At 34.0% G+C, this 72,089-nt stretch overlaps 1 protein-coding gene and 1 pseudogene across 1 annotated transcript; one reads left to right on the top strand and one right to left on the bottom strand.

Moving 5' to 3' along the window:
* Positions 1-24,256: 24,256 nt before the first annotated feature.
* On the bottom strand, positions 24,257-36,747 carry LOC107613273 (BURP domain-containing protein 6). Its single transcript, XM_016315200.3, has 3 exons — positions 36,567-36,747; positions 36,301-36,415; positions 24,257-25,408 (listed from the first exon to the last, which is right to left on the bottom strand). The coding sequence occupies exons 1-3, from the start codon at positions 36,636-36,638 to the stop codon at positions 24,510-24,512; spliced, it is 1,086 nt and encodes a 361-aa protein (XP_016170686.1). The 5' UTR covers positions 36,639-36,747; the 3' UTR covers positions 24,257-24,509.
* A 4,906-nt stretch (positions 36,748-41,653) lies between these two features.
* Positions 41,654-54,278, top strand: LOC148547382 (uncharacterized; annotated as a pseudogene).
* Positions 54,279-72,089: the final 17,811 nt, after the last annotated feature.

Genomic DNA, 72,089 nt, shown 5'->3' on the forward strand with positions numbered 1-72,089 from the left:
TCTCCGTGGGATTCGACCCTTACTCACGTAAGGTATTACTTGGACGACCCAGTGCACTTGCTGGTTAGTTGTGCGAATTTGTGAGAAATAGTAATATTGACATTGACATACACAATTTCGTGCACCATTTCTCTCCAGGAAGGACCAGCCTCTTTGTTTGATCTGATCAGAGGTGTATTGCTGGAGTTCTTTTGGTATTTTCAAAGTCCTCTCCATGTACAGGTTCCTGGAGTTTGCAAACACCGGATACTTCATCTCGCAGTATCGGTTTGCAAATTTAATGGGATCAGTAGCAGGGAGTAGTTGGTCAGCCTTCTCCTACGGGGTAAAGTGTTTCTCCCTCCAGGAGTCATCATGCATGAGGTCCAGGATGGACATGGAGGCTTCTCCTCTTTTCCGTTTGCCAGTTGTTACCTTTCCTTTTCCTTTTCTTTGGGTGTCTGACATCCTGAAAAATAGAAAACCAGGATATAATAAAAATAGGAGAGCAGGTAGGCAGATAATCGAAAGAAGCATATAATGGCAAAGGAGCAATAGAATAATGAAAAAGAGTTAAGCAAATGTGCATTAAGGATTGTATAGGAGTTAAAAGTCCGAGAATAAAAATTCACAATCCAAAATGTAAAAAGATTCATGTTAAGTAGGAAAAATTATCATCATGCCTTGGTTAGAAGGTTAAGGAGAATAGTGAAAAAGCAAGAAGATATATTTTGAAAGTTAGGTTGGTTAGGAATGAAAAAGAGGTTAGGGAGTTAAAATTAGTGAATTAGTAAAAAGTGGATTAGAGTAAGTGGCATAATGAGCATTTCCTAAATAACGAGAATTCACAAATTAAAGCAACAGATAACTCAAATTCAAACAAGGAAGTTAAGGATGAATCAAATGAAAATAGCAAAAAGTGGAATTGAATCATCCAAGATGCAATTTATAAACCAGGAAATTAAAAAGAATAAGAAAGCTTACCCTGTCATTCATGAATTGGTTTGGTAAAAGCTGAGTAAAGCAGAGTGCAAGTTTGCCAAAACCAAAACAGGAATGAAAATCAAAACAATTTACAGAAATTTGGGCAGTATTCCAGCTAAAATTGGATGTTCCCGAAAAATAAATAGCAATCAGAATAGCTCATATGAATTAAAATACAGCTGCAATTACGTAAAAGGAATATGAACATGGAAAAGCAGCGTAAAAAGCAGCATGAAACAAGAAATTACAGCATATGAACAATATTAACATCACAGCAATAGCAGAATTGCGAAAATTAGAAAACAAGAAACATGAACAGCGCAATTAAACATGCCTAAATCCACTAACCACATCCTAGGCTACCTAACAACCTAGAATCCACTACAACATGTATATCTAACTAGCCTAATTATGAGCAGAAATAGGAAAATAGGTAATTAACTAGGAATTGAAAGAAGGGTGGTGTTCGGCAAAACCTGGAAGGCGTAGGAATGAGAGCAGGGCAGAGAGGTGGCTGGGGGATGGTGGTGGTGGCTGTTCGGAGGCAGGGGGTTTGGGAAGGTAATGGGGGTGGGGTTAAGGGGGAAGGAAGGGAAGGGGGTGTGGGTGGTGGCGCGGCGGTTGAGGGCGGCGCGGTGGGGGCGGTGGTCGCAGAGGGGGAGGGCAGTAGTGGTGGAGGGAAGAAGAGGAGAGGGGAAGAAGAAAGAGAGGGAAAAGAGAGAAGGGGGTGGCGTGGCGGTGCTGTCTGGGTGGTCGTCGGTGGTGCGGCGGCGAAGGGCAGAGAGAGAGGGGGTGTTTGCAGGGAAGAGGAAGGAGAAAGGGTTGGGGGGTGCGATGGGTAGGGTTCACATCAAAGGAGGTTAATAATTTTGAATCCACGCGATCGCGTGGCTGGGGTGGAATGGGGGTTGACGCGATCGCGTGGGGCACGCGATCGCATGGAATGGGTAAAGGAGTGAATGACTCATGAGACCGCGTCGCTGGAAATTGTGCTAAACGCACAATTTCAGTGTCGTTTCAGCGCAACTCTTTGTCTCCTCTGGGGTGGTGGTGCAATCCATGCGACGTGATCGCGTCACTCACGCTGTCGCGTGGGATTGGTGTTGTGTAAGAGACGCGATCGCGTCAGAGACGCGATCGCGTCAGGGACGCGACCGCGTGGATCATTTTGTGCGAAACGCGCAATGGCCGCACGATTCCAGCCTAACTCTCTGGACGTTGGGGATTTACACCGATTTCCAGATCACGTGGCCGTGTGAATGACACGAACGCGTGGGTAGTGTTTTTCGCAAGTGACGCGATCGCATGAGTGATGTGGTCGCGTCGCGCACCCTTTTTTTTAAAACTGGTATGCAAGTATGCAGTATGCAATGCGAATGAATAATATTCAGGTTCAATTGAAAAAGGAAATAAAAATAAAAATAAATAACACTAAATAAAACTGAAAAAGAAATGACGATACCATGGTGGGTTGTCTCCCACCTAGCACTTTTTGTTAAAGTCCTTAAGTTGGACATTGGATGAGCTTCCTGTTATGGCGGCTTGTTCTTAAATTCATCCAGAAATCTTCACCAATGTTTGGAATGCCAATAGCCTCCGGGGTCCCAAACTAGGCATGTAAAGCTTCTGAGCAGCTTCAAACAAATTCTCAGGCTCCCGGGGTGACGAATGTCAGAATAGATTCCAGGATCCCAAACTTTGCTTTTAAATCCGCCTTCGTATTGATCTATATCTTTCCATCCGGGCGGTTTAGAAAGTAGATTCTCACAAAGGTGACCAAACGTTTTCCTAGATCCATTCGATTGATTGTGATGCCAATCCGTGCACTTCGAGTTGAAGTGTGGAACCTTATTGAACCTTGTGCACCAGCTCTGAGTACGAGCCATTTCCCTCTTACTCTTAAAGCCACAGAGAGCTCTAAGCTGGCCATCTGTTTCAAGCAAACCGTATTCAAGTGGGAAAAAAAAGCTAAGGGTTAAGGATTGTACCCACTTGAAGCTTGTATTGGGTGGTTGTGGCCTTGGGATAAGTATTTCCAGTGGTTCTGTAAGTTCTACTCCCTTGTGCTCTTCTGTGAATTTCTTCACTTCCTTGCAGACTTCTTCAATTGTATCCATGTTCTGATCAAAGCCTTCTATGTCTTCCTCGTCACTTAAGTCATAAACGGGAGGTTGGGAGAAATCTACCTCCGCATCATCTTCGTATTCACTTGGGGAAGATTCTTCGATCTCAGAGAATTCACTTGCTGATGCAAGTTCATCACTGGGAGAACTTGACTTGAGATTATCATCATCAAGGAAACTTGCTTCTTGGAGTATTCCGTCTAATTCCTCATAAAAGACTTGCCTTGGGGGTTGTGTGCTATCCTCCTTAGCATCAATTGCAATGTCCTTGACAGAATTCTTCACAACTCTGGATTTCCATGGAGGCTCAGCGTCTCCTAGGTCTCAACCAACTCTTCTTCTTGTATAATGACAGCTTCCTCTACTTGTTCCAGTACGAAGTCATGCCTTGTTCTGTCCACTAGAGTTTCTAGTATCTCCTTCATGCTACGCTCATCATTAGATTGTCCACACGAAGTTGTGGGAGGTCCTTGAATGTTCGAACGTCTAGAAGATAACTGACTTATTGCTTGCTCCAGTTGATAAAGGGTTGTTTGAAGTTGATCTACTGTTTCCTTGAGGCGAACCTCTGATTCTCGGGGTGCTGGATTTGGACGTGGTACATTGGGAAGTGGTGGTGTTTGGGAGTAATTGGATTGGAATCGGGGTAAATGAGGGTTATATGGTGGCGAATGGTAAAAAGGAGCTTGTGTGTGTGGTGGTTCAAAGTTATGTTGAGAGGATGGCCTATAAGCGCAGGGTGGGGCTTGTTCGTAACCACAAGGTTATCCACCATGTCTATTTGCTTGGTATGCATTGTAGAATGGTCTTTGTCCATGATATCTTGGAGGGTGTTGTTGCCTAAAGGATTGATCAGATCCTCTTGGCTCCATCCATCTTTGATTGCTCTGACCTCGATGCATGTTCCTGTTATAACTTTCACTCCTTTCAACAATATTAGAACCAAACTCGAAGCGAGAGGGGTGAGAATTCATAGTAGCTAATGGAAATAAAAAGAGAAAAATAAAGATAAATAAACAAGTAAAAGAAAAATATTTACAATAACCAATAATAAGGCACATGATTGCAACTCCCCGGCAACGGCGCCATTTTGAAGTTACGGAAGATTGATGGTTTAGAAGTTATAGTAAACTCTCGTTGCAAGTATAGTTACTAAACCAAGCAATCAACCTTTCTTACAAACGTTTTGGTTGTCACAAGTAACAAACCCCTAAATAAATTGATAACCGAAGTATTTAAACCTCGGGTCGTCTTCTCAAGGAACTGCAGGGAAGTATGTTCTTATTATTGGTTATGAAGATTGTAAATTGGGGTTTTGAAGGTAGGGAGCAAGTAATTTAAATTGCAATTGAAATAAGTGAAAGACTGTAAAGTAAATAAATGACCGTAAAACACACTTTTGGCAAGGTATGAGAAATTGGAAGTCCTATCCTAGTTATCCTTATCAATGATGATGAAAATTGAATCTTAATTCCACTCAGTTAACCTTTGCTAGAGCAAGGGAAAGTCAAGTGACTAATTAGTTAGATCCTCAAATCCTAATTAATCCCTAAGGAAAAGTTGGGATTGTTGAAGTTCAATTCAATTAGCAAAGATAACAATTATCAATCATGTTTAAGTTTGATAACTCCTGAGTTACTGATTTCTTAACCAAGACCAAAAGGGAAAAGGTAAATCTATCGGAATAAAAATGTCTTCAGATTGGAAGCAACAGGAATATAAATAAAAGAAACAATTGTAAACTGAAATACCTCAAATAACATTAATTCAAAAGAGTAATCTGTAACATAGAAGAATTCATAAATTAAATTGAAAAGATAAATAAAAAGGAATGTTGAACCTGATAGAAAGAGATAATCCTGAAAGCGAATAAAAATCCTAAATCTAAATCCTAAAAGAGAGAGGAGAGAATCTCCCTCTCAAAACTAAATCTAAATCATGAATACTAACTAATTGGAGACTCTCCTCTGAATGGATGCATTCCCCCACTTCATAACCTCTGATCTGTGCCTTCTGGACTTGGATTTAGGCCAAAAAGGGCTTCAGAAATCACTGGGGGCATTTTCTGTAATTTCTAGTGCGTGGCCTCTGTCACGTGTCCGCGTGGGTCACGCGGTCGCGTCATTTGGGGTTTTCCTTGTCATGTGGTCGCGTTAGTCATGCGTCCGCGTCATATGCGTTTCGCTTAAGGCGCGTGATCGCGTCAAGCACGCGGTCGCGTCGCTGTTAATTCGCGCTGGCATGCGGCTGCGTCGTCCATGCGATCGCGTTGCTGCTTGTTTCTTCAAAAACTCCGTTTTATGCTTTCCTTCCAATTTTGTATGTTTCCTTTCCATCCTTTAAGTCATTCCTACCTTAGAAGATCTGAAATTGCTCAACACACGAATCATGGCATCGAATGGTAATAAAGGGAAATTAAAATTATTACTTTTAAAGCATAGGAAACATGTTTTTCACATACATCACATAATAAGGAAGGGAAAGTAAAACCATGCAATTAACATGAATAAGTGATTGAATGATTAAATAAATCACTTAACTTAGGCACAAAATATATCATAAAATATGGGTTTATCAATTGTACCGCTCAACAGTTTTTAAGAAGACGATGTCTGGGTTAGCTACCAGACATGTTGTGGAGACTCATCAGCCATAGGACAAGCATACATCATATGCATATGTGTGTTTTGCTTGATTGTGCATTAATTGGGCTTGCCTATGTGATTACTATACTTACCTGCTATATTTGCTACCTGCTGTATCTGTATCCTACTTGTGTTTGCTTTGTCTGTATTGCTTGTCTGTGTTCCGGAGTTTTGAAGGATTGGAGGAAAGCAAAAATTAGGGCTTAAGTTAGAAAGGAATTAGAAATAAGAACCTTAGATAAACTACCCCATTTATGGTTCTCCATTTATAAACTTTAAGATTTAAATCTGAGTGTTGAAGTTCTAGGATCGCCTCTGGCTTTCCTGGAACCTTATCAATTATGTATGTGGGCACCATTACCATGCTGAGAACCTTCGATTCTCATTCATATCTATGTTGTCGTTTTCAGATGCAGGTCGAGATGTGTCTCGGTGAGCATTTGGAGGTTTCTCTGGCAAGCAAAGTTAGGAAGTTATATTTTGGGGTTGTCTATTATGTATTTTCTGTTTATAGATTCTCCTATGTATATATATAGATAAATGATGTTTAATCGAGGCTTTCTGAAGAATTAGGTGTTTTCTTTATGCATATTGGGTTATCTTGGGATATATACTTATGCTTATACATGAATTTATACTCCGGCCAGCCTTAGCTTCACAGGTTGCATCCGGAGCTTGATATTCTGTATTTTGGCACTCAACTCTTTGTATATACTCACGTCTTACTCTTATCTTTTCTCCGGTTTTATGTTTATGAGTGTAATGCGCTTTTCTTTTTGCAGTTTTTGCTTAAACCTTTCTTTAAGGCTCCTAGTTACAAATTTCTTCAACTATATCTACATATATATTTTATTCTTAGAGGTCGTAATACCTCACCACCTCTGTTTTATAACTTAAGCGTAAAGCTCTGTGTGGTAGGGTGTTACATTATGGTATCAGAGCAGTTGGTTCCTGTAGAGCCTGAGGGATGGACTGACTACGCTTCTGGGCATACTTTGGGTGTCTGTACATGCCAAACTAGGTTATCTAACTAATAAATATGGCATGAATATTCATGAGCATGCATTTGGGACTTTGAAGCACTAGATTTATGATATTGAGATTGATCACCTTGATATCACTTGTTTGGTATGAAAAAGAACCAGATGGCGACTCGTGGACGCGGTCGCAGGTGAAGCAGATGTAGAATAGGTACTGCGGACTCTAAAATGATGGGAAATGACCATGTGAACTTTATGGCTGCCCTGGAAAACATGGTTGCGGCTATGCAGGCGACAGCCGAAGCACTAGAGAATCAAGCTGGAAATAGGAACGACGCTAATGGGGTTAACGGGCCAATGACTGTTGCAAATTTTCTTAAGATACATCCACCGATCTTCGGAGGAACCACAAACCCCACTGAGGCCAACAACTGGTTTCAAGCAATCGAGCAGGCTGTACAAGCACAACAAGTCCCTGAAGATCAACGTGTTGAGTTTGCAACTTATCAGTTAGCGGGTGAAGCCCAGTATTAGTGGCAAGGGATGCGACGCCTTCTGCAGCATGGTGATGCTGCTATACCCTGGGATGTATTCTGAACTGAGTTTTACAAGAAATACTTCCCTAACTCGGTCAGAACGGGTAAGGAGCTTGAACTGCTACAATTGAAACAGGGTCAAATGTCGGTCGCTAAATACACGAACAAGTTTGAGGAATGTCAAAAGTTGACACATGAACTATTTTCTGAAGCACACATGAGCGAACCTTCGATTCACCTTAAAGTTACTAAGATATATCACGAAAGATGAAGTAGCGGTGCATGTAACTCAGTGTTTGATAGGTTATAGGAAAGACTATTCCTTTGAAGCTCAAGTGTCCTAGGCCCCAAATCAAAAGCCAAGACAATGGAGAAAAACTAAGTGAATTCAAGTTGGGATTTTTGATTGAGCAAAGCCGACAGAAAAGTTATGCAGACCGGTGGAGAAAACCTAGATAGTTTAAGCTAAGAAGTTATGCATTTTTCGAGGTTGTTTCAATAGACTAGAATCGAGGGATAATCAAGACTAAGGGGATGACATCGAGGTGTATTGAGTTGTTTAAAGTACTAAGATGGATTGGTGGCCGGTGACGTATCATATAGTTTTGCTACCGTATTAGTTCAATTGGAAGAAGATTTTACGTTTCAAGTACTTCTGGTTAGAACTGATGATTCCAGTGTTGAGCGACTACACGGAAGAGTAGTACCGTTAGTAAAGGTTTCTTGGAGTTGAGCTGGATTTAAGAAACACATCTGGGAGCTTGACATCTGGAATGAGAAGTGACTACCCACACCTCTCTTTAGGTTTTTGAATATGAATTTTGAGGGCAAACTTCTTATTTAGGTGGGTAGGATGTAAAACCCGCAAAATTAATAAATAATTAGTCAATAAATTAAGTATTATTTAGAAAAATTAGAAAATTAAATTTTATAGTTTAATGAAGTAGAGATAATTAAAATATAAATTTTGACACTAATTTTAAAGATTTTGGCCCAAAATTGGGCCGAACTGGCCAAATCAATCGAACCGAGCACGAACCGGGCCCAAGGCCACTCAATTTATTAAAATAACAAAGCTTCACCTCATATTCTTCCATCCCTTTTTGAAGAATGCAGCAACACTCAAGGAGGCATAGAGAAATAGAAACGAAACCCTCCTCCAAAAATTCAATTCCACGTAACTTTGAATCCGGAGCTCCAATTGAGGAGCCGTCAGTAGCCACGTGTTCATATCGGAATTCTCTACAAAATCCACATATCAATTTGGTAAGAATCTAGCAATTTCTTACTCAACCACTCTTTCCAAATTTCGAAATTTAAGATTTTGAGTTTTGATAGATTATGTCATTTTGATATTCTAAGGTTGCATCCGGAGCTTGATATTCTGTATTTTGGCACTCAACTCTTTATATATACTCACGTCTTACTCTTATCTTTTCTCTGGTTTTACATTTACGAGTGTAATGCACTTTTCTTTTTACGGTTTTTGCTTAAACCTTTCTTTAAGGCTCCTAGTTACAAATTTCTTCAACTATATCTACATATATATTTTATTCTTAGAGATAATAATAAATTTTATTGTTGGATCTATATTTTAGTACTTTTAATCTTCATGTCAAAAGTCCTTTGATTCAATCGGAGGCATTTTTATGCTTTATTTAAATTCATTACAAACATTTTCGATTTCAGTCAGTTTATCTTCCGAAAGTCTTATTTTACACCCTTTAAACCTTTTTTCTTTTTTAATGCTTGTCTAATTCGAGGACCTTTGATGCACTGATAGTGAAACTAGTACCTGCAAAAGAGGAGTAGGTTTCGCTCCCAAACCATTAGACTCGAACCACCATCGATTTGCTAAAAATTGACAAAACAAATTGGCATGCCTGGTGGGATAGTTTTAAACTAAAGTGTGTCAAATAATTTTGGTGTCATTTGGTGTATGCAATTGAGAAGTGAAATAATTATTCACATGGCTGATGAATTGTTGAATGTGAATGGTGGTTTGTCCATCAGTGACAGTATACCAGTAACTGTACAACCTTCGGATGTTACTTCACATTCAGAAGGCTTGGTTGTAAGTGAAAGTACAATGGTTACTAGTGTTCAGACTGGAAATAATGAACGCAATACTCGTCCACGTGGTAACTTACTACCAGCACAGCCTTCAGTAACTGCTGGTTGGCTTCCTTATAGCCTTCCTCCTGGCTATATTCCACAAGTGATTGGGTTTATTCCTCCCATCCGTTTTGGGAGTGTAACTGGAGTAAATAATTCTCAAAATCCACAACAGTATTTTGAGTTTTCTCGTGATTATAATGTGGGCTCTACTTCGAATGCCTCTAATTCAATGGCAGCATTTCGACAACATGTAGAGGAAAGTCATCATGATTTGGTCAACTTATTGACTCAGCAAATGACCACAATTTTGAACCCTATGATGGATGATCACGAATCAAAATTTGACCGTCTTGCAAGGCAAGTCGAACGAATTGCTCGAATCGTTGATTATGATGAAGGAGAAAGGCATGATGCCAGAGGGAATAATGAGGGTTTCAAAAGTATATTTCAAAATAAAAATAATGTTTTAAGTAACAGAGAGAATCCTCAGTTAATTCCTCATGGTCAAAATGCAGATGACATTCTAACTCGATTACATGCTAATCAGGTCGGTGGACGTTATCAAGTGACAAGAATTGTGGAGGATGTGCTTAATAGAGTCGGTTTAAATGTAGGGTTCATGAATCAACCTCATTTTGTATCAGCTTTTTCTCAAATTGTTCAAATAGCTGAAGTGACAAGAGGAATGAAAAATCCAAAGATAATTACAAAATTTGTGGGAAAAGTTGGAGAATCGACCACTGAACATGTCGCTCGATATTTGGTCGAGATTGGGAATCTAGCCAATGATGAGAATTTGAAAATGAAGTTTTTTCCTTATTCTTTAACGAAGAATGCATTTACTTGGTTTTTGAATCTTAAACCAAATTTGATAATGTCTTGGGCTCAGTTGGAAATGGCTTTTCATGCCTAATTCTATTGGGGAGAATTAAACGTAGAAGTTACTGATCTAGTAGCTTTGAAACGAGAAGATGGTGAAACCATCGATGACTATATGATACGTTTCAAAAATGCTAGAAGTAGATATTATGTGTCACTGTCCGAGAGTGAAGTGGTGAAAATAGCAGTCATAGGGTTAGAATTTTATATGCGTCGAAAATTGCTTAATGTGCATATTCCTGACTTAGCCCATTTGGCTAGAAGAGTTTGTCAAGTCGAACTTCTGAAGAAAGAAAAAGAGAAATATAAGGATGAAAGGAGATCAAAGAATAAATCTTTTACTTGAAAAGAGAAGGTTGCTTATGTTGCCATGGAATCCTCAAAGGAGGAGTCCGATTTAGAAGTAAATGTTGATTTAGCAGAACTTAAAAAAGATCCTCCGTATGTTTTTTCTTTGCTAAAAAATCTCCCTAATAATGAAAAGTCAAATAATTCAAAACTAAAGAGTGGAAAGAAATATAGTTTTGATATCTCAAAATCTGATCAGATTTTCGATGTGTTGCTTAAAGATAAACAATTAATTTTGCTTGAAGGCAAAACTTTACTTTCGGTGAAAGATTTGAAAGAAAAACCTTATTGCAAGTTTCACCAAGCAACTAGTGATTCGACTAATAATTGTGTTCGTTTCAGGGATCTTATGCAAGAGGCCATTATGGAAAGGCGCTTGAAGTTTGATGATGGGAATAAAGAGATGAAAGTTGATTCTGATCCTTTTGATACTGAAGCCAGTTTTACTGAGCCATATTTTAGTGTAAATATGGTTGGAATGTCTTAAGATTTTGATGTGGCTTTGGGTGATTTCGAATCACAGGTCCGATCCGTATACCCTGGTGTGGGAGACGGTTTGTTGGAATTCCTGATGCAGCAAAAGCTTAAAGATCAGGACGTATCTCTGCGTCCTCGATGCAACACTGTGTTTGACACTGAAGCTACAGCAATATTTAAGAATGAATGAATGAAGAAAGAATTGGCTCATAGAGAGGAACAGGCTTGTCAAAAATAACCAATTCGACGAGTAGAAGGATAGAGTTCCAATGCTCTTTAGCAAAATGCTGTTGCACCACTAAGCCGTTCTCAGGCTGTTGGAATGCAATGGATTCAGAATTGTCAAGAATTCTGGAATAGAGATGCTCAATACAGGCGTAACCTACATTGGGAACATCGAGGGTCTCCTCGGGGTCGATATCCTTGCCACCGTGGCCGAGCTAGAGGGCACCTAAGGGGTAGAAGAAGAAGGAATCAACAATCAACTAGGAAGCCTCAAACTGATAAAGGCAAGGGGGCAACGCCTTCAGTGCATTCCCGAATAGTCTTTGCATCTGATGGAGAAACTTATCCAAAGGGTATTCCTTTTCCCGCAAAGTTGGATAAAGGTAAGTCAGCAGTTAACATTTCAGATGTTGACAAAGACACAGATGTTGATTTAAATGAAGAGTATTTCGAAGAAGGAAATAATGACATGGTTGGGACTATTTCAATTATCCCAATTGAGTACTTGGGCAAATATGAAGGTGACCCTGAAGATGATTATGATATGGATGCTGAAGAGGCCTTTTCATTCATTCGATATGAGGATGAACTAGGATATTTTCTGAGGCCTTCTGAAAAACAAAAGTCCCATCTTCTCCCACTTCATATCACTTCAACTATGAGTGGGATTAAGGTAAACAAAGTTTTAATTGATGGTGGAGCAGCTATAAGCTTTTTGCCGGAGAGGATGCTGATGAAAGTTGCAAACATCCTGATGATTTGGTTCCCACCAATATTGCTGTAATAGACTTTAGTGGTGCTTCAACTCCTGCTAAAGGTCTGGTTACCTTGGGGGTGAAGGTAAGATCTTCTGATCAAAACATTGTTTTCATGGTGGTGCCTTTGAAAGCAAGTTATAATGCCTTGTTAGAATGAGACTGGATTCACGGGGTTGGAGCTATACCATCTATTGTGCATCAAAGTGTCCTCCTTTGGACAAAAGACAGAAAGCTTGAGGTTGTTAAGGCTGATTCAAATTTATATGTCGAACAGCTACATGTCGACTTTAGAGTATATAGTCTAAAACTGAAGCCTCTAAATGTTGATATGATGTTAAATTCTTTCAACTGTGAAGGCTGTTACTTGACTTTAGAAGGTTTAACTGTGAAGTTGCGTCATCCACGTCTTGCTGTATCCCAACTGATTGGGATTGTTCGTCTTAAAAGGGATTCGAGGCGTTGCTCGATGGAACATGCACGAGATGTCTCAGATTATCTGTTAACTTTAAATAAATATATAAATAATTTCTTTTTTGTAGAAAATAAAGATGATTCTTCTGATGAAGTCGAATCATTTAGGAACGTAATTTCTTCTTCTTTTCATAGCAAAAATTTGATGTCTTCAATCGAATTTAGTCATGGTCTAAGTTTTTCATCCTTATGTAACTCAAATGATGTTATTAGTCAAACTACTAATGAAATAGCAGAAGTTCATTGTATTGAAAATGAAAATGAAGCTGTTGTTAATCCAGCAAATGATCAAGTTCATTCTATTCCTAATGAATCTATTGATTTATCTTTTGATTGCATCTATGATTTAGAACCCCTGAGTTTTGAAAAATATTCAGTAAAAGATGATGATAATCTAAAAGGGTTTGAATCCCAAGATCCTTTAGAGGAAATTAATTTGGGATATGTTGATGATGTTCAAATTACTTACATCTGCAAAGATCTTGTGGACCCTTTTCGAACTAAACTATTTCATCTTCTACATGAATTTAAAGATTATTTTGCTTGGGATTATCATGAGATGCCTGATCTCGATCGTTCTGTTGTGGAACATCGATTAGCATTGAATCCAAATGCTCGACCTCTGAAGCAAACTCTTCGACGTTTTGCTCCAAAAATTAATCAAAAGATTAAGGAAGAAATAGAATGTTTAATTAAAGAAAAATTTATTCGAACCACACGTTATGTTGAGTGGGTTTCGAATATTATTCCTGTGATGAAGAAGAACGGAAAATTAATAGTGTGCATTGATTTCAGAGATCTGAATAATGCCACTCCGAAGGATGAATATTTTATGCCCATAGCAGACATGTTAATTGATTCTACAGCAGGGAATAAAATATTAAGTTTTATGGATGGTTATTCAGGTTATAGCCAAATTTTCATCGCAGAAGATGATGTATCTAAAATTGCTTTTCGATGTCCTGGGGCATTAGGCACCTATGAATGGGTAGTTATGCCTTTTGGTTTGAAAAATGCTAGTGCAACTTACCAACGTACAATGAATGCCATATTCCATAAGTATATTGGAAAATTTATGAAAGTATATATTGATGATGTTATGGTTAAGTCGAATTCGGTGAATCAGCACATTGATCTTTTAAGATAGGCATTTATTACTATGCATAAGAAAGGATTAAAAATGAATCCTTTGAAATGCGCCTTTGGTGTGTCGGCTGGAAATTTCTTAGGTTTCGTTGTTCATAAAAAGGGGATTGCTATCGATAAGAATAAGGCTAATGTAATTTTAGCACTGTCCTCTCCTAAGTCGAAAAAAGAATCGTTCCTGGGGAAGGTGAATTATCTTCAAAGGTTCATATCGAATCTTTCTGGCCGAACTCGAGTGTTTGCACCTTTAGTAAAACTAAAAAATGATTCGCAATTAGAATGGACGAATGAGCATCAACAAGCTTTTGAATCGATAAAGGCTTATTTGTCTAAAGCTCCGATAATGGCAAATGTTCATCCACATGAGCTTTTAAAACTATACATTGCCGCATCTACAAACACGATTGTGTGTATGTTAGCTCAGGATGATGAGAATGGCCATGAACAGGCCATTTATTACCTTAGTCGGGTATTGACTAATATCGAGACAAGGTATTCACTGATTGAAAAACTGTGTTTATCCATATATTATGCGTGCATGAAATTAAAATGTTACATGGTAGGTAAGCCTGTGAAAATGTTTGCACAAACTGACCTTATCAAATATATGTTGAGCTCTCCAATGTTAAGAGGACGTTTGGGGAAATGGATGCTAGCGTTGACAGAATTCAACTTGCAATATGTCCCAGCAAAGGCTGTAAAAGGATAGGTCATTGTAGATTTTCTAGTTGATAATTTGAAGAATCTGAATGATCAAGGGGCAAATGTACTCGATGTTCAAGTTGACTATTGGAAGTTGTATTTCGATGGGTCTAAGCACAAAAATGGTGCAGGGGTAGAAATTTTGATATTTCACCAAAAGGGATTCCATCGGAATTTCTGTTTGAGCTTAAATATCCTTGCTCAAATAATATGGCAGAGTATGAAGCTTTAATTTTAGGCCTTGAAATCTTGATCGAAAAAGGGGCTATGGAAGTCCAGATCCTAAGGATTCCCAGTTAGTCTTGAAACAGTTATCTAAAGAGTTCAAATATAACAATGAGACATTGCAAAAATATTTGGCAACGGCTTGGGAGTTGTTAACTTCTTTTCAAAAAGTTTCATTGGTTCATATCCCAAGGATTCAGAATGAAATCACTAACGAGTTAGCTCAAATAGCTTCAAGATACAAGATAGGCCCAGAGACACTAAGAAAATTGACAAATATTCGTCAAATATTAGTGCCTATAGATGAAAGAGAGGTTTTGTATGTGGATGGATGGGAAGATGATGATTGGAGGAAACCTATCATTGAGTATTTGAGGAATCCTAGTATTCGAGTCAACAGAAAGATAAAATTGCTGGCAATGAATTTCGTCTTGATGGCGGATGAGTTGTATAAGAAGGGAATTGACGATAGTCTTTTGAGATGCTTAAGTCAAGCTGAAAAAAGCATTGCTTTAGGAGAGGTCTATGAAGGAATATATGGCGTTCATCTGACTGGGATTAAAATGAAATGGGTACTATCTCGAAATCATATTTTTTTGGCCCTCCATGGTTAAAGACTGTATCGGTTACGCAAAGGCATGTCAAGAATGTCAATGACATGGGGCGATACAACAGGTCCCAGCATCTGAGCCACATTCGATCATTAAGCCATGGCCGTTTAGAAGTTGGGCTTTGGATTTAATTGGGTTGATACTTCCCCCTTCATCGAAACATCGCAAATTTATTTTGGTAGCAATAAATTATTTCACGAAGTGGGTCGAGGCAGTTCCTTTGATAGAGGTTAGACAAAATGAAATAATAGATTTCATCGAGGAGCATATAATCCATCGATTCGGAATTCCTCAAATATTGAGTACTGATCAAGGAACTATGTTCACTGGTCAAAGAATAAAAAATTTTGCAGTTTCAAGAAATATTAATATGGTTATCTCAACCCCTTATTATGCACAAGCCAACGGACAAGTCGAGGCGGCAAATAAAATTTTGATCAGTTTGATCAAAAAACAGATCGGAAGTAGGCATCGAACTTGGCATGAGACTTTGAGCCAGGTATTCTGAGCTTACCGAAATTCACCAAGGGGGTCAACAGGTACTTCTCCTTATAAATTAGTATATGAACATGATGATGTGCTACCATTTGAAATCAATCTTAATACTTTGAGAGTGTTAAAGTAAGATGATTTGTCGGTTGATGATTACTGGAATGCAATGTTCGATGAGTTAAATGATTTAGACTCAGGACGTATACTGGCACTTGAAAATATGATTCGACAAAAAGAAAGTGTTGCTCGAAGTTATAACCGTCAAGTGAAAGAAAGATGCTTCAGTGTACGAGAGTTGGTTTTGAAGGTTATTTTGCCAATGGAAAAGAAGTCGAGAGTTCTTGGCAAATGGTCCCATACTTGGGAAGAGCCTTTTCAAATAATCGAATTATATTCTGGAAATGCATATCAGATCAAAGATATTGAATCTGAAAATGTAATTAACTCAGTAAATGGAAAGTATTTGAATTAATATCATTGTTTGTTGAATTAAAATTAAAATGCATAAGTCTGAAAATAAAAGGATGTCATTACAAATATGGATGTCCTAGGGTGGAGAAATATAAGGTGTTAGAAGTCCTGCCAAGTCAGAATACAGTTGAATTCTCTCACTGTCCAGGGCTGAGAGTATTTCAGTTTGCTCATACTCTTCATGTTGAGCTTTTTCGAGTTGCCTCATGCATTCTTTTTGTTTGGTCTCAATGGTGTAAATCTCTTTGAAGAGTTTTTGTTGCTTGCGTCGAGCAGTGGCCATATGTAGCTCTATGTCAGCTTTTTCTCTTTCGAACCTTGGCAAGCCTCTCGTTGATCTGAGTCAATTCTGCTTCGAATTCCTCTTCTTCTTTATCATAGTGGGATCGAGTAGTAAAGGCTTGAGAGATTCTTAGATTAAATTCTTTTCAAGAATCTTTCATTGGTCGAAGAGCTGTGTTACATTCCTCTGTTTCAATGTTGATTGTGTTGCTTTATCCTTAATCTCTTGCAATTTATTCTGGGTAGCAACATAATCATTGGTGACCTTTATGAATTTCTTGACTATGGTAGAATGTTGGGCTGGAACCTAAAGTTCAAGAGAGAAACCTAGAATTTCAGAAAGAATCGGATTCAAGCCTGGTGAATTGGTCCATTCAAGGGGAGAATATGACAGGAGTTTGAGAAAAGTCAATAATTGGTTTTGAGCATTTTAATTTAGCTCAAGAGGAAGTCCAGATGTTGAAGGACCTGCAGGTGTTGGAGTGGAGATAGGCACCTTGTCTTCTTGAACAACTTGGTTCAAGATATTAACCAATCCAATTAAATCAGTATCAGTAGGTTGAGGGATCATGCCAAGGGTTTCAGAAGGTGGATCCAGGTCATGAGAAGTTGAAATTCCAGCATCTCTGGGTGGATTGAGAGATTTTTGTGGTGAAGAAATAGTTTCTGGAATTTGGGTAGGTGAATCAGATTCAGGAGCAGTGGTTTCTGGTACTCGAGAAGGTGAATCGGAATTGGATTCTGGGATTTGAGAGGCGGAGTCAGAGTCAGGAGCTACATGAGATCCAGTAAAAGCCCCAGCCTGAACTGATGAAAGAGGGTGATCGATGTTTGCAGTTTGAGATGGTGAATGTTGCTCTTCTGTTAAATCAACCACTTGTGTTTCAGTTAAAATTGGGGGAACCACTCGAATGGGTTCAGCAGATGTAATGGTTTGGACTGATGAGTGAGATTTTTGTTGTTCTGGCCTTGGCTGGTTTTGTTGTGTGGATTGATCAGGGTGATGAGTTATTTTAGTGAAAAATAAATTTCTCCCAACAGACACAAATCTAACCGGCAAGTGTACCGGGTCGTATCAAGTAATAAAAACTCACGGGAGTGAGGTCGATCCCACAGGGATTGATGGATCAAGCAACTTTAGTGGGTGATTAGTTTAGTCAAGCTAACATTGAGTGATTTGAGTGACAATTGAAGCCAACAGAATGTAAATGACAAGGAAAATTAAAGTGCAGAAAGTAAATTGCATTGAAACTTAAAGAGCAAGAAATGTAAATTGCAAGAATCTTAAAATGCAAGAAATGTAAATTGCATGAAATTAAAAGGGAGTGGGTGCTGGAAATTAAAAGAAAGCAGTAGATTCAACAGATTTGGAAAATCACTTTAAAATCAAAACAGAGAGCAACTTGGCTCAATTGCAAAATCTAAATGAGAGGTTGAAGATCTCAGGGGTTGGATGAGACTAGAGACCAAGTCTAGATCTCAATTCCTTCCTTGATCCAACAGACAATAATTGCAGAAGAAAATAGAGAAGAAAGCAGTAAAGAGAGTTTTGATTCAAATCACAATTCACTGAAATTATGCTGACAAGTAAACAGAGAGAATTCTCATGGCGAGATTGAAACAGAATTTCTTCAATTCTCAACCCAAGATTCAAAAACAAAGAAAAGAAAATTTAAAGAGAGCTCTTGAATCCTCGTGCTCCCTTCTGGAGCCAGCCTCCTCACAAATATGAAAATGATGCCTTATATAGGCTTTACAAAATGGAAATGAAAATGAAATTAAAAACAAATTACAATTAAATGAAATTCCTATTTTATCTATTTCTTGTGCCTTTGAGTGATGATCATTTGGGCCCTTGCTCTTGATGGAATTGGGTTGATAAAGGCCTTGGTTGATTGCTCTTGGAGTTTGAAGAGGAACCGAATTGAACCAATTGAACCGGTTTTGAAATTAGCCATAGTTGGACCTAACGTTTGAGCCAAAGTTAGGGGTCTAACTTTGGCTCCAACTTTTCATAGCAGCAAGCAACATTCTACTGGTATGGACGTTGGTGCCAACGTTAGGGGTCTAACTTTGACCCTAACGTTGGCCTCCCTTATTCACATTTATGGGGCCAACTTTGTCCTCTTGTCATGTTGCCAATTTTATGCCCAATATAGACTATCATATATGGTTGGAAAGCTCTGAATGTCAGCTTTCTAACCCACTTGGAATCACTTCAATTGGACATCTACAACTCAAGTTATGATCATTTGAAGAGGGCATGGTCGCTGGCTTTGGTGTGCAGCGTTTGAGGTAACGTTAGCCCTCAAACGTTGGCGAAAACGCCAGTTCTGGAGGCTCAAATGTATTGTCCACCCCATACTATTATACATTGTTGGAAAGCCCTGGATGTCTACTTTCCAATGCCGTTGGGAGCACATTATTTGGAGCTCTACAGCTCGAGTTATACTCCTTTGAAGGTGCAGAGGTCAGTTGGCCTCACTGCAGGTTGCCACCATGTTCGTTTATGCACATTGCGGGGCAGTTTTCTCCCTCAATTTTAGTGTCCACCATGCAGTGCCATATATGCTTGGAAAGCTCTTGATTCCTACTTTCCAATGCTTCTTGAATCACCTCATTTGGAGCTCTGTAGCTCAAGTTACTCTTGTTGGAAGTATACCCCTTGTATGCCTTGTGGTGTGTGGCGCCAACGTTAGCCTCCAAGTTAGGGGGCTAACGTTGGCGCAAACGTTGGCCCCTCTCCCTTATGTCTTCATGTGCCAACGTTAGCCTCCAAGTTAGGGGGCTAACGTTGGCGCAAACGTTGGATGGCCAGGGAGGAATTCATGTGCCAACGTTAGCCTCCAAGTTAGGGGGCTAACGTTGGCTCAAACGTGGGGAGCCCAGGGAGTAATCTTCATGCCCAACGTTAGCCTCCAAGTTAGGGGGCTAACGTTGGGGCTAACTTCATGCCTCCAGGTTCAATTTCACTTATTCCTCTCTTCACTCCTAGCCATTCCTCTTTACTTCAACCTTTCTCCAAGCTTTCTTCACCTATCATTAATCAACCAAACACATCAAAGCTATGCTCAAAATCATGAGATATTCATTCTTTCATAATATGTGACAATTTTAGCATAAAACCTCATGAAATAGCATGAATTCATACATGGTTGATTAAATCAAAGGAAACATGAAAATCTACCCAATTGGCTTGCTTATGGCTCAAGAAAGTGCATAATTCAATTAAAAACAAAAGAAAAAGGCTAGTTAAAATAGGCTAAGATGACTTGTCATCACAGGGGCAAGAGAAGAAGAAGTTGATTGAGCCGTAGTTTCAGCCTGAAATAAGCACATAAAACTGTTGAGCACAGTTTGATAGACTTAATACATTCGAAAAGACAAAATAAATTTACCAGAATGATTTGTCTTCTTCTTCGAATCAATTGGGAAGCTGGGTCAGCTTCATCATCATCATCCGAGTCTAGAGAGGCAGCAGGGAGGTTTTGGATTAAGGGTTCATTATCTTCAGAAGAGCTTTTGCTTGATGATTGTACCTGTAACTAAGGAAAGAATTGGGATCAAGACAGGTTTAAACAAATATAATTTCAAAGAATTCAATTGAAATATATACTCTTCTGGAAGTTCTCGAGGGAGTCCGTTGACTCTTTCTCTGAGGTTGTCTCGAAAATGAAGTGGTTTTGGCTTTTCTTTTCAAAGACTTTTTTGGAGAGCCTTCAGCAATAGATGCAATTCGAGTGGCAGAATTTCTGATTTCCTCAAAGATGCAATTGTACTTAGAGAAGTAAGCAGTCCACCAATCGAAGCAAGATTTGGTAATAAATGAACTACGCTCATAAACAAGATGATGGTAGCCCATTTTTTGTTGTTGGTTCGAAGAAAGATAAACGTCAAGTGCTTCCTTCGAAACCAGGTTGATATGACAAAGAGGCTTGTTATTTTTGGGGAGTGGAAATGGAATCGCCTGAGAAAAACCTAGTTGTCTGGATGCATAATGAGGAGCATAAAGAGTGGCCTTGAAATGCTCTTTTTTGTATTGTGGTAGCCCTATTGGGATCACTTGGACAGCTAGCAAGTTTGTCCAAGTCCTATTGGTAATTTCGTCCTCTTGATTATAATTGGGAAAGAGAAGACGTTCAAGCCAGGCAGGACCGCAATTTCGACATAACAAGGGAGTGAAATTGAGATCATCATTATTAAAGTTTTTACAGGAATGGAAAAGAGAGAAAACAACCCAGAATTGATCTTCGTCTGATTGAGTTTCTGGGAAGTGTGGCTTGAAAGTAGCCAATTGAAAGCCCTCAATGTGTTGCTTATCAGATGTTCTGTCTCCAAGAGTTATCATGAATTTTTCGAAAATGGCGTTCAGCCAGAGTTGGAGAAGCCAGAGAGGACCTCCCGTACTTATCAGAAAATTCTTTCGAAGGCAATTGACAAATTGGCCTAGTTCTTTGGAAATGTGCCCTAGAAGTAACTTAGCCAAATTGAAGTTATTCCCCTCATGCAAAAGGGCAGCTAGGGGATAGAAAATCTTCTGCATTTGAACATTTCGAGAGCAGAAAACTATGGCGTTTAACCAATAAAATAAAAATGCCACGTGTTCATCGTCCGTTACAGGTTCATTGTCTGCACCCATATGGTGAGCAATAAATTCACTGTAAGAAGTCATAGAACCTATCTTGTATTGTCGCTCAGGTTGCATATCAGAAGTAAATTCAGGGGAGCTTATTGGAAGCCCTGTGATGGCAGCCACATCAAGGAGTGACATACCAAATATCTTGCAAGGAAGGTGAAAGTTGTTGGTGGTTTTGTTCCAGAAATGAGTCACAGCCCCAATCATACAAGGATGTGTCAAGGGGGCAAAGTGAGAGAGTCGAAGGAGATATTGAATTCCAAGAGCACCCAAGGCAGCATTTTTCTCTGCTGTGAGATGTCTGTGCCAAGCCATAAAATCAGTTCCTCGTGGGGCAATTTTAGGGTTGTTTCTAAAGGCTTTTTGAGGGTTGGTGAAGAAAGAGATATCGAGGTCCTGATTAATTAGTAAATATTTCCCTTGGGCGCTAGGAAAGAAATGAAGCCGTTTGTTTGCTCTTTCTAAACTGTCAATAAGACCGATAAAACAATGAGTTTCGCCACCTACAGTGAAGAGGATAAGGATTCTTGGATAATCTATTTGAAGTTGAGGGTCCTCAATGATCTCATCATTAATTTGATTCAATATGTGCAAAGATGGAGGAGCTGGTTACTATGTCATTGGACTCTTGCCCTTATCTTGAGCAGCAATTTAAGAAGATGAGGCAGCCATTGATGAACAAAGAGAAAAGTGAGAGATGAAAAATGACAGTTATGGAATGGAATAGAATACAAGGTTTCAGGAAGCAAGGATTCAAGAAAGGAAAATTAATGGTGTGAAGTTTAATTTAAATAGGGTTTACTTCCTGACCGTTGTTACAGAAAAGATTCAAATAGAAAAGAGGTAACTTTGCAAAGAAGGCGAAGTGGTGGAGAGAGAGATTGTGAATCGTGAGAGACGTGTCAAACGGGTCAAAATTAATGGAGAAAGTAAATGGAAATTATGGCTAATTAAGGTAATCCTCATTAAACCATGGTTAAAGACTAAATTAGGATTAAGTGTTTTGTCTTCCGAGGAGTGACTTCGAAAACAAACATGTTAATCCTAGGGAGCAATTTGTTAGTCAAAAAATAATTATTTTTGAAGAATGAGTTGAGTCGACATGTTAACAAAGCTTCGAAATGGAAGTAGAGATCGAAAGGGATGTACTTGAAGGCATCGAGTGGGAAACTATTTGGCAACGGTTTCGATTGGCATGATAAATCAAGCAGTTACCCGAATGAGGAAGATCTAAAGTTTTCAAATTAGAAGGATTTCAGTAACTGTCACACGTTTGGGCAAAATAGAGGGAACGGTTACCCAAACTTTCGATCACGAGGGTGCACTATTTCATTAATGATCGGTTATGAAAAAAGTTATAAATAGTAGAAAGTATTAAGGCTCAAGGGTTGGAACTTTTCCTCAGAAATACACTCAAGCACACTCATATCCCAGCGAATTTCTGAGTCTGCGTTCGAGTTTGATTTCTGTAGGGTTTCTTCCATGTCTTTATCTTTTCAATTTACAATTTCAGCAAACTTTACTTTTCTTGTTCAATTTAAATTTAAAGCACCTTTAAATTTTATTGTTGGATTTACATTTTAGTACTTTTAATCTTCATGTCAAAAGTTCTTTGATTCAATGAGAGGCATTTTTATCGCTTTATTTAAATTCATTACAAACTTTTTCGATTTCAGTCAGTTTATCTTCCGAAAGTCTTATTTTACACCCTTTAAACCTCTTTTCTTTTTTAATGCTTGTCTAATTCGAGGACCTTTGATGCACTGATAGTGAAACTGATACCTGCAAAAGAGGAGTAGGTTTCGCTCCCAAACCATTAGAATCGAACCACCATCGATTTGCTAAAAATCGACAAAACAATTTGTTATTTGTATTTATTAATAATTAGTTGAAAATAATCAACATGGTTTATTTGCACATTCAAAATTAATAATTTTTTTTTGCTTCAATTACATCATACTTTTATTTATCTATATAATATAATATAATATAATTAGAATTTTTATAATCTAAAAATAAAAATTTTATTTTTTGATTCCAAAAAGAAAGATTTTAGAAAAAAAATTAAATTCTATCCAACATTCTCTAAAATAAAAAATAAGTGTCTTATTATTATTATTGGATGAAATAGGTTGGTTTATGATAATTAAACTCTTAATCTAAGCTAAATTTTGTTAACCTAATTAACTAATAATATATAACTTTTTTTTACAAATTATAAATACTACTAGAAAAGTTATATTTTATATTTTTTTATTTTTTTCAAATCACACATTTATTAATTAATTTCAACTATAAAATAAAAAAATTCTCAAAAATAAAAGATAAAAAAAAACACACAAAATTTAAAATTCCCAAAACACTTTCTTAATAATTCTCTCTTACTTTCTTCATTCTTTCAAAAATCTTCTTCATTCCTCTTAACAATGAAATTAGATCCGTTGAAAACATTTTAAAGCAATGAAATTTTTTAAATACTTGGCCTTTCAAAGCAATAAAAATTGAAAGGATTATAATTCAAAATTCTTTCTAAACTAGAGTCGTTATGTTGTTGTTCAACATAGCCATGGCATGTTTATGATGATGGCAAACTAAACTGTACTGAAAAACATGTATGAGCAACAAGAAAAAACAAATACCAAAATGCAAACATAACGTAATTATCATGAATTAATACATGTGTATGTCGTGTGAAATAACTTTTCAGTTGGTCTACAAAAATGATGGATAATAAATACTTAAATAGATATAATTAGTTAATACGGACAATGAAAAATATTTTTGAAAAAAATTAAGAAAGCAATAGAGAGAAAATTTTGAGAATTTTAAATTTTTGGTGCCTCTTGAATTTTTTTAATATATTTTTTTATTTTTTGAGATTTTTTTTATTTTGTGATTAAAATTGATTAATAAATATATAATTTAAAAAAAATAAAAGATTAAAAAATTAATTTTTTTAATAATTTTTTATAATTTACAAAAAAAAATTACATAGTGATTAATTAATTAGATTAATAAAATTTAGGTTAGATTAAAAGTTAAAGTTAACTATGATAAGTCAATTTATTTAATTTTATTTAATAATAATAAAATATGTCATAAAAAATAACTTATTCTTTAATTTAAAGAGGGTTGGATATAATTCAAACAAAAAAAACTATGCAAAAATTTTGTCAAAGGCAACATCATTACTGCGTTCCTCATTACATAATTATGCATTAACAACTTCTAGAAGATGTTACAGCACCTTCCACTCTTGCAGCACAACGTATATACCTTTGCCAAACTTCTAGAACACATTATTATAGTTGGAGTACATTCAAACTAACACACATACATATATTTTACAATAACGTAGTAGACTTAATACTCGCTATATATGCAAGGAGACACACTTTCAACATCATAAGGAGGGCATTACTTACATGTCATCTTTCAGGCCGCTGAATTGAGGTACCCAAATAACATCATCAGTGGCAAGAAAATGACAAATGGGAGTGGTTCCAGGCTTAGTATTAAGCATCTTGAAGGCAACATTATTTGATGGCCAGTGAGCAGTATCGGTGTGACAAACTACTATTGCTTTAAGTTTTGTTCCATCATTAGTTGTCATCAATGGGACGCTATAAGACCTTGTATCTATTTTGTGGCAAAAAAACACAGCATATGGGTAATTCATTTTGTGGCAAACCATTGCTTTTTCACCATTTTTCTTTACTCCTTCCGCCACAGTGTACTGCCGATCTTGTGTTTCCCTTTCGAATTCAGTTGAAAGTAGCCTTATGTTTTTTCCAAGTTTTGAAACCGCGAAATGGAGTAGGGACTCTAAAGAAGTTGCACAATATCTTTCTTCTCCGTGTATAGTAGGGCCCTCGCAAAGCGCAAGTGTTTTTTTCATTGATTCGGCTTCGGTTGACTCAGCTTCTATGTTAAAGCGGTTGAAGATCTCGGGGAGCCTGTTGCTAGAAAATGGAATGGCCTTTGCGATTGTGTCCGGTAAGAAAGTGAACTCATCCGAGGTCTTTATACGTCCTAGGATGAGTTTTTTGCCGGGAAGAAGATCATGCTCGAAGAAAAATGCGCCATTGGGTATCGTAGGTTTGTTACTTGTGAGATGGTCACTATATTTGTTGGGGAAAAACAACGGAAATGTTTTATTAAAGTCTTCGCTCTCTTTGCCGTGATCATAAACTGTCTTGGATTTGTCGCCATCATGATGAAGGTCGAACAAAAAGACGCCAATTGGTATTTTGAGTTTACTGCTTGTGGTTGCTTGTTGCTTAACATGGGCGCTTTCCCTTCTCATCCAATCCCAATTTCCTTAAAGTTGAAACCAATCAAATAAAGTGTGAATAGTTTGCATAATTAGCTTCTTCCATTTAGAGAGTTTATAATGATAAAGACTCAAAAACAAATTAGTTTTGCATATTTTAAGAATTTAATTTTAACGTAGTGTTAATCTAAAATAAATTTGTACATGTATCTAATTATATAATTACACATTACTAAATATAATTATATTTTACTTTAACAGCATAAAGAATTATCCAAAAATACTTTTATGATTTACCATATTAAAGTTGTAGAAAATAAATAACTTTAAATAAATTTAGAAATAATAACATCTATATAATTTTAAATATAAATATAATTTTGAAGAAGTCACCAAAAAAAATATAACTTTGAAGAAAAGAGAGAGAAGTGTTCATATAATAATAAAAAAAAGTAATTAATGAATAAAATGACACATAACTTTTTTAAAAGAGCAACCAACTTTGATTGGTTGAGTGAATCAACTCACTCGTCCGCTTAAATAAGTATTAAGAGTTTGAATTCTATTTTGTATTTGTAGTAATTCATTGACCATAAATAAAACTTAAATATACAATAAATTAGTACTTGACTTAATGAATTAAGAGTTATCATGAGAAACAAAAAAAAATGTTTCAAAGAGTTTTTTTTTTAAAGAACTATATTTAAAATATGGAGGGTTACAAGGCCAACTTATTTGATAATTAAGTTCAACCAAATTGAACCAAATTGATTCAATAGTTTAAGGATGAATTTTTTTATTTTACCAATTTTCACATTTAAATGAATTTGTCACAACACTATTTTGTTTTTGAACACATTTTTTATCCTTATAGAAAGAATGGTGTAAGCTATCCAATCCATTGTCGAATCAGTTTGATTGAGTATTCAGTATCGTATTGTCAAAATACGATCTAACCCAATTGGAATACCTTCCTTAATCACTCACATTATGATAATTTTTTTTGCAGTTATCATACGAAACCAAGATTGATTAAGAAAGCTCAATGAATCTTGAGCAGTAGCAGAGAAGAAATAGAATGAGAAGAGAACAATTTCACTTATTAATTGAGAATGAAATTTATAATGAATGGGCATTGGGCAGTGCCTTTTCAACACAAATCTGCTAATATATACATTGACCGAAGCAAGTCTATAACCACCTTTCCACAAATAACTTGCATAATAGAATTTTAACTAACTATTGTTAATAACCACTCTTAAGAGTGTCATCTATATACTCAATATCCTCCTTCAAACTGAGATTTAGTCTTGGAACAACTCTCAATTTGTACCTTATTTTTTCAAAGTAGTGATAAATTCAAAAAATTTTAACTGTTGGAATAAAAATATATAATATAATAATAATTTTTATAATAAAAATATTATGTGTATATAAAATCAGTTGTCAAATTATCTATTAATTATTATGTATTTGTATGTAAATATATATATTATTTAATTCATTTTTAATGTGTATTTTATATTTTAATATATATTCTTTACATGTGGTTATTTTTTAGGGATAAGTATTGTTTTGGTCCCTAACGTTGAGGGTCAGAATCGAAACTGCCCCCAACGTAATTTTTGATTTAGAATTATCATTTAACGTTTTTTTTTCGTATTAAAATCGTCCTTTTAACTTTTTCTGGACAAAAAAGCCCTCCACTATCACCAGCAACTTTACCTCCACCACCACCACCAGCACATTTACCTCCACCGCAAAAAAATAACATCAATAAAATCAACACAAATTCAACAAATCCAGGAATAAAAAATTCAACAAATCAACACAAATTCAACAACCAAATCAACACACAACAACAATAAAATCAGAAAACAACAAATCAAAATTAGAAGCAGAGGCAGTCACAGAAGTAGAAGTAGAGGCAGTCACAGAAGCAGATGTAGAAGAAGAAGAACCCGAAGCAGAAGAAGAAGAAGCAGAAGAAAAAGCAGATTAAGAAGAAGAAGCAGATGCAGAACCACCGGTGCTTGGCCACCCATCACCAGCAGCAGTGACAGAGCATGAAGCAGAAGAAGAAACAGATTCAGAAGAAGAAGTAGATACAGAACCACCGGTGCTTGGCCACCCATCACCAGCAGCAGTGACGGAGCGTGAAGCAGAAGAAGAAGCAGATTCAGAAGAAGTAGATGCAGAACCACCGGCGCTTGGCCACCCATCACCAGCGGCGGCGACGGAGCGTGCGAGGACCGGCGACGCACTCCACCCTCGGATCCCTCTCTCTCCTCGGCCACCCATCACCCGCAGACCGGCGACGGAGCATGCGCGGACCAACTCAGCCTCGGATCCCTCTCTCTCTCCTTCACGCGCCGCCCTCCTCGCGTCGGGCTCCTCTTCCCGGCGACGCACTCCACGGCGGCAGAAGCATGCATGAACGGTCCTCCCCTCCACCGGCGCTCCCTCTCTCTTTCCCCTCTTCTCTTCTCCCCCGTCGCAGCCCCTCTCCTTTCTTTTTTCTTCTGGCGACGGCGACGGCAGCTCCAAGCTTCGTCGGCGTCGTCCCCTCCCCCCTTCCCCTTCCCCCTCTTCCTTTCACCTTTCCCCTCTCCCTCCCCTCCCCCTTCGCGTTTTCTTTGGCCCCGCCCCCCACCAAAACGCGTTTCCAACCCCCCCCCCCCCCAACAATCGTTCTTTTCTTTTTTTTTTTTAAATTTTATAATTTTTTTTATTAAAGTAAGGGTATTTTAAGAATAAAATTAAAACTTTTATTAAAAAGGACGATTTAAATACGAAAAAAAACGTTAAGGATGATTCTAAATCAAAATTACGTTAGAGACGGTTTCGATTCTGACGTTAGGGACCAAAACAATACTTATCCCCTTTTTTTATGTACATATAAGATAATTATTAATATAATTATATTTTATTGTTGTAAAATATGATTAGTCTTCAAAATATCTAATTTATAAATTAAAATACTAAAAGAGTAATTTAAATAATAACATATAATTTAAAATTTTATTATTATTTAAATTTCATATTTTAAAAAAAATTGAAAAGTATTTTTCTTAACAATACAATCAAAATATATCTTTTTCTATATATATCAGTAAACAATTATTTAAAAATTTACTTCTCATACAATTAGAAACCAAATTTTATTGATAATTTATAGTTGAGAAAATTCTTTTAATTAATGCAGTTGCTACAGAAAAAATAAATAATACTCTTTTGAGTCTATTTCTAAGAAAAAAATACAAATTTTATTTAAATTGAGAAATGATCCTTCTAATAAACATTTAATATAAAATTCTTAAATTGACTATTAAATATCAAAAGTTGAGTAAAAAATTATTATGGGATCAAATTTAATAATTTAATGAAGACAAATAAATATTATTATCATATACTATTAAAAAATTTTAAATTATAATGGAATGCTTGCCTCCACAATCATACACGTCCGTCCCTGCTCAAAAGAAACTGCTGACAAAAAACTGCTGACAATAGTTTTGTCAATATGTCAGCAATTTACTCATTTCCAGGTATATTTACAACTTATAGAGCACTTTATCTTGGATGAATTGAATGTCAATATGAAAATGCTTGGTTTTGTAATGTAATACCAGATTGACAGTTAAAAGAATTGTGCTAAAGTAGTCACAAACTATTACAGGAGATGTTGACAAAGCCACCTTCTATTCTAGTAGCATGTTATTGAACCACACAATCTCAGCTTTACAATCTATTAAGCTCCGAAATTCAGCTTTCGTTGAGAATATACTAATAGTGGTTTATTTCTTATAAGACCAAGAAAGTAAATTAGCTCAAGATAAACGCAAAATTCAGACATACATAGATCTCCAATCCTCAAGATCCGAAACCATAGCCGAATATGAGAACCTATAAAGTCTGAAATCTTGGAATTTTTGGAAGACTAAATCCTACTCTTTTGTGCCTAAAGATATCTTAGAATTTTTTTAACAACATCCAATGTAACAATCTTGGATCATGTATGAATTGACTGACTTTACACAGTGTATATAACAAGCTACTAAAAAAAAAAAGTTGAATAGCATCGAATTTACCGTTGAATTTAATTTCGGAGGTTAGCGACGGCTTTATCGATGGATTTTGTAACAAATTCGTCAAATAAAAAACTTACTGTTGGATTCAGTTTTTTAACGGTAAATTTATCGGTAACAAATAAAGGAAAAAGTGAAATAATTGGCTTCACAATTACCCTCAGATTTAGGGTCGTTTTTTCTTATGGTAAATATAATTAGTTGAACACAGCATTTTATCCACTCGCTGATATGAAGATAAATTTGACGGTAATGTTATCCTAAATTCAAATCGATAAAATCCTCTCCCTCATTTCAAATTACACACACTTTCTCTTCTCACCCTCTTCTCTCTCACACTCTCTCTCTAACCCTCTCGTCTCTCACTCTCATCGTCCTTGGTAGCCCCGTCTCATCATCTTGCTAGCTTTCCGTCGTAGTTCATGTGTTGCCGCTCTCCTTGGTCTTCTTGTTGCCGGCTCAGTCAAGAAGAAACAAAAGCAACCGCAATTGCCACCTTTGGTTTGGACCTTGTTGTCTTCTTGCTTCATCGCCTCCTTTACGCTGGTTCCATCGTTGAGCCACTATGGTGAGTTCCTGGCTACATTCCCCTATTTTTTTCGATGTAGTTCACATTCCACACTTCACATATTTTTGCATTCTTTTTAATTAATTAATTAATTTGTCATTTTACTATAAATCATCACTGAAATTTAATCAATTTTTTTATTAATTGAATAGTATTGTTGAAGGGTTGTTACCATAATTTTAACTAAATTTTTTAGGTTTATGTCTTAAGAATAAAGAGTTCCTATTTAAAAAATCTTAGCCTCTAATTGTAACGATGAAGTTGATTTAGGTGTGGTTGTATTGAACTTTAGCCTGTTAATTTTTTTTAGTTATGTATTGGGTTATAATTTGATAAACTGAGTAACTAATTAATGATATTGATTATGAATTTATTAATTTTTATTGTTGCTGATTATAACTTGTTTATATTTGCTGATTATAATTTGTTGATATATTTTTATTGAATCTGTCATAATTTAATTTCTGTTGATTATTGTTAAATCTGTCATAATATTTAATCTCTGTTGATTATTATTTAATATAATTTATTGATTCTTAGCACTTTGATAGTGTAATATATATAGGTTTAATGGTGGATTGTTGTTTTTTTTTTTTGTTGATTATTGGTGTTGCTATTACTGCATTTTATTTTAATTTCTTCTCTTTTTCTCTTTTTATGTGTCATTGCAGTTATTTTTTTTATTTAATTTTTTTTTTCTTTTTCTTAATTTTATTCCTCTTAAAAAGATGAAAGAAAAAGAATTATAAAAAATAAAAAAAAAAAGATAGAGGAAGAGAGAGAATTTTAAATTGTACAAAATTTATCAAAAATTTAATACCAAAATTTTTTAATAACAACACAGAAATTTCTTAATTTTGACCCCAAAATTTTGCTATAAAAACACATAAATCTTTTCTTTAATACTGTATTTTTTTTTTAGTATTGTTCTTTCTTTTTTTCTGTTGCTCTTTTTTTTTTTAGGAGCATTGCTTTTTATATTGGACTTGAATGAACATGTTTATACTGTTGAATGAATGTAGGTTCATACTTATTGGATTGAATTCTTGTTAGAAATAAAAATAACACCAAAATTTATTTAAAATGACACTAGAATTTAAATACAATGATACAGAATATAAAAGGTAAATTACACACAAAAAGATCACATTAATTCTATAAAATGAAATAAGATAGTACCAAAATTATTTAAAATTGACACCATAGTTTAGTAACATGGCATAAAAAAATTAAAATTTTATAAAAATATTACACATTCAATGAATGCCTATCTCATATAAAAAATAATATAAAAATTTTAAAAATAATACCAAAATATCTTTACTCTAATACTGAAATTTTAAACTAAATGATGTGATAGAACTAAAAACTTATTTTAGAAGACTTGAGTTAAAGATTCATAAATTTTAATAGAAAAGAGAATAAGTGAAAATATATAGATAACGTAGCGAAATTAAATCGAACAAGTGCAAAAATTCGAAAGAAAATGAACAATGACATTTACGTATAAGAAGAAGACGTATCTGATATATAAAACAACACTTAAATTTCTAAAGCGTAATATCGAAATGTCTTCACTCTATTACCAAACTTTTTAACTAAATAATGTGATGGAACTAAGAATTCATTTTATGACTATTTGAATAGCAGATTTACAAATTTTGATAAAAAAAATAGAATAAGTGAAAAAATCAGTAGATAATAAAACAAAATTAAATAGAACAAGTGCAAAAATTCGAAAGGGAATGAAAAATGTTATTTACGTATAAAAAGATCACAATGATGACGATGAGAATAATGATACGATTACGATGATACGATGATGATAAAGGAGAAAAGGGAAGAAAAAGAAGAACTCAAATGAAAAAAAAATAAAAAAAGGAAGAGGATCGGATGAGGTGGTAATAGCTAGTGGTGGTAACAATAACGATAACAAAAGAAAAATGAAAAAAAAAAAGAAGGAAGAAAAGAATAAAAAGAAAAAGCAAAAGAAATATAAATAAGTAAGCTGATAAGTAAGTATATTTTTATAATTTTATCCTTTTGTCTGTGTAAAACTAAATTCACATTCTAATCTTTAAAATAATCAAATAACTCTAATTCCAAAAGAATATTTTTATAATTTTATTCTTTTAAAATTAACTAAATATATTTTAGTTATTTTAAATTAAATTAAAATTTTAATTCAAATTAAATAATCATAATCCTAAAAGTTATTTTTGTCTTTTTAAATTAACCCAGAAAGAATATTTTACATACAACTAAAAAAGTAATTAAGAAAATAAATAACTTTCAAATAAAAAAATAATTAAGCAAAAATAATTTATAGTTAAAATTTTGGTTGAGCGACAATATATAATACATTTTAATAGGTTAAGTACGATTTTGATCCCTAAGTTAGGGATTGAAAATTTTTTTCATCCCTTACTGTTTTTTGCTTACAAAATCGTCTCTGTGGTCTAAGTTTTAAAGCCGTCATTCGAATTAAAATACCATTCTCCCTCTTCTCTAACATACTCAGTTTTTATTCTTCTTTCTCTTCTCCATCGTGGCAGTATCTCTTCTTTTTTTTCTTCATCATTACAAAATCATGAACAATAATAAAACAGAAACAAAAAAAAGAAAAGAACACAATTTATTTCAACTATTCAGAATCAGAAAAAATAGAATCAGAAGAACAATGAAGAAATAGAAGAAACAGAAACAGAACAATGAAATCAAAATAAATCAGAATCAACTATTCAAAATTAGAAGAAATAGAATCAGAACAACAATGAAAAAATAGAAGCAGAACAATAATAAAATCAAAATAAAATCAGAATCAGAATCAATGCAATTAATAAAATCAACAAATCAACGATGCAATTAACCAAAGAAACAGAAGCAGAATCAACAATGAAATTAGCAAAATTAACAAATCAGAAGCAGAATTGGAACCCTAGGAGCAGCGGCGATGACTGGCGAGGAGTAGCGACGGGTGAGGAGAAGTGATGACTAGCGAGGAACAACGGTCAACGGCTCTCTCAAAGCAGCGGCGACATGTGAGGAGGAGGAGCAGAACGGCGACATGCAAGGAGTAGCGGCGAGGACGCGAACAACGAGGAGCAACGGCAGCAGCAATGGTGAAGAGTGGCAGAGGCGGATTCCCTTCCCCTTTCCCTCCCCTTCTTCTTTCCTAAATCCCCCTCTCCCAACGTGATTCCTTTATCCCGTTTTCTTATTTTATATTTTTTAATTAGGGATAATTTGGTGATAAAAATTAAAATTTTGGTAAAAATGACGGTTTTAAAACTTAACTAAATTTTAGAGATGATTTTGTAAATAAAAAAAGGTTAGGGACCAAAAAAATTTTCGACCCCTACCTTAAGAACCAAAATTGTACTTAACTCCATTTTAATATGTTGCACTTGAATTCGAACCTTAATAATGGCCAAGTAATGAATAAAACCCTTAAATATAAGTGCACAAATTGTAAAGTGAGTGAATTTGTGATGTCTAAGATTAAGAATTGTCCAATCTATAAAAAAAAAAAAAAACAAAAGATATAACTTTAACGAGTTAAATTTCAATTTGGCCCCTGAAATTTAGTCCGATGCTTAGAATGACCCCCACAATTTCGTTGGCCCCAATTAGAACTCCCAAATTTGTAATTGTGACTCCAACTTGCCCTGTGATCATCTCCGTCACCAGAATGTTGATTTGATGTAGTTGCATGACACGATGGACACTACTTAAATGACGGCGCATTGGTTTCGCGCCCAAACCCTTTGGAAACCACGTCATTTCAGTTTTTTGTGGGTTAAAACTCTCTTTCTTTCCACTACGACAATCATAAGTTGTCAAACATCAAGAAAACTCTTACACTACGTGGTTTCCAAAGGGTTTGCGCGCGAAACTAATGCGCCGTCGTTTAAGTAGTATCCACCATGTCATGCAATTGCGCTAGATCAGCATTCCGGTGACGGAGATGATCACAGGGACAAACTGGAGCCACAATTATAAATTTAGGAGTTCTAATTAGAGCCAACAAAATTGTAGAAGTTACTCTGAACATCAAACCAAATTTCAGGGTCAAATTAAGATTTAACTCAACTTTAACTAAAATTTACAGACGGAGCTTTGATGCTCCAACGTGTAAGGGATCATTAATTCACCAATCCCGCTTGGTAAATATCAAGAGGTGCAGTCAATTAGTATTTTTTTTTTTTAATTTTTTTTAGAAGCAACATGAATTTAAAGTGCCATGAAAAATATCCAAAAGTTTAAAAAAAAATCCAAAATAAGAAAAAAATAGCTGAAACCAAATGATAACAAATAGTCAAAATTATTATAAAAGAATATCTAAAATTATTTTAAAAATTCTTAATAAAAATAAAATAATTGAAATGTTATAAAAGAAACATTAAAAGTCTAACAAAAAATATTTAAAATTATTTTTAAAATTTCAAAAAAATTAGAAAAAGAACATTTGAATCTTTTTTGGATGGAAACATGAATTTAAATTATCATGAGAAACATCCAAAATTTAAAAAAAATCAAAAATCAAATGATAACAAAGATCTAAAATTATTGTAAAAAAAATATCCAAAATCATTTTAAAAATTTCTAATAAAAAGAAACATCGGAAATATAATTAAAAAACATAAAAAAAACGAACCAAAAAAGATATCCAAAATTATTTATACAATTTCAAAACAAATAAAAAAATGAGAAAAAGAACCTCCGAAAACTAAGAAAATAAACATCTAAAACTATTAAAAAAAGATGCATTGAAAGTGTAAAATATTTTACACAGTCGTGTAATTACATCCGTTTTTTTATGACTATTCATGCGATCAATGTAAAAAATAGTTATTTTTACTGATATGACATTACGTAATTGAATGTACATGTAAAACTATTTTATACTGACAGTGCATCAAAATGAGGAACAAGGTTGTGGTGCAGTGTCTGTGCGGTGGAATTATTTAAGGAGGTAGTCGTGCAGCGGCGTTGCATTTGCAAGGGAAGTTGCTGCGTGTGTGCGGCGGAGGTACGAAGCGGTGGGGTGAACCGCAATGATCTTATTCGTCCAACAGCGAGCAATGAGGACTTCGATGTGGCAGGGCCGACAGCGCGGCAAGATGTGTTGCAAGCCATAGAAGGCCAGCGGTGTAGCACGACATGTTACATGAAGCGTTGCGCCCGATCATGATTGGATGGGGAGGGGCCGACGCCGCCAAGAGAAGACATGGGGGGAGGATGTGGAGGTGCGGGCCGCAAAGAGAGTTCATGGGACGTGGTAGTGCCCGTGGCGCGGCACGACGTGTTGCATGAAGCGTCACGCGCGATCAAGGTTGTATGGGGAGGGGCCGACGCCACCAAGCAAAGATGTGGAAAGCGGAGGCACGTGTCGTGGTGAGGATAAATGGAGGAGGTCATGTTTGGGGTTGAGTTTGGATGTCACGTGCTTCTGAAGGTTTAAACAATACTAAAACGTTATATTTTTTTTTTAATATTATTTAAACCCTAAAATAACATCATTTAATACTCTTTTAGCACTAAAACGGTACAACATCGGTTTAATATATCTAATATGACAAAACGTGAGCTATCAAACTAACAGCATTGAAGAAGTCAAGGACTATATTAATATATTTTTTTAAATTTGAATGACTAAATTATAATAATTGAAAAATCAAAGAGCAAATTAATAAAACTCGTGGATCTCAGAAACTAAAAGTGGAGTTTAACTCGATTAAAGGCGCATATAATTGATTGTCTATACTTTTTCTTAATGCACCCAAGTACTTACTTATAAGGAACCAACATAAACTATAACTTCTCAAAAAAATATAGGAAACATTTTAAGTGTATCGAGAATACCAGTGCTCTAATTATTTTAATTGTTGATCTGAATTATAAAAAATATATATAATATATATTAATTAAAATCAACGGTTTAAATGCACTTAAAATGTTTCCAAAAATATATATTTTAATACTTTTATTGAAACAAATAACCGAACATGCTAAAAAATATTAGAACCATACATGTGGTTATTCATGTAAAAATATCCCTTTTTTAAAGATGAAAGCTAATATATAAATATATATTAAATAATTTAATTAAATATATTAAATTATTTAATAATTGTTAATTAGATATTTTTACGTAGGTATTACCTAATAATAAAATTAAGGGCTTAAAACAACATTAATCAAAGAAGAGGAAACTTTCTAGAGTTGAAAAACTAGCAGACTGAGATGTAAAGTAGTAGTTGAGAATATTCATGTAACTCACCAGGCTGCAGGAGAAGGTCCTTGAAAGCTTTAGGCATGGGAGTGTTAGGCCAGAGTGTTTGCCAGTAATCTTCAGCAGGCAGTGATGCATGCACATGGCTTCCCAGAATCGCAATCTGCCAAAATTTTCAAATTGGAACAAATAATAATAGTTTGAGTAAAGAAGGAAGCAATAAATATTAACCTCATAATAATTAGAAAGGCTTCACATTTTCTTTCTTTCTATTTTATTTTTATGTTCCCCCTATTCTAGAGAGATAAACTTACACAAAAAAGTGCTGAAAGGGGTAGCAGACGACTGGACTCCATTTTGTTTAGGATCGAAGTGATATATAGCATGTAGAAACGTGATACTGAGTGTGCAACTAGAGAGGGACAATTTATAGAGGGAAATTTCTCCTTCTACAGTTCTATGAACATGTGTAAGCGTGTAACACGCATGCAAGTTGTATAATAATTGCACTCCTCTTGTCACGAATATACGAAGCATGGACCAATGAATTGAGTGAGAGTGACAGCGGAGCCCAATATAATGTTTCCTGTGGTGGGCCTTTCTCAGGCGAATTTCTTGGTTTTATTTATATTTGTCTTTTATTGTATTAATGCCACAATTAGATATTTAGATATTTTGATTGAGGTATCTTATAAAGACCTGTGCAGGAATTGCATTGCCATGAAACACTTCAAGAACAGCACTTCATATACATATGAATTCTTGCAATTGTTAAGTGGCGAAGGAAACAATTAAGACACCTTGGTGTGTTTGCAAAAGAGAGGCACTTTCATTGAAAAATATGCACGACTTACATGTTATGCAATTAAATTCAGGAAGTCTATTTTCTTTAAAAAAGTATTTGATTAATTAATATTATTAATATTATTATTAATATTAATAAATAGTTATTAACCATTTAATAATATTTGATTAAAAGGACATAATTTTTTAATAATTATGTATGTTTAAAATATTATATTTATTGGCAATAAAAAAGATATCATTATTTGTATACGTAACAAATTATAATTATTACGTGTAATATATAAATAAGTCTTTGTCTATTATTTTAAACACACAAATACTAAGTGTATATTTTACTTAATTATCAAGAGATTTTTTTTGTTCAACAGAGTTGAGAATTTTTTACTATTGCTAATTAAGAAATTCTTAAGTTTTATTGTATTTTGGAAGAATATTATCATCAACCCTATAGCAACAAAGTGTGGAGACAAATATCTCTGTAAAGAAAGCAATCTAATCTTGTCTTGAAACCATCTTCATATACCCAATAATTTTAGAAAGATATTTCTTGAAGATGGCACAAAATCAAAACACCGCGTTCAAAGGTCATGAATCAAGAGTTTGTCAAGTTGGATCGCTTTGATGGAACGAACTTCAATCGTTGGAAGGACAAGATGATGTTTTTTCTTTTTATTCTCAATCTTGCATATATATAATTGACCCAACACCAATTGCCGATGCCGCTGAAGATTCTACACTAGAAGAGAAAGAAAAGATTGTTCAATTAAAGAAGAAACGTAATGAACATACTTTTGCTTGTCGAGGTCATATTCTCAATACTTTATCCGACCAACTCTATGATCTCTACATGTCAATTCAATCACCATTGGAGATTTGAAAGTCTTTTGAAGAAAAGTACACTACTGAAAAATAAGGAACAGATAAGTTTATTATGATGAAATATTTTGAATTTATTATGAATGATACTATGCCTGTTATGAATCAAATTCATGAGTTACAAATCTTTGTAACTAGACTTTGTGATTTACAAGTAGTGATCCTTGAATCATTACAAGTTGAAACAATTATTTTAAAATTGCCTTCATCTTAGAATGGTTATAGGAAGAAACTTTTACATCTTGGCGAGGACTTCACAATTAAAAAATTGCTAAGGCATATACTATAGAGGAGGAAACTCGAAAATATGATGCTGTGTATCTTTTTCAAAATTTTAAAGTGAATCATATTGGTGAAGACAAAACCAATAAGAAGAAAAAAAAAGTTCTCAAAAGATTCAAAGCAAGACAAAAAGAGACAAAAATAGTGTTATCATTGCCACAAGAAAGGATATTACATCAAAGAATGTAGACTTCTGAAAAGAGAAGTACGAAAAACTAACTTAGTGAAAGAGAAGGATCTAATTGCTATGGTTGTAGAAAAAGTACAAAATATGCATATTGACATAGTTACAGAACTCAACATGGCAACATAAAAAAATCACTTGAGTGATAGTTAGATTTTGCGACTACTATTCACGTTTGCTATAATCGCAACCAATTCAAAACATACGAAGAAGTGAACAATAGAGAAGTCTTGATGGACAATGACAATTTGGTCAAAGTTTGTGGTCAAGAAACTGTGGAATTAAATTTTACATCTGAAAAGAAATTAAGTTTAATAAATATACTTCATATTCCGGATTTGAGAAAAATTTAGTTCCTATTAGTCTCTTCGTAGTGATCGAGGTGGAGAATATTTTTCTAATGAATTTAATAACTTTTGTGAATTATATGGTATTATACATGAATCTTCCGCTCCATATACTCCGCAACAAAATGATTTGACAGAAAGAAAAATCGTATCTTAGTAGATATGGTTAATTCAATGTTACTAAATACAAAATTGCCTTACAATTTATGGGGTAGGTGAAGCATTATTGATATCATGTCATATCCATAATAAGATACCATCAAGATATAGAAAGGTTTCTCCGATCCTTATGAAATTTAGAAAGGAAGAAAATCTAATTTGAATTATCTGAAAATGTAAGGGTGTTTAGCTTTTTATCAAGTTTCTGATCAAAAGAGAACCAAATTAGGGTCAAGAGCCATAAAAGACACTTTCATAGGATATGCTCAAAATTCTAAAGCATATAGAATATTAGACTTAGTGTCTAATGTAGTTGTTGAATCAAGAGAGGTAGAATTTATTGAAAATAAATTTATCAATTATTCAACTTCTAGTTCAGACTATCCCCAAAATGATACTAATGTTTTTTTTTTACCAAAGATAGGGAGACTCGAACCCGCATCCTCTTAGGTGAGTATAGAGAGATTATGTCATTTGAGCTATAACTTATTGGCAAAAAATGATACTAATATTTCACAAGAAATAAATATTCAAAATAATAAACGTCTAAATGACAAAGAATTAATTGAACCAAGGAAGAGCTTGCGAGTGAGAAAAGAAAAAGGACTTGGGTCCAGATTTTATTTCTTCTCACGCTATCACCTTTTTGGTAGAAGGAACTAGGAATTCTGTGACAAACAAGATTCCTATTATAATGAACATAAAGGGTGATCCTCAAATGTTTAAAGAGGCTATGGCTTCAAAGAATTCTGTTTTTTAGAAAGAAGCAACAAATGATGAAATAGACTCAATATTATCAAATAATACTTGAGTCTTAGTTGATTTGCCTCTAGTATCAAAGCCCATATGATGTAAGTGAGTATTTAAAAGAAAGTATAACACTGATAGTTCATTACAAACCTTTAAAGTAAGGTTGTGGCCAAAGGGTTTAGACAACAAGAAGGTTTAGACTATTTTGATACCTGTGCACCTGTTGTAAGAATGACTTCTATTAGGACTCTTATATCATTAGCACTCATTCACAAGTTTCATATACATCAAATGGATATTAAAACGACTTTTTTAAATGGAGATCTCAATGAAGAAATTTATATGGAGCAATTGGAAGGCTATGTTCTACCTGAAAATGAAAAGAAAGTTTGTAAATTAATTAAGTCTTTATATGGCCTAAAACAAGCGCCTAAACAATAGCACGAGAAGTTTGATTCAGTGGTGTTATCAAATGGCTTCTCATATAATAGCAGATAAATGTATTTACTCAAAATTTACTAAAGATTATGGAGAATCATTTGCCTATATGTTGATGATATGTTAATCATCGGAACAAACTTAGAAAGAACTCGTGTAACGAAGGAGTATCTAACTTCTAAATTCAAGATGAAAGATTTGAATGAAGTTGATATAATATTAGGTACGAAGGTGCATAAGAATGAAATTGATTCTACTTTAAGTCAATCTCATTATATAAAAAATGTATTAAAAAAGTTTGATCATCTCACAGTTAATTATATAAAGAATTTAATACACCTTATGATCCTAATTTTAGATTAGAAGAAAACATGAAAAGGCCTATAGCACAATTAGAATATGCTAGTGCTATAGGAAGTTTCATATATGCAATGCATTATACCAGACCTGGTATAACATTTATTGTGTACAAATTATCAAGATTTATAGAAAAATCTAAAAATTAATATTGGAAAGTTATAACAAGAGTTCTTGGTTATCTCAAGAAAACCATAAACTTGGAATTACATTAATTATAGTGATTATCCCACAATTTTATAAAGTTATTCCGATGCAAGTTAGATTACAAATCTTAGTGATAACAAATTTCACTTTAAGATGAATTTTCACCCTAGGTGGTGGAGCAATAATTTGGGCCTCAAAGAAATAAACATGTATTACACATTCTACTATGGAAGTTGAGTTGATAGCTTTATCCGCCATAGGTAAAGAAGCGGAATGGTTAAGAAATTTGTTGTATGATATAAGGTTGTGGCCACAGCAGACGACAGCCATTTCAATCTTCTGGGATAGTGAATCAACCATGTCTCGAACATATAATAAGGTTTATAATATAAAGTCTAGACATATAAGTTTGAGAGATGAGTTTGTGAGGCAACTAATAGATGATGGTATAATTACCATCACTTATGTAAGATCTCAAGAAAATTTAGCAGATCTTTTGACTAAAAATTTGTCAAGGGATAAAACCAAAGAGAGTACTACTAAAATGAGATTAAAACTTATTATTGTTATGATGAGAACCCAACCTTATTCTAGTAAACCACTAGTTTCAATGTTTAATGGGTAATAACAAATTATTTAGCAATTAGAGCACTAAGATATAGGATTTAGTACTATTTAGGGTTAAGTACTGAAATCGTCCCTAAGGTCTGGGGTGAAAATCAAAATTGTCCCCGACCTTTTTTTTTTATTAAAATCATCCCCAACATTACAAAATGTTATAAAATCGTCCTTTTTTTATCTCAATTTTATTTTTTTTTACCAAATTATCCTTAACTATTAATAAAAAAATAAAAAATATATTAAAAATAAAAACAAAACCTAACCCCAACCCCACCCCACCGCACCCCATTCCCAGCCATCCCCATCCCCTTAACAAAAAAATGAAACCATATCCCCATCCCCATCCCCATCCCTTTAACAAAAAAAATTAAGCTTCATCCCACCATGATCATCACTTCACATTAACCCTCCCTTCCTCATTAACATTCTCATTAACACTGGAAGTAGCGGGAGCAGCAGTGGTTACAGCAGCGCTGGGTGTTGCTCTGAAAACATAACAGAAGAAAATGACGATGAAGAAGAGGAAGGAGGAGGGGAAGAAGAAGGTGATGATGGTTGCTTGGATGATTGGGAGGTTGTGGCAGATGCTCTAGCCGCCAATGATAAGCGCCAGAACCCTTGTTCTGATTCACCTCCTTCACACGGTGATGAATCCGTTGTGCAAATGGCTTCATCGAATTGTGAAGATCCAAACAGGGGGCCGAATTCAGGGTCTCGAAATTTGAAACCTGAGAGTGCTAATTTGGTTCCTTGGACTGGTAATTGCCGAGCTTGGAGGGCTGATGATTGATGAGCGGATATTTTATACGCTTTTTGGGGATAATTTCATATAGTTTTGAGTATGTTTTAGTTAGTTTTTAGTCTATTTTTATTAGTTTTTAGGAAAAATTCATATTTCTGGACTTTACTATGAGTTGTGTGTTTTTCTATAATTTCAAGTATTTTTCTGGCTGAAATTGAAGGAGCTGAGCAAAAATCTGATTCAGGCTGAAAAAGGACTGCTGATGCTGTTGGATTCTGACCTCCCTGCACTCAACGTGTATTTTATGGAGTTAAAGAACTCGAAATGGCATGCTTCCAAATGCGTTGGAAAGTAGACATCCAGGGCTTTTCAACAATATATAATAGTCCATACTTTGCACAAGGATAGACGACGTAAACTGGCGTTCAAACGCCAGTTCTCTGCCCAATTCTGGCGTCCAGCGCTAGAAAAGGATCAAAAGCTGGAGTTGAACGCCCAAACTGGCATAAAAACTGGCGTTCAACTCCACAAATGGCCTCTGCACGTGAATTGCTTAAGTCTCAGCCCAGCACACACCAAGTGGGCCCCAGAAGTGGATCTCTGCATCATCCATCATAGTCTACTCATATTTTGTAACCCTAGGCTACTAGTTTAGTATTTAAACAACTTTTAGAGACTTATTTTATATCTCATGACATTTTAGATCAAACCCTTGTATTCTCTAACGGCATGAGTCTCTAAACCCCATTGTTGGGGGTGAGGAGCTCTGCTATGTCTCGATGAATTAATGCAAGTATTTCTGTTTTCCATTCAAACACGCTTGTTCCTATCTAAGATGTTCATTCGCGCTTAACTGTGATGAAGGTGATGATCTGTGACATTCATCACCTTCCTCAAACCATGAACGTGTGCCTGACAACCACCTCCGTTCTATATCCGATTGAATGAGTATCTCTGAGATCTCTTAATCAGAATCTCCGTGGTATAAGCTAGAACTGATGGCGGCATTCATGAGAATCCGGAAAGTCTAAACCTTGTCTGTGGTATTCCGAGTAGGATTCAAGGATTGAATGACTGTGACGAGCTTCAAACTTCTGAAGGCTGGGCGTTAGTGACAGACGCAAAAGGATAGTAAATCCTATTCCAACCGGATCGAGAACCAACCGGTGATTAGCCGTGCTGTGACAGAGCGCGTGAGCGTAGTTTTCACTGGAAGGAAGGAAGGTAGCCATTGACAACGGTGATCCACCAACACACAGTTTGCCATGGGAGGACGTGCGTGCGTGAACAAGAAGACAGAGGAAAGCAGAGATTCAGAAGACAAAGCATCTCCAAAACTCCAACATATTCTCCATTACTGCATAACAAGTAACCTTTAATTTATGCTCCCTTGGTTATTCGCAATTCAACTGATAAACATAATTGATTTCCTGACTAAAAATTACAAGATAACCATAGATTGCTTCAAACCAACAATCTCCGTGGGATTCGACCCTTACTCACGTAAGGTATTACTTGGACGACCCAGTGCACTTGCTGGTTAGTGGTACGAGTTGTGAAAAGTGTGATTCACAATTTGTGCACCAAGTTTTTGGCGCCGTTGCCGGGGATTGTTCGTGTTTGGACAACTAACGGTTTATTTTGTTGCTTAGATTAGGAAAAATCTTTCTTTTTTTGGTTTAGAGTCTTTTATTATTTATCCCTTGATAAAACACTTTAAATTTATAGCTCAATTAGTTAGAACGTGGTGTTTATGTTCATGGTAATTGGCTATCATATCTTTTAAAATCTTTTTCAAAAATAATTTTTTCTATTAAATCCTGTGCCAAACTTTAAGTTTGGTATTTTCTTGTTGATTTCCCTTTGGTTTTCGAAAATTTTGGTTTGGTTTTCTAAAAATTTTAAGTTTGGTGTTCCTTGGTGTTTTCCCTCCAAAATTTTCGAAAACAAGGAGCATTAGATCTAAAAATTTTAAATCTTGTGTCTTTTTTTTTTGTGTTTTTCTCTTTCATCATAAAATTCAAAATTCAAAAAAAAAAAATAATAATAAATAAATAAATAAAATAAAATAAATAAAAAGGTAAATCAATCCAAGTTATATCCCTTTATCCATCATGGACAAAAGTGGAAATGAACAGTCCAGGAGGACTCTGGGGTCATATTCTAACCCCTCTACTACTTCATATGGGAGTAGCATCTGCATACCCTCCATTGGAGTTAGTAGCTTTGAGTTGAATCCTCAGCTCATTATCATGGTGCAGCAAAGTTGCCAGTATTCCGGTCTTCCACAGGAAGAACCTACAGAGTTTCTGGCATAATTTTTACAAATTGCTGACACAGTACATGATAAGGAAATAGATCAGGATGTCTACAGACTATTACTGTTTCCATTTGCTGTAAAAGATCAAGCTAAGAGGTGGTTAAATAACCAACCTAAGGCCAGCATAAGAACATGGAAACAGCTGACAGAAAAATTCCTGAATCAGTATTTTCCTCCAAAAAGGATGACACAGCTAAGGCTGGACATCCAGGGCTTTAAACAAGGAGATAATGAATCTCTTTATGATGCCTGGGAGAGATACAGAGAGATGCTATGAAAATGCCCCTCTGAAATGTTTTCAGAGTGGGTTCAGTTAGACATCTTCTACTATGGGCTTGCAGAAGGAGCTCAGATGTCTCTAGATTACTCAGCTGGTGGATCTATCCATATGAGAAAGACAATTGAAGAGGCTCAAGAGCTCATTGATACAGTTGCCAGGAATCAGCATCTGTACCTAAGCAGCAACCCTTCCATGAATGAAGAGGTTAAAACAGTAACTGCTGAATTCAGTACTGTAAAACAAGCTGCTGAATTCAATCAGCAATTGGATTTTCTAACAAAGCAGCTAGCTGAATTCAAGGACAGGCTACAAGAGACAAGGATAGCTAATATACATATGGACGAACAGTTTAAGCAAACAAAGCAGCAGCTATCAAGGCAAATAGCAGAAGAATGCCAAGCAGTTCAATTAAGAAGTGGGAAAACATTAAATACCCCACCTCAAGGCATCAAAAATTCAAGAAATGAGCAACCCACCAAAGATTCACCTGAGGACAGTAAGAGCCCAGGGAAAAATAATTCTGGCGCTAAAACGCCAGAAAATGGGTGGAAGGCTGGCGCTGAACGCCCAGACCATGCCCAAAACTGGCGTTCAACGCCAGAAACAAGGCAGGATTGGCGTTCAACGCCAGAAATGGGCAAGAATCTGGCGTTGAACGCCCAAATAGGGCAGAATCCAGCGTTGAACGCCCAAAATGGGCACAGCTCTGGCGTTCAGACGCCAGAAGCAGACAAGGAGTTGGCATCCAGTTTCACTCCAGCTTCTGACTCTGGCACTCAATTGCCAGTGAGGGATCAGACACACACAAGTGCTGATAACAACCCCTCTAAAAAGGCTTCTTTAACCACTAAGGTTGAGGAATATAAAGCCAAGATACCTTATCCTCAAAAACTCCGGAAAGAGGAGCAGGATAAGCAATTTGCTCGCTTTGCAGATTATCTAAGGACTCTTGAAATAAAGATTCCATTTGCAGAGGCACTTGAGCAAATACCTTCTTATGCCAAGTTCATGAAAGAGATCTTGAGTCATAAAAAGGAGTGGAGAGAAACAGAAAGAGTTCTCCTCACTGAAGAATGCAGTGCAGTCATCCTGAAAAGCTTTCCTGAAAAGCTTAAAGACCCTGGGAGTTTTCTGATACCATGCATATTAGAAAGTGATTGCACCAAGACAGCTTTATGCGACCTTGGGGCAAGCATCAACCTAATACCTGCATCCACTATCAGAAAGCTTGGTTTAACTGAAGAAGTTAAACCAACCCGGATATGTCTTCAACTTGCTGATGGCTCCACTAAATACCCATCAGGCGTGATTGAAGACATGATTGTCAGGGTTGGGCCATTTGCCTTTCCCACTGACTTTGTTGTGCTAGAAATGGAGGAACACAAGAGTGCTACTCTCATTCTAGGAAGACCCTTCCTAGCAACTGGACGATCCCTTATTGACGTCCAACAGGGGGAAATAACCCTGAGAGTCAATGATGATGAGTTTAAGTTGAACGCTGTCAAAGCCATACAGCATCCAGACACATCAACAGACTGCATGAAAGTTGATCTTATTGACTCCTTGTTAGAAGAGATCAACATGGCTGAGAGTCTCGAATCAGAGTTGGAAGACATCTTTAAAGATGTTCAGCCTGATTTGGAGGATTCAGAGGACATGAAAGAGCCTCTGAAATTTCTTCTAAAAGAGGAAAAACCTCCTAAACCGGAGCTCAAGCCACTACCACCATCCTTGAAATATGCATTTCTAGGAGAAGGTGATACTTTTCCAGTGATCATAAGCTCTGCTTTAAGTTCACAGGAAGAGGAAGCACTTATTCAAGTGCTAAGAACACACAAGACAGCTCTTGGGTGGTCCATAGGTGACCTTAAGGGCATAAGCCCAGCTAGATGCATGCACAAAATCCTGTTGGAGGATAATGCCAAACCAGTGGTTCAACCACAGAGGCGGCTAAATCCAGCCATGAAGGAAGTGGTGCAAAAAGAGGTCACCAAATTACTAGAGGCTGGGATTATTTATCCCATTTCTGATAGCCCCTCGGTGAGCCCTGTTCAAGTCGTCCCAAAAAAGGGAGGCATGACAGTGATTCATAATGAAAAAAATGAACTGGTTCCTACAAGAACAGTTACAGGGTGGCGCATGTGTATTGACTACAGAAGGCTCAATACAGCCACCAGAAAGGATCATTTTTCTTTACCATTCATAGACCAGATGCTAGAAAGACTAGCAGGTCATGATTATTACTGCTTTTTGGATGGCTATTCAGGCTATAACCAGATTGCAATGGATCCCCATGATCAAGAGAAAATAGCATTCACATGTCCATCCGGAGTGTTTGCTTATAGAAGGATGCCCTTTGGGCTATGTAATGCGCCTGCAACCTTCCAGAGATGCATGCTCTCTATTTTCTCTGATATGGTGGAAAAATTTCTGGAAGTCTTCATGGATGACTTCTCAGTATATGGAGACTCATTCAGCTCCTGTCTTGATCACCTGAAACTTATTCTGAAAAGATGCCAAGAAACCAACCTAGTTTTAAACTGGGAAAAGTGTCACTTCATGGTGACTGAAGGAATTGTTCTTGGGCATAAAATCTCAAACAAGGGAATAGAGGTGGATCAAGCAAAAATAGAGGTAATTGAAAAATTACCACCACCTGCCAATGTTAAGGCAATCAGAAGCTTTCTGGGGCATGCAGGATTCTATAGGAGGTTTATAAAGGATTTTTCAAAAATCGCAAAACCTCTAAGCAATCTGCTAGCTGCTGACACGCCATTTGTGTTTGACACAAAGTGCCTGCAGGCGTTTGAAACGCTGAAGGCTAAGCTGGTCACAGCACCAGTCATTTCTGCACCAGACTGGACATTACCATTTGAGCTAATGTGTGATGCCAGTGATCATGCCATTGGTGCAGTATTGGGACAGAGGCATGACAAGCTTCTGCATGTCATTTATTATGCCAGTCGCGTTCTAAATGATGCCCAGAAAAATTACACAACCACAGAAAAAGAATTACTTGTAGTGGTTTACGCCATTGACAAGTTCAGATCATACTTAGTAGGATCAAAAGTGATTGTGTATACTGATCATGCTGCTCTTAAATATCTACTCACAAAGCAAGATTCAAAACCCAGGCTCATCAGATGGGTATTACTTCTGCAAGAGTTTGATATAGAAATAAGAGACAGAAAAGGGACAGAGAACCAAGTGGCTGATCATCTGTCCCGGATAGAGCCAGTGGAAGGGACGTCCCTCCCTTCTCTTGAGATCTCTGAGACGTTTCCTGATGAGCACTTATTCACCATTCAGGAAGCACCATGGTTTGCCGATATTGCAAACTATAAAGCTGCAAGGTTCATACCCAAGGAGTACAACAGGATACAAAAGAAGAAATTAATTACTGATGCAAAGTACTACTTGTGGGATGAACCTTATCTCTTTAAGAGATGTGCAGACGGAATTATCCGTAGGTGTGTGCCTAGAGAAGAAGCACAGAGGATCCTGTGGCATTGCCACGGATCTCAATATGGAGGCCATTTCGGAGGTGAGCGAACAGCCACCAAGGTCCTCCAATGTGGCTTCTATTGGCCCACACTCTATAAAGATTCCCAAGAATTTGTACGTAATTGTGACAGTTGCCAAAGAGCTGGTAATCTGCCTCATGGTTACGCCATGCCTCAACAAGGAATCTTGGAAATTGAGTTGTTTGACGTATGGGGAATTGACTTCATGGGACCTTTTCCACCATCATATTCAAACACTTATATTCTGGTGGCAGTTGACTATGTATCAAAATGGGTTGAGGCTATTGCCACACCCACCAATGATACTAAAACAGTGCTGAAGTTCCTCCAGAAACATATCTTTAGTAGGTTTGGTGTCCCTAGAGTGTTAATCAGTGATGGGGGCACTCACTTCTGCAATAAACAGCTTTACTCTGCCATGGTTCGGTATGAAATTCGCCACAAGGTGGCCACTCCATATCATCCACAAACTAATGGGCAAGCTGAAGTCTCTAACAGAGAATTAAAGAGAATCCTGGAACGGACAGTAAATACCCGTAGAAAGGATTGGGCACGGAGCTTGGATGATGCTCTGTGGGCTTACAGAACAGCATTCAAGACCCCTATAGGGACCTCTCCATACCAACTCGTGTATGGTAAGGCATGCCACCTGCCCGTGGAACTGGAACATAAGGCCTACTGGGCAACCAGATTCCTAAACTTTGATGCCAAATTAGCAGGAGAAAAACGATTGCTCCAGCTAAATGAGCTAGAAGAATTCAGATTCACAGCTTTCGAAAATGCCAAGCTTTATAAAGAAAAATAAAAAAAATGGCATGACAGAAAGCTGTCATCTAGAATCTTTGAACCAGGACAGAAGGTCCTGTTGTTTAACTCTAGACTCAGGCTATTCCCCGGGAAATTGAAATCCCGGTGGAGGGGACCATACGTGATTACAAGTGTGTCACCATATGGTTATGTGGAGCTTCGAGATATTGATTCTGATAAGAAGTTCATTGTCAATGGACAGAGAATTAAGCATTATCTTGAAGGCAACATCGAGCAAGAATGCTCAAGGCTGAAGCTAGATTAAAAGCTCAGCAAGGTCCAGCTAAAGACAATAAAGAAGCGCTTGCTGGGAGGCAACCCAGCCATGGGGCAACAATCCTCTAAGCATTTTGCCCTATTTCTATTTTTATTTTTATTTGTTTATATAGAGTTCATTGACAACAAGGTAAATAATCATTTACAGAAGACCTTGGCACACAAAACAGAGAAAAAGATCTCAATAGCAAGAAAACGCCAGTAAAAGAGCATTTTGGGCGTTCAACGCCCAAAATAGGCATCCACTGGGCGCTGAACGCCAGTGATGATAGCAGCTGGGCGTTCAACGCCAGAAAGGGGCACCCACTGGGCGTTGAACGTCAGTAATGGCAGCAGCTGGGCGTTGAACGCCCAGGAGAGCAGCAATTGGGCGCTGAACGCCCAAAATAGGCAGTGTTTGGGCGTTCAAACACCAGGAATACAGGGAGGAGCCAAATTCATTTTTTCCACACGTATTTTCATTTTAATTTCAAATTTTATGCTTCAATGCATGATTTTTACATGAACATGTCAAGAACCCTGATTTCTAAATTCCATAATTTCTAAAAACCCTACCACAAAAAAAAATATCAAATATATTTTAATCCATAAGCACCAGGCATCTTTGCAAATTCAATCCAACTCTTTTCAAATCTTTTCTGAAAACAAATCTATCTTTTCAACTAATTCATATCTTTTTCAAATCTCCATATTATCTTTTTCAAAATTCAGATTTATCTTTTTCAAAAATCTATCATATCTTTTCAAAATTAAATTATATCTTCTATCTTATCTTTTTCAACTCAATCTTTTTATCTTATCTTTTCCAATTTTTCGAAAACCCACCCCCCATCCCTTTAAATTTGGGTTCGGCCTCCCCCTCCTCCATCAACAATTGCACCTAGCTCTCCTTCTATCCCTCTCCTTTCTTTTCTTTTGCTTGAGGATAAGCAAACCTCTAAGTTTGGTGTGTTTATCCGAGATCACTAAGATCATGGCTCCTAAAGGAAAACAACCCACTCCAAGAGGCAAGAAAGAGAGCGTTCCAAAACCACTTTGGAATCAAGGGAAGTTCTTATCTAAAGAACATTCAGACCATTATCTTAAAGTAATGGGTCTGAGATCAGTGATCCCGGAAGTTAGATTCGATCTGAAAGAAGATGAATATCCGGAGATCCAGGAGCAAATTCGAATCAGGAACTGGGAAGTCCTAGCTAATCCTGAAACGAAAGTAGGAAGGAACATGGTCCAGGAGTTCTATGCTAATGTGTGGCAGACTGACAAGCAAAAACTATCTGGAACTGCCTTCTATGAATTTTGGACCATGGTCAGAGGGAAGATTGTTCATACCACCCCTGACAAGATCAGAGAGATCTTAAAGCTACCTCAACTAAAGGATGATCCAGACTCCTTCAGCAGGAGGATGATGAGAGCAGAAATTGACCTGGATAAGATTCTAGAGGACATATGTATCCCTGGAGCCAGGTGGACCACCAACACAAAGGGTGTCCCAAATCAACTCAAGAGAGAGGATCTCAAACCAGCCGCCAGAGGATGGCTGGACTTCATCGGGCATTCTCTGTTGCCCACTAGCAACCGATCTGAAGTCACAGTTAAAAGAGCAGTGATGATTCATTGCATCATGATGGGGAAGGAAGTGGAGGTTCATCAGCTGATTTCCACTGAACTCTACAAGATTGCTAACAAAAATTCAAAAGAGGCCAGGTTGGCTTATCCAAGCGTGATTTCTCTGCTCTGCAAGGACGCTGGAGTAAGGATGGGAATAACTAAATATATCCTAATTGAAAAGTCAATCACCAAAGCATCAATGGAGAGACAACAAGCACAGGAGGATCCCATCAAGAAGAGAGCACATGAATTCCTCCCAGAGATCCCTCAAGCTGAATACTGGGAGTATCTTGAGACGTCCGTCACCAAGATACGGGAAGCTATGGAGCAAATAATAAAAGAACAGAAGGAACACAGTCAAATGCTGACCTATATGTTTAAAGAACAAGAGGAGCAGGGGCGTGACTTAAGGGAACTGAAGCGCCAAAAGTCTTCTCTTGTAGGACCAAGCACCCCAAGGATCAGAGGAACCCCCGTGCCCCCAGAATAAAGGTTGTTAATTTCCAATTTCTGCCTTAACTCTGTGACAGTGTCCTTATAAAAGTTTACCTTAGAAGTCATATAGTAGTAATTAGTATCTATTTTGATTTTATCTCCAATTAAGCTATAGTTTATTTTTCTCATCATCAGCAAACATGAATAAAGTAGTAGATCTTTTGAATAAGAGGCAATAAAATTTCGAGTTTAATAAAAGAAATTCTAATTAGTTAAATGTGGTGGCAATGCTTTCTGTCTTCTGAATGAATGCTTGAACAGTGCATATGTCTTTTGAATTTGTTGTTTAAGACTGTTAAACATGTTGGCTCTTGAAAGAATGATGAACATGAGACATGTTATTGATATTCTGAAAAATCATAAAAATGATTCTTGAAGCAAGAAAAAGCAGCAAGGAACAAAGCTTGCAGAAAAAAAAAAAAAAGAGAGAAAGCAAGAAGAAAAAGCCAAAGCTCTTAAAACCAAAAAGCAAGAGCAAAAAGCCAATAACCCTTAAAACCAAAAGGCAAGGGCAAATAAAAAGGATCCCAAGGCTTTGAGCATCAGTGGATAGGAGGGCCTAAGGGAATAAAATCCTGGTCTAAGCAGCTAAACCAAGCTGTCCCTAACCATGTGCTTGTGGCGTGAAGGTGTCAAGTGAAAACTTGAGACTGAGCGGTTAAAGTCAAGGTCCAAAGCAAAAAGAAGAGTGTGCTTAAGAACTCTGGACACCTCTAATTGGGGACTTTAGCAAAGCTGAGTCACAATCTGAAAAGGTTCACCCAGTTATGTGTCTGTGGCATTTATGTATCCGGTGGTAATACTGGAAAACAAAGTGCTTAGGGCCACAGCCAAGACTCATAAAGAAGCTGTGTTCAAGAATCATCACACTGAACTAGGAGAATCAATAGCACTATCTGAATTCTGAGTTCCTATAGATGCCAATCACTCTGAGCTTCAATGGATAAAGTGAGATACCAAAACTGTTCGGAAGCAAAAAGCTACTAGCCCCGCTCATCTAATTAGAATCTGAGCTTCATGCAAAAAACTCTGAGATATTATTGCTTCTCAACCTATTAGTCTTCTTTTTTATTTGTCTAGTTGCTTGAGGACAAGCAACAGTTTAAGTTTGGTGTTGTGATGAGCGGATATTTTATACGCTTTTTGGGGATAATTTCATATAGTTTTGAGTATGTTTTAGTTAGTTTTTAGTCTATTTTTATTAGTTTTTAGGAAAAATTCATATTTCTGGACTTTACTATGAGTTGTGTGTTTTTCTGTAATTTCAGGTATTTTTCTGGCTGAAATTGAAGGAGCTGAGCAAAAATCTGATTCAGGCTGAAAAAGGACTGCTGATACTGTTGGATTCTGACCTCCCTGCACTCAAAGTGGATTTTCTAGAGCTACAGAACTCGAAATGGCATGCTTCCAATTGCGTTGGAAAGTAGACATCCAGGGCTTTCCAGAAATATATAATAGTCCATACTTTGCACAAGAATAGATGACGTAAACTGGCGTTCAAACGCCAGTTCTCTGCCCAATTCTGGCGTCCAGCGCCAGAAAAGGATCAAAAGCTGGAGTTGAACGCCCAAACTGGCATAAAAACTGGCGTTCAACTCCACAAATGGCCTATGCACGTGAATTGCTTAAGTCTCATCCCAGCACACACCAAGTGGGCCCCAGAAGTGGATCTCTGCATCATCCATCATAGTCTACTCATATTTTGTAACCCTAGGCTACTAGTTTAGTATTTAAACAACTTTTAGAGACTTATTTTGTATCTCATGACATTTTAGATCAAACCCTTGTATTCTCTAACGGCATGAGTCTCTAAACCCCATTGTTGGGGGTGAGGAGCTCTGCTATGTCTCGATGAATTAATGCAAGTATTTCTGTTTTCCATTCAAACACGCTTGTTCCTATCTAAGATGTTCATTCGCGCTTAACTGTGATGAAGGTGATGATCTGTGACATTCATCACCTTCCTCAAACCATGAACGTGTGCCTGACAACCACCTCCGTTCTATATCCGATTGAATGAGTATCTCTGAGATCTCTTAATCAGAATCTCCGTGGTATAAGCTAGAACTGATGGCGGCATTCATGAGAATCCGGAAAGTCTAAACCTTGTCTGTGGTATTCCGAGTAGGATTCAAGGATTGAATGACTGTGACGAGCTTCAAACTTCTGAAGGCTGGGCGTTAGTGACAGACGCAAAAGGATAGTAAATCCTATTCCAACCGGATCGAGAACCAACCGGTGATTAGCCGTGCTGTGACAGAGCGCGTGAGCGTAGTTTTCACTGGAAGGAAGGAAGGTAGCCATTGACAACGGTGATCCACCAACACACAGTTTGCCATGGGAGGACGTGCGTGCGTGAACAAGAAGACAGAGGAAAGCAGAGATTCAGAAGACAAAGCATCTCCAAAACTCCAACATATTCTCCATTACTGCATAACAAGTAACCTTTAATTTATGCTCCCTTGGTTATTCGCAATTCAACTGATAAACATAATTGATTTCCTGACTAAAAATTACAAGATAACCATAGATTGCTTCAAACCAACAATCTCCGTGGGATTCGACCCTTACTCACGTAAGGTATTACTTGGACGATCCAGTGCACTTGCTGGTTAGTGGTACGAGTTGTGAAAAGTGTGATTCACAATTTGTGCACCAATGATGCATTTCGACCCCAGAGTTTTCCCAATTTGTCCAAGCAGCACAGCTTGCCAATCTCCGACCGACGTTGTGGTGGTGGTGTCCTTTGGAGTCGCTCTGCTATGCCATCATCATGTCCTATATGCTGTGAGGATCTCAATTTGACAGACACGAGTTTCTTGCCTTGCTTGTGTGGCTTTCGGCTTTGCCTCTTTTGCCATAAGAGGATTCTTGAAGAAGATGCTCGCTGCCCTGGATGCAGGAAGCCTTATGAGTGCGAAGCTGTTGTTGAGAGAGCCTAGTGTGCTTGGAGGCAGTCTCACCCTTCGGTTGGCTCGATCTTGTAGCATGGTCGAAAGGTCTTGAGGGAGCTCTATCTGTTTTCAGAAGTGAGAGGCGTTAAGGGGTCAAGAGTGGGGTAGCTGGTGGCGGAGGAGTAGAGAAGAGAGAGCGCGAGGGGAGGGCGGAGGAGGATGGCGGTGTTGAAGTTGAAGAAGAAGAGGAAGAAGCTGGGTTTTCTCACTGGGAAGAGACATCGGAGGTGGAGGTGGAGGTGGAGGTGGAGGTGGGGGTGGGGTGGGGGGAGGAGGTTTTTGTTTTTGTTTTTATTTTATTTTTAATATATTTTTTATTTTTTTATTAATAGTTAAGGGTAATTTGGTAAAAAAATAAAATTGAGATAAAAAAGGACGATTTTATAACGTTTTGTAACGTTGGGGATGATTTTAATAACAAAAAAAGATCGGGGACGATTTTGATTTTCACCCCAAACCTTGGGGACGATTTCAGTACTTAACCCTACTATTTACAATAAATTATAAAACTCTTAATGGAATGATAATATTATTTATCAAAAGATTCCACCTATATGAATATTGGAGTGCTGCTGCTCTAATCAAACATTTTAGAGGTTTTATTCTCATAAATATTCATGAAACCAGGATGAGCACAAGGTTATGTAAGTACTTAAAATTATAAACTCTTGAACTTAAAAGGTATAAGCAATAATGTGTGTGATTTTTGGTTCTAACATATATGGAGTATAGGTTTAATCGATTAGACACCTATTATTTTGTTAGAACTTTAAAATTTACACTAAAAAAATGTTTAATCTTAGTAGCACATTTTTTATGCATATATTTGCATGGTATTTAAATTTTGTAAATAGTGGAGATTGAAAGGTATTTAAAATTTTGATTAATTAATATACTGTTACTAACCATTTAGTATCATTTGACTAAATGGACACAACCTTTTAAGAATTGTGTATGTTCAAAATATTGTATCTATTGGCTAAATAGACACAATTTTTTAAAAATTGTGTATGTTTAAAATATTTTATCTATTAGCAAGAGAAAATACACAACTATATGTGTACGTAACAAATTATAATTGCTACGTGCAATATATATAAATAAGTTCTTATCCACTATTTCAAATGCACAAGTATTAGTCACCAAAAAAAAATGCACAAATATTAAGTATATATTTTATTTAACTATCGAGAGATTTTTTTTTGTTCAAAAAAGTTAAAAAAATTTTACTATTACTAATTAAAAAATTCTTAGGTTTTATTATATTTTGGGAGAGTATTATTATTAATCCTATAATAACTAAGTATGAAAACAAATATCTCTAAAAAATCTAATTATATCTTAAAACTATTTTCATGTCCGAAACATCTTATTTTATAGAGTACCATCAAATTTCGTCTGAAAAGTATTTTATCCCTTATTTTTATACTATTTCTTCAGTTTACGTATGATGCTGATAAAATTGTACTTAGAATATTATCGTACATCTTGATGTCTTTAATAATTTTTTGAAAAAATAAAAAAATAAATTCTTTTTTATTATAAAATATTTGAATACTGACACAATTGATTCTTTGTCAATCTTTCCAACATCGATCACCAGTCTACTTCTTCCATGAATTTATTTTTTGGATAATACAATGATAAAAAGTGTTTTTGAATAATGAAGAGTAGTGATGGTTTTTTTTTAAGAGTAAATGTAAAAAAAAAAAATCATATACATTGTACATGTTCTCTTCTATAAATTTAATGAGAATCTTCATTTTTTTATCTAAATTTTTTTCGTTAAATTTTTTTTTTTTGAATAAAGTAGATTAAATTCTTTTTTTTTTATCGTAATTTCTAATTTGTCAAGTTAAGCATGCATCATTATGTGGTAGATTAAAGTTTTGTTTAAAAACTTGTTATTTATGAATAAAATACTATTTACACAAGACAAAATTTAAGTTCTAATATGTATTTAAGTATATGAATAAATTAACTATTCGATTAAGTTGTTCAATACAATGTAATTATTAAAATTAATTATTAAATAAGTGGTAGTGAAAATAGACCTTAAGAAGAACAATGAAAATAAGAGAAATCCAACATTCTCCCTTCTTTCGAAATTGCTTAGAAGGAGAGGGCATTGCCGACATCTAACACGGCTATCATCAGATCACCCTCAATAATATAGCTACAAGGACCCACAAAACCAACTACACAAAAGACTCCAACTTTAATTTTTTGATGTGTTTGAACCTCTTTGGTTGCACAATCACATCCACAAAAGAAAATGCAGCAATAATTATTGCACTTGATTTTACAAATTCCCAATCAAGACTCGCTAAAAAAAGCTCTATAGTTTTTCTAGACTGTTCCCAAATAGTTTATATAAAGAGGCCACTTAGATAAAGACGCCTAAAATGTCTTTTTTTAAAGATATTTTTATGTTGTGTTTTAATTGGTTTCTGTATAATTTATTCAGTGTTTCTCATCACATATTATTAAATTCTTTAAAAGATTTTTTTTCCAAAAAAAATAAAAAACATTTAATTTAGACTAAAACAAAAAAGGTAATAGATTAACTATTAGATTTTTTTAAAAGATTATTTACATAAAAAAATATATCACATTCATCAAAAATATATATATATTTATATAAAACAAGCTCTTAAAATTTTTATAAATAAAAAAATAATTAATTTTTATTCATATAATATATAAAATAATTACTATATTATTATTATATTATAGATTAAAATTTACTAATTTAAATTTTGTTTTTATTTTTAATATAAGCATTAGAAATAAATACATTTTTTATAACAAGATGTAATGTAACAAAATATATATAATATTAATTAGTTTTTAAAAAATTCTGAAAAGATGATTTTTTCTAATAAAGTATTATTAAAAAATTAACATTATAAAAACTAATTTCAACCAATATGATATAATAGGTTATTAAATATATTTAATACAAAACACATTAAATATAAATTTTTATTGAGTTTAAATTTTAAATAATTTTAATTGAATTTCAAATATTTTTATTTTAAAGAGTTAGAATATTTTAACATAATTTTTTTAGTATCTTTTTAATTGAATTTTTGATTTTTAAAATTATAAACCTTATTTATAATTAAGAGTAATGTTTTAACACCACCAATTAGTCACACATATAAAAATACAAGAACAATTCTATAGTCATAATTATAATCTAACTTTATAAGCAATACAATACAATGAAACCATATATAAGTAATGTAACTAAATTTTATCTACATCTATAGTCACATTTCATAAATAATATAATTAAATTATATTTATGTTTATAATTAAAATATGAATAAAAATACAAAAAATTATTAGGATAGTTAATTTTTTTCGTTCATAATTTTTTTATTATTTTTGTTGTGAAAAGTTTAATTATTTTAATAATTAATTATTTTTTAAAAAAGATAATTAAATAACATAAAAAAGTCTTATTAGGAGTAATTTATTTATATATGATTAAAAATAATTGAATAATTATATACGGTAAAAAATTAATATTATTAAAAAATAAAAATAAAATTTATTTTAAAATTAAAAATAAAATTTATTTAAAAATAAAATTAAAAATCATGTTTTTTTTTCAAAATTTATCTACGAGTAATTCTATAAATATTTTATGATGAATAAAAATATTAAACTCGTATTAAAATTTATTCTAATAAAATTTATTTTTTATTCTACTAAACGTTAAATAAACTATTGAAAAGAATTTTGTTTCCTCTATTAGAGAAGAATGATAAACTTCCATACTTCTATTATGTTATGGCAATAATTTGGCCTGTTATTTTTTAATAATAATAATAATAATAATAATAATAATAATAATAATAATAATAAGTATATCACAGTAAAAAAGGAAGCACGTCACCAAATAATTTATCATCCGAATTTATATGAATCAAATTGATAATATGAGGACTAACACTACAAAAATCGATAACAAGATTAGGGACTTACAAAACCTTTCTTAAGATCATAGAAAAAAAATGTTTATATTTGTAAAAAAAGTCCAACTGTTTTAAAGTAAAATTTTCTTTTAATATTTGATTAAATATTCTTGTATTTAATACTTTTTTTTGGCACTTCCTCTTAGTTAAAAATATAATCATTATAATTTTTTAGTTATTATTGCTAGGGATGTTTACAGATGGGATATGGCTGAAATTTCGATCCAATCCGCACTAAACTCATTAGATCAAATTCGATATTTGCACTTTTTATGTTTGGATCAGATATCAAATATATCCATAAAATAAAAAATATTAAAAAATTTTATTTTTTTTTAAAAAAAGTCAATAATTTTTTTTGTTTACTTTTGTAAACATATTTACTTCTATCTGATTAGAGTGTGGATTCGATTCGATCCAATCCGATCATCTTACAAATCAGATCATATCCTCAAATTACAGATCAGATACGGATAAATACTGTGGATTTATATGGATATGATCTAATCTATGAACATCCCTAACTACTACTATAGGTTCATTGTTGCATAAGAATGCTTCTTTTATTATAAACCATTATTAGATCTTAATTACCATTAAAATAACTTAATTGTCAACAAAGAGATAATACTTTTTGGTCTCTGAGATTATGTTCGTATTTGAATCCATAGTTGTAAAAACCGAACTGGATCGACTGGTTCGACCGGAAAACTAGTGAACCAGACTAGAACCGAACCCTAGTTCGGTTCGGTTTACTCCTTGGACCGTTTAAGGAATAAAATCAGTGTGAACCGATAAGAATCGGTGCAAACCGGTCTAACCGAACTGGTCTGCTTGAAAATTTTTTAAAATGTCTCCACAAAGTCTCAAACCAAGAACCTTGGAGCAAAAGCAACCTCTACTTGCCACTTAGCCATTGCACTTCTAAGTATTATATTTGACAAATACTAATTATATTGTATACATAAATATCTAATTTAATTTAATTTTTGTTTTTTCTATTTTTAAAATTAATTATATTTTAATTATATACCATTATTAATATAAATATAAATTTTACTAAAAATTTATTAATTTACTTGATCTATTTTATTGCTAGTATTGTGATTAAGGTTATTTGTTTTGTTGTTAGTGTTAAAATCTACTGATATTATAGTTAGATGATAGACTTTGTGAATTAATTATTTTTTTATTGTGTCAAAATAAAATACTATTGTAGTATTAAAATTTTATGATTTTTTTATATTAGTTATTTTTAGAAGTTGAGACTTGATTCTTCATAAAATGTTAGTGAAGATATGTATTTCAAATTTTAATTTTAAGTTTTTTAACTATTTTATATTTTATATTTACGTGAGACCGGTTTTATCGGTTCAACCAGTGATTTATCGGTTGAACCAATAAACCAGTAAACCAGTAGCTTGACCGGTTTGATCACTGATTCGGTTCTAACAACTATGTTTCAATCTAATTTCAAAAATTTCGATTTACTCAATTTAGTCTCCCAACTTAATAGTTATGACTCACATTGGTTCCTAATCTTATTTTTGTCAATGTCTCACAAAATCGTTAACGACATGTTGAGATGGACTAACGACTGTTACATCATACATTCTAGCGACTGTTTGATGTGATAATTGAATTTTTTTTTAACTTATTTTTTTTTCAACTAAACACTTAAAACCCTAATATGAGTCACGGATACCTAAGTTAAAAAATCAAACTAAGTAAATTGAAACTTTAAAAATCAGATTAAAGCTCGAATATAACTTCAAAACAGAACTTTAACTTATGTAGTGATTAATTTAAATGAGAATCAAATAAATCAAAATTCAACATAATTTTTATCAATGTTTTCAAATTCAAAATTTCTATACCAAAATTAACTAAGATTTTTCTTTAAATTAAAAATTTAATGAAATAGTGACTTTAATTATCTTAACCAATGTCCTAATTAATTATTTTTATGTCTTAAAAAAACTGTATATGAGAAGAAAATAATTAATTTGTCTACTTTAATAAATAGTTATTTTACTAAAATGAAAGAAACTAATTTTTTAGATTTTTTTAAGAACTAATTAATATTATATATATTTTGTTACACTACATTTAGTTATAAAAATTTTATTTATTTCTAATGCTTATATTAAAAATAAAAAAAAATTTTAATTAGTGAATCTTAATATATAATATAATAATAATATAGTAATTATTTTATATATTATACGAATATAAATTAATTATTTTTTTATTTATAAAAATTTTAAGAGCTTGTTTTATATATATATATATATATTATGAATGTGATATATTTGTTTATGTAAATAATCTTTTAAAAAAAATCTAATAGTTAATTTATTATTTTTTTTGTTTTAGTCTAAATTAAATATTTTTTATTGTTTCTGGAAAGAAAATCTTTTGATGAATTTAATAATATATGATGAGGAACACCGAATAAATTATACATAAACCAATTAAAATACAACATAAAAATATCTTTAAAAAAAGACGTTTTAGCCATCTTAATCTGAGTGGCCTCCTTTATATAAACAATAACACAAACACGTGGAGTTCAAAAAAAAAAACTAAAAGAAAGAAAAAAGTTGGGAACCTCTAAAGCTTATTATTTGGTTGTTGCTGCTAGTTGTGTGAGTTGTAATATATATATATATATACCTCGGCATATTTGTTTTTAATTACGTCTTTTTCAAGAATAAATTTAAGGGTAAAAAATAAAAATAAGCCATGGGAGAAAATAATTTACGTGAATAAGCCAAAATGAAAATTGCTTCATGAATCCACCAATGCACGTTTATATGTAATTCGAACCAGTTTAGTTCAAATTCCATTTCTACATAATTCGAACCAGCTTGGTTCGAATTATACATAAACACATGCACACACATAATTCGAACTAACTTGGTTCGAATTATACACAAACACATGCACACACATAATTCGAACCAGCTTGGTTCGAATTACACACACAATAATTCATGGTATAATTCGAATTATGCTGTTAAAAAATTAATAATTTATTAAAAAATTTATTAAAAAAATTAATAATTTAAAAATTAAAAAAATATATATTTTATTTCATACGTTAAAAATAAGTTAACAAAATATTTAATTACGAGACTTCTTTAAAATATTAATGAGCTATCAATTCCAATTCCATACAATACTTTTCTGTCTATTTTTTATAGTTCATGAATATTTTTTAAAAAATTTTTTTAAAAGATTTTTTTAAATTATACTACAAAAAATATTTTATCCTATGCAAAACAATTTTAAAAAAATGGCTTAAAAAATGTTAGGAGTACTATAAAAATTTGTAATGTTATAATAACTTAGGTAAATATATGCATGTACTCAAATTTTAAATAAAATACTCTACATAGTCAATAATAATTTAGAAATGAAAGAAAATATTTTATTCCATATAAAATAATTAAAAAATATATTTAATTCTATACAAAATAATTTTAAAAAATGGCTTAAAAGATGTTATGAGTACTATAAAAGTTTGTAATATTCTAGTGATTTAGGTAAATACATGATAAAAATATTTTTTCTTTAATTTCTAAATTATTAGTGATTATGTGGAGTATTTCTTTAATGTCTTAAGTCATTAGGACATTACAAATTTTTATAGTACTTCTAACATCTTTTAAGCCATTTTTTAAATTATTTTGCATAGAATAAAATATTTTTTTATGGTATAATTTAAATAAATTTATTAAAAAATATTCATGATAATTTTTTAATAAAATTATTTAAATTATATGGTGAGATATTACATGATTCGAATTACACATAGGGAAGTTCGAATTACTCTGATTCAAATTATATGGTGAGCAATTCGAATTCTATACAATACTCTTCTGCCCATTCTTGATAGCTCATGAATATTTTTTAATAAATTTATTTAAATTATACCACAAAAAAATATCTTATTCTATGCAAAATAATTTAAAAAATGGCTTAAAAGATGTTAAAAGTACTATAAAAATTTGTAATGCCCTAATGACTTAGGACATTAAAGAAATACTCCACATAGTCACTAATAATTTAGAAATTAAAGAAAAAATATTTTTATCATGTATTTACCTAAATCACTAGAATATTATAAACTTTTATAGTACTCATAACATCTTTTAAGCCATTTTTTAAAATTATTTTGTATAGAATAAAATATATTTTTTAATTATTTTATATGGAATAAAATATTTTTTTCATTTCTAAATTATTATTGACTATGTAGAATATTTTATTTAAAATTTGAGTACATGCATGTATTTACCTAAGTTATTATAACATTACAAATTTTTATAGTACTCCTAACATTTTTTAAGCCATTTTTTTAAATTATTTTGCATAGGATAAAATATTTTTTGTAGTATAATTTAAAAAAATTATTAAAAAATATTCATGAACTATTAAAAATTGACAGAAAAGTATTGTATGGAATTCGAATTGATAGCTCATTAATATTTTAAAGAAGTCTCGTAATTAAATATTTTATTAGCTTTTTTTTAACGTATGAAATAAAATATATATTTTTTAATTTTTAAATTATAAATTTTTTTAATAAATTTTTTTTAATAAATTATTAATTTTTTAACAGCATAATTCGAATTATACCATGAATTACTGTGTGTAATTCGAACCAAGCTTGTTCGAATTATGTGTGTGCGTGTGTTTCTACATAATTCGAACCAAGCTGGTTCGAATTATGTGTGTGCATGTGTTTGTGTATAATTCGAACCAAGCTGGTTCGAATTATGTAGAAATAGAATTCGAACCAAGCTGGTTCCAATTACATATAAATGTGCGTTGATAGATTCATAAAGCAATTTTCGTTTTGGCTTATTCACGTAAATTATTTTCTCTTTTGGCTTATTTATGTTTTTTGCCCTAAATTTAATGTAACTAGGCAAAAAACATGTAATATGATTGAGCATAGGATGGAAACATTAACAAAAGCTGCGAGGGCCAATTTAAAGATATAAATTAAACCCTAGTTTGGTAGAAACTCATCTTTGTTATTTTGGAAAAACTGGTTGGTATAAAGTAAATATATGGGTGATTGGATATGAGATGATAAAGACATTTTGACACTTAAATAAAAAAAAAAAATTTTAAAAGTCAAACCAGTTATCGAACCATTTTATTTACTAATTTACAGGTTTAATAATTTAATTGGCTCAATTGTAATTCAATTAAAGTAATCCAGTTATAATAAAATAAAATATAAAAATGTAATTATATTTAAATATAAAATTTAAAAATACACAAATTAAAATATGGCACATCAAATTAAGGTCTTATAATTTAATCTAAATACAATACAAAAATTAAATAATAAAAATATTTATATTCCAAACATAAAAAATTAATATTAAAATTTGTCATTTGTTTTTGTGTGGATGAACTTTCGAGGTATAGCTCGTCTCTTGCGCTGTTGTAATACGCCTTTTCTTTAATGGAGTGAGAATAACTCCAACGTCGAAGAACACAGTAGGTGGATAACTGTAAAAAACACTCCGACGCTCAAGTTAGTGAGATATAGAAAGTTCCTTTATAGGCATAGAATTGATGAATGATATTCATGTTATGACCATTTGCTCATTAAGATGGAAATGATGGTCATTAAGTCGTTAATGAAGGTGTTAGTTACAAGCAAAGAATGAATGATATTCAAGGCCAAGTTTTGACTCATGATGTACAATAAAGACCGAGTTATAAGGTGGCGGATCATAGCCTCCAAGGTTTGTTCGCCGATCATATGATCCAGGCTAAGTTTAGAAAATAAAATGAGTTACAACTCGATTAAAAGATAAGTGAATAATGATATGGTGAGACCCCAAGCTTAGTCGGATTATTATGTCGGCATTTATTCAAAAAATAATTGAGTGGTAAGAGTTATTCAACCAAGATAGTTGTGTGGGGATACTTTTCCGCTTGAGAACAATTTTTCATAGTATGGGTATAGAATTTGATTGTATGTGAACTTAAAAGTTCAGAAATATATATCCATTGACGGAATCGATTGTATGATCCGAGAATATAATAATTAATTGTCTTGTGAATTTTTTCGACCCACAACAATTTATTGATGCATTTTTCGCTCAAAGCAATTAGTTATTGAATATTTACAATTTATATTAAAGGTCATATGACATGAATAAGATAAATTAAGAAAATAAATATGTATAAAATTGTAACATATATTGAATAATATATATTGTAAAAGTACAGGAGTTCAAAGTAAAAAAATATACTTAAAAATTGATAATTGTAGAGAAGAAGACGACATATGAATGTCATACATACCAAATATGAATTATTTAATTTTATTTATTAATATTATAACTTTGTTTCGTAGAATCTGCATTAACTTGTTAATAAAATAATAAAATAATTAGTCATTTAATAATATAATAAATCTTGTTTAGCTATTAGGTATATTCTTTGTTCAAAAATAGCAAATTTGCATGTTTGTAACTATTTTTTGCTTAACTGTCTACATTAAACAAATAGTAACATAAATTTTAATAACATAAAATGAATAGTATAATAGTTATATACAATTGATTTTTGATGGAATCCAATTTTAAGATTTGAACTCATCATTACTGTCATTTAATTTGTATAAATGAAATTATCAAGCAATAAAAATATAGTACATAATGAAATAAAAATTCAACTGACATGGTTGTTATATGTCATTATTGTATAGAACATATATTGAGGTTTGAATATAACTAATAAATTAGTAGATATTAATTACACAAAATATAAATACAAAAGTATGTGTGAATAAAATATATAATTTTACTCGTGTAAGTAGAGAATTTTAAAAAAGTTGGCAAAATTGATAGGCGAGATTCATGAATTGCAGAATATGGTTTAGTTATTAGAAGATACTTATGTAGGATATAATATTTTAGTTTTTCGTAGAGTATTAGTAGTAAATTCTAAGTGGTCTCATGCTTATTTTGATATGACTATGCTTAATTTAGTGTGAGATGTATGAATATTTAAAATTAACTTCATTCCAATACTTTTGGTTCATTATAAATATATTTTCTTCATAGATAATTTTTATTATTTAAAGAAATTATTTAGTATAATTATGTATTTATTTTTATTTTATAATATTTAACTCATTTAATTAAAAATGCAGAATTATTTATGTAATCATATTACTAAATATTATGTTGTACAAAAAATTATTAGAATATTAATTATATATATACAGAAAATTAAAAAAAAATAACGAGGGAGCTAAGGCTACACTTATATACAGCGGCTATAGTTATACTATTTGTTATGTTTATAAAGTGATGCAGTAGCCTTGAAAAGTGTAGCCTATTCTTTTGAATTATGATAACCATTAGTGCTAAAAAGCGTAGCCTTTGGTCCTGAATAGCATCACTTAAAAAGTGCACCCTATTCTCAAAGGCCAGAAGCACAGCCTTTGATATGGAAAAGCGTAGCCTTTGAGAATAAGCAACACTAGTATAGGCATCCCCCAGAAAAGCGTCTCCGAAGCCTAAAAAGCGTAGCCTTTGCCTAAGGCATCATTTTTTTTCATTTTTTGCTACACTTTTCAAGTGTACCTAAATGGGTGTTTTTCTTGTAGTGCTACCTCTCTCTTCAGAACCCCCCTCCCAACCACAACCCCAATTCTTCTTCTCTCTCTTTCCGCCACCGTATCATCTCCGCCCCCACCTTCTTCTCCACCTTCTTCTCCCTTTCCATCACCAACCTCAACCCTTTCTCCATTGACGTTAGTCTCACCTTCCTCATCTCCCACGATGACCACTTTCTCAGTGATCCCGGCCTCTCCTTAGCCCTCAACGATAACCATGTCCGCATCAACCTCAAGGGTGCTGTTGCTGACGTTCGCCTTCGATGCCGACTCAATCCCGTTCTGACTCTCCTTCGGCACCAACTCCTTCTCCTCGTGCTCTTTCTCTCACATGCAGCGTCGGCATGCGTTCTTCCTCTCGCAGCGCCACGCCTCCGTTCTGCCTCCTGCAGTGTTGCGCCTCTGTTTTGCCTCCTTGCCGCATCACGCCTCCTTCCAGATTCAGATCTATTCTTCTTTTTGTTTTGCTTCTTTGATTCTCTGTTTTGCTTCCTGGAGCTCACCTCTTTCCATGGGGATCAATGGGGGTAGGAGGAGTGAGGTCAGTTGTGAGAGATTGGGAAGGTGGAGAGTAGAAGGTGGTGGGATTAATAGAAGCGTCTTCGAGTTTGTCGTCTTCAGCTTCGAATCCCTCTTCTTTTTGTTCTTCCTTTTTTTAATTCTTTTTTTTATTTTTGAAGAACATAAATTGATAAATATCATTTCTTTCTTTTTAAATTTTTTTAATTTCTGTTGCTGCTGATTTTGGATCTAACGTTGCAGTTGATGATTGCTGAATTGTTGTTAAATTTAAAATTTTTGTTTATTTATTTTGTGGATGTTGTTGTTGCTGTTGTTCATTTTGTTGTTGCTGTTGCTGAAAGTGTGTTAATGTTGCTGAATTTGTTGCTAAATTTGTTGTTGCTATTGCTGAATTTAGTTTGTGGATGAATGATAGTGATTTAGAGAGAAAGAAAGTGTGATAGTTATGGTGGCAGTGGTGATGGCCATGAGAAAAGAAACAGGGAGAGCGAGAGAGATGCGTAGGGATGGTAAAGATGATGCAGAAGTTAGTGGTGAGAGAAAGGAGGATTTTTGGTGTTTTTTTAAGGGCAAAATAGTTAGAAAAATGTTGTTTATGGACAAAAGAACGATTTTATAACGTTTTAGAAAGTTGAGGATGATTTTAATACGAAAAAAAAGGCCGAGGACGATTTTGATTTTGACCCAAGACCTTAGGGACGAAAAAAGTACTTAACCATTTTCGGATGATTCAATGATTGATTATGACATGTGAAATATTATGATATATAAAAGTGAAGCAATTCGAATGTATAAAGTACATACTTTATAAAAAAATTACATAGATTAAAATTTGATAAAAGGTATTAAATAAAATCTTAAACAAGATTGTTGAAATTGGTTCTAAAATTTGAATGTAATCCAAGTTTTATGAACCTGAGGGGGGTATGAATTATTTTACTCGTCCTCACAGATGGCGCCAATTGTTCTTGTGTGGATGAACTTCCAAGGTATAGCTCGTCTCTTGCGCTGTTGTAGTAATTAAGCATTTTCTTTAATGGAATGAGAATAACTCGGACGTCGAAGAACACAGTGGGTGGGTACTTGTAAAAGACACTCCGACGCTTAAGACACTCCGACGCTTAAGTCAGTAAGTGTTTAAGAGGTATAAGAATTCTATGATTATAGAATGTTAAACATGAAATAGAACTTATCATGTGTGCCTGTGTCCATGAGATTAGATATAGAAGGTTCCTTTTATAGGCATAGAATTGATGAATGATATTCATGTTATGACCGTTTGGTCATTAAGATAGAAATGATGATCATTAAGTTAGTAATAAAGGTGTCAGTTACAAGCAAAGAATGAATGATAATTAAGGTCGAGTTATGATTTATAATGCACAATAAAGATCGAGTTATAAGGTGACGGATCATCATTAGATGACCGTGTAAAATTTTCTTGCACTGACAGTTCATGAAAATTAAAAAAATATCTAAATGCATAAAATTAGAGTATAAATCTTTTATACTTATTTTTCGTTCTTAGTGAACAAATTAACATTATTTTTACCTTTAATACTATTTTTATAGATTATATTTATACTAAAAAAATTTTATTTATACATTAAAATTAGTCACTAATATATTTGTGTATAAATATATATGTGATTTAATTTATTTTTAATGTGTATTTGTATTCTAACATATATTTTATACTAATAATTAACTTTGGTGGCTAATTTTAGTATACACATAAAAGTAACATAGTCATTTATACTATTATAGAAGTATTTATTTAGTAAAAAATTATGATGTGTAATTTAAAAATACAGTTAAAGCTTTAACTTTAAAAAATATGTATAATATTGCAAATGTTTTATTTTTATATTAAACATGTTAATATTAATTTTATTTATCTTAGAATATATTTTTGTAAATTAATTTATATTTATATCATTTTAAAATTATAAAATTACGCCCTTCTAAATAATTAAGAATATTTTATCTAAAAATAAAATTAAAATTTCAATATTTAAAATAAATAATTATTTTTTTTCTTTTCTAATTACTTTAAAATAAGCACGGGATCTTCCACTAGTACATATAGATTGTGCACTATCTACTACTACCATGCATTACATTTTCACCTTCTAATAACACAACAATTTCCACCTTTCGATGTTCTTTTCCTCAACTAATTCTTATGACATTCACTACACCCACTTGCTCATGCAATTTCATTCCAATTGATCCCCATTACTTCTTAAGCTTAAATTATTTTCTCTCCTATAAACAGAACTCGAACCTTTTGGAATAAGCCCTTGTTAATAATGTAATTCACCCCTCTATTATGTTCTTCCCTTGCATAGCTTCAATGCCTTTTACCGTAACCATTCTCCAAGAATTATTTTTACTCTTTATCAGCTGCTTCTGTTGGCTACGTGCCTTAAAGCTCACCCCAGTTCCTTCTTACCATTATCCAATCCACCAATCTTTTATTATCCACAATGATCATTAATTTTTCTTCTTTTACATATTCTTCTTCTAATAAAAACGGCATCACCATTATAGTTTAAATGACATAATTTTTACATCCTCATTCCTACAATTGTGATATATCTCCTGCTAGCAATATGAGAATCTGTGACTAAACACTACCAGAAACATGGGCTTTAGCCACAGAAAAAACATGACTAAAGTTAAAAAAATTGTAGCAATGACACATTAATAACGAATGGATATTCGTGGTAAATAATATCGACGCATTTTTATTTAGCTATAATCTATTAGCTACACTTTTGTGAACTGTGGAAACATTTGAATAGCCACGATTTTTACATCATTGCCCACACTTCAAACCGTGGCTAAATGAAAATAATATAATCCAAATGTATAATTCTACCTTTTCCGTGGCTAATATTGGCAGGTCAGATTTTTTTGTCGCATTTTTTTCCGTGACTAATGGTGGTGGATTTTTTTTCTACGAATTTTTCTGTGGCCAATATTAATGAACTATTTAACAACAGATAAATTTGTGGCTAAAATTAATATTTTTTTAAATAAGTTATCAGCCGTAATTACCAATTGAATAGTTTTTTTTCATATGGTTATTCCATATATTTCTTTCTTTCTATATATATATACTAACATGTTCAAAATATTTTATAATAATAAATACTAAAAGAAAATAAAGTTAGTAGACTAAGTAATAACGTTAAAGAGTATGCATTGTTTATATAAATAGTAAAAAATAAAATAAACCAAGTTTTATGATCCTAAATGATAAAAGAATAAAATTATCTCTAATACCAATCTAAACTAGATATAAATTAAGATGAAAATAACAAAGAATGAGGTGCATCAATCCAATTGAGTGTGTGGCACATGATTTGAGAAGGTAGGTACTTCATCAACATACTTCTGTTGTAGAAATTTGTGGAGAGTTGCTACTTAGCTTCTTAAAGTTGCCTCGCCATACGCTGTTGCGATGCATTGCTAGTACCTCCGCAACCTTTGACTTACCAAAAACTACTGAGATATGTAGCATTACTAAAACCACGAACTCGCTTATTATTTTCAATACCACAGACTTTTTCAATTGCATCATTTGGATGAGTCAAGACTTTTGAATAAATACCTTCACGCTCTTGATCTCGAAGCAAATACTCTTATATTTTTCCTACAAACAAATAGACATCGCATTGGACTAGTGTATTAACATAATTAATTCATTAAAAAATATACAACTGGATAAAAAAAATTTCAGACACTTACAACTAATCATTGTTCTACTCTGCTTACATAACTCCTATCTTTCTTTAGCAAAGTTGATACAATAACCTCGTTTCGGTATACAGGCCTTTCCAATTATTTTTCCTAATACAATAGAAAAAATTCAAAAGGTAATCACAAATTTAATTATAAGCTCTAATTTTATGACAATAGTATAACAGTACTTAATACAATAAATAAAAAATAATTTACCATCTGTGTTGCTCTTCTAACATTGCTTTTACTTGCACCGGCATGTGAAACTATAAATTTCTTATGATTTTTAGCATTTTGCAAACATTGTTTCTATGATTTTCAAAAACAACAAATTAGTAAATAAATGTTATCAGTTAACCAAAGCCAATGTTCAATAAGAAATCACAAAAGTATAAAATAAGTATTTACCTATGTTTTAGGATCTATATAATGGTCCACAAAAGTAGTCCATTCAACAGGTAGTATGTCTAACGGATTTGCAGCCAAAATTTTTGCCTTTCTTTTGTTAGGATAGAAGTACTGTCCTCGTAAATTATACTTATTGGCTTTCTATCTATCACCTACAGTCCTCAGAGCCCATTTGACGCCAGCAGTATAATCAAACTCAAATTTTTTCTTGAAATAATTCATAGAAAAAATAAACTATTAAATGACAACAAATCAATAAAAATACACATCAAATAAAGCCACTTATTTCAATAAATTCTCACTATCTTTTTATGTTATCGTCTGGCATCTTACCCATGTTTTGATTGATATGGACATAATGAGTTTGAAAAATTTGAAATTATTGTGATGATCAAACATTGTTAAAAATATTAATTAAAAAATTTGTTTATTTAATTTTTGATTCCAATTGTTTGTTTAATGATTTTGTTTAGTGTGCAGATTTTAATTATTGGGATAAAGGTAACAAAAGCCCAATATGTTGAGGAAATATTCAGCCTTTGTACAAAAATAATTCTAAGCATTATGGCTGAATTATTTTAAAGCATTGCAAATGTTAATCGGGACAGGAAACCAATGTGCAGCCCAAAACCTTTGTTGAGAGACCAACATCATCATGGTCTGAAATTGAAAAGAAAAGGAAAGGAAAGAGAAGTGGTTCGGTTATCTACTATCTCTTTTGGTGGAATTCAAAGTTTAATTAAATTTAATACATGCCTTGGTAACTGAAAAGGAAAATTCAAATTGATTTAATTGCATTAAATGCTCCACTCTTTATTATACATAGGAAAATGGAAGTGGAAATTAATTAGTTTTAATTTCATTCCTTGCTTCCAAAGTTTCTTCTTCCTTCTCTCTCCTCTCTCTCTTTGTATTCGGTCATGTCAAACAGGAAAGAAGAAGATAGAAGTTATCAGAGAAATCACAGTAAAGCTATGAAGAAGCAAACGGCTAGGTTGATGATGGCCTTTGCAAAAAGAAGATCCGAAGCATGGAGTGGCTAAGATTTTTCCCACTAAAGGCAAGATGAGAAGAAGAAGCTTCAAGATCTTCATACCAAAAGTAGAAGCAATCGGTCTCGGTCAGAGAAGAAGATCTATGTGACAAAGCTTAGTTCCATTTTTGTTCATCCAAGACAGAAGGTAGCTACTTACTACAAGAAAAAGGCGTATTTGTAACAAAAAATATTGTTATAAAACGTCGATATTTTGACACAAAAGTTTTTTGTAACAAAAAAAGGGTCCATTGCAGTAAGTCCCGTTACAAAAAGTTTTTGTAACGAAAAATGGAACTGTTACAATTCAATACCATATTTTGTAACAATTTTTTCTGATACAAAAAACCAGAAGCCGTTACAAAACTGGTAACAAATTTTGATCTTGAAGGTATTTTTCGTGACAGTAAATTTTTTTCCTATCAAAAAAATTTGTTACAAAATGTAACATGATTTGGTAACATTTTTTTTCTTTAGTTACGAAAGCGAATAAGTTATTTTGTAACA

This window comes from Arachis ipaensis, chromosome B8 (assembly GCF_059453495.1).
Source record: "Arachis ipaensis isolate K30076 ecotype BB chromosome B8, ASM5945349v1, whole genome shotgun sequence".
In the NCBI taxonomy this organism is placed as follows: Eukaryota; Viridiplantae; Streptophyta; class Magnoliopsida; order Fabales; family Fabaceae; genus Arachis; species Arachis ipaensis.

What these genes read in the sequence shown, in the direction of transcription:
- LOC107613273 (XM_016315200.3), bottom strand. Translation starts at nt 36,638, where the DNA reads ATGCTATATATCACTTCGATCCTAAACAAAATGGAGTCCAGTCGTCTG. An exon ending in CCCTTTCAGCACTTTTTTGT is followed by an intron (nt 36,416 to 36,566) that starts GTAAGTTTATCT and finishes AAATTTTGGCAG; the next exon opens with ATTGCGATTCTGGGAAGCCA. An exon ending in GGACCTTCTCCTGCAGCCTG is followed by an intron (nt 25,409 to 36,300) that starts GTGAGTTACATG and finishes TTCAACTTTAAG; the next exon opens with GAAATTGGGATTGGATGAGA.